At 46.1% G+C, this 72,089-nt stretch overlaps 2 protein-coding genes, 1 long non-coding RNA gene and 1 pseudogene across 3 annotated transcripts; 2 read left to right on the top strand and 2 right to left on the bottom strand.

Annotated features, from left to right (window-relative positions):
* Nucleotides 1-40,837: 40,837 nt before the first annotated feature.
* On the top strand, nucleotides 40,838-44,811 carry LOC123094482 (uncharacterized). The gene is made up of 4 exons (XR_006445849.1): nucleotides 40,838-41,110; nucleotides 43,179-43,318; nucleotides 43,413-43,472; nucleotides 43,581-44,811. It is a non-coding gene; the product is annotated as an uncharacterized lncRNA (long non-coding RNA).
* Nucleotides 44,812-53,684: 8,873 nt separating this feature from the next.
* LOC123094481 (tRNA(His) guanylyltransferase 2-like) lies at nucleotides 53,685-58,357 on the bottom strand (annotated as a pseudogene).
* Nucleotides 58,358-63,951: 5,594 nt separating this feature from the next.
* On the top strand, nucleotides 63,952-66,158 carry LOC123094480 (zinc finger protein ZAT9). Its single transcript, XM_044516475.1, has 2 exons — nucleotides 63,952-64,206; nucleotides 64,738-66,158. The coding sequence occupies exon 2, from the start codon at nucleotides 64,740-64,742 to the stop codon at nucleotides 65,739-65,741; it is 1,002 nt and encodes a 333-aa protein (XP_044372410.1). The 5' UTR covers nucleotides 63,952-64,206; nucleotides 64,738-64,739; the 3' UTR covers nucleotides 65,742-66,158.
* Nucleotides 66,159-66,733: 575 nt separating this feature from the next.
* Nucleotides 66,734-68,415, bottom strand: LOC123091117 (presenilin-like protein At2g29900). Its single transcript, XM_044512520.1, has one exon. It carries the CDS (start codon nucleotides 68,352-68,354, stop codon nucleotides 66,954-66,956), a length of 1,401 nt encoding a protein of 466 aa, XP_044368455.1. The 5' UTR covers nucleotides 68,355-68,415; the 3' UTR covers nucleotides 66,734-66,953.
* Between the last annotated feature and the right edge of the window lie 3,674 nt (nucleotides 68,416-72,089).

The raw sequence follows: 72,089 nt of genomic DNA, 5'->3' as shown, positions 1-72,089 counted from the left end.
TTATGGTTGGATGCACGAAATCTTAATGCAAAAGAACGTCACTTTATATTGCCACTTGTGATAGAGACCTTTATTATGCAGTCCGTCGCTTTTATTACTTTCATATCACAAGATCGTATAAAGCTTATTTTCTCCACACTAAGAAGTCATACATATTTAGAAAGCAATTTTTATTGCATACAACAATGACAACTTACTTGAAGGATCTTACTCAATCCATAGGTAGGTATGGTGGACTCTCATGGCAAAACTGGGTTTAAGGATATCCGGAAACACAAGTAGTATCTCTACTTGTGGCAAAGAATTTGGCTAGAATGAGAGGGAGAGGCAAGTTCAACATGTTGGATGATCCATGACAATATACTTTATTTCGGATATAAGAAAACATAACCCATTACGTTGTCTTCCTTGTCCAACATTAACTCTTTAGCAATGTCATATTTTAATGAGTGCTCACAATCATAAAAGATGTCCAAGATAGTATATTTATATGTGAAAACCTCTCTTTCTTTATTACTTCCTATTAATTGCAACGATGACCAAAACTATGTTTGCCAACTCTCAACAACTTTTATTCATCATACTTTCTATATGTGATGTTATTCCTCTCCATACGGTTCATATGATCTCTTTATTTCTTTTAATTATTTATTTTTCTTTTATTCCCTCAAGATCATAGCAAAATAGCAAAGCCCTTGACTCAACACTAATATTTATTATATAAAGCTCATGGACTCAATTACATAGAGGGATCATAAAGCAAAACTCAAAACTAAATCATACCAAAACTTTTTTCTACTAGATCAAGATATTTCTAAAAGATCAAACTAAGTAAAGCGGTAAAGATAGGAGTGTGATGGTGATACGATACCGGGGCACCTCCCCCAAGCTTGGCAGTTGCCAAGGGGAGTGCCCATACCCATGTGATTATGCTTCTTTCTTCGGAGGTGGTGATGATGAGGTTGTTGATGATGTAGGATTGCCATCCATCTTCCAAGGCATAGGCTCCCCATCATAGAAGGATGATCGAGTCTCTGGGATCCTCAAATCTGCAACCAAACTCATCCTCTTGAATCTATATTCATACTCACAGTTTTGGTTTTGAAGGTCATAGATTTGGGCCTGGAGGTGATCGATTTTCTCATGAAGCTTGAAGATGGTCTCCCCAATATTCTTGGCGTCTAGCTTGTGGTTTTTGGTGAACTCCGTGATCATCATGTGGTTGGAGTTGAGTCCGCGTTCCACCATCCCTTGGCACTTCAAAACTTGTTGTTCCATTGCTTCGAGTTTTGTCTCCACGCTTCCGATCCTCCTTGTTCCCTCAACATCGCGGATGTGCAGCACCCCCTCACGCATCTCAATGGTTTGAGGGTGTTGCAGTGATACGTCTCCGTCGTATCTACTTTTCCAAACACTTTTGCCCTTGTTTTGGACTCTAACTTGTATGATTTGAATGGAACTAACCCAGACTGACGCTGTTTTCAGCAGAATTGCCATGATGTTGTTTTTTGTGCGGAAAATAAAAGTTCTCGGAATGACCTAAAACTCCACGGAATATCTTAGAATAAATAATAAAAAATCTTCGCCAAAGATGAAGACCAGGGGGGCCACACCCTGTCCACGAGGGTGGGGGGCGTGCCCCCCCTCCTGGGCGCGCCCCCCTACCTCGTGGGCCCCCTGGAGACCCTCCGACGCCAACTCCAACTCCATATATTGGCTTTCAGGGAGAAAAAAATCAGAGAGAAGAAATCATCGCGTTTTACGATACGGAGCCGCCGCCAAGCCCTAATCTCTCTCGGGGGGCTGATCTGGAGTCCGTTCGGGGCTCCGGAGAGGGGGATTCGTCGTCGTCGTCATCATCAACCATCCTCCATCACCAATTTCATGATGCTCACCGTCGTGCGTGAGTAATTCCATCGTAGGCTTGCTGGACGGTGATGGGTTGGATGAGATTTATCATGTAATCGAGTTAGCTTTGTTAGGGTTTGATCCCTAGTATCCACTATGTTCTGAGATTGATGTTGCTATGACTTTGCTATGCTTAATGCTTGTCACTAGGGCCCGAGTGCCATGATTTCAGATCTGAACCTATTATGTTTTCATGAATATATGTGAGTTCTTGATCCTATCTTGCAAGTCTATAGTCACCTACTATGTGTTATGATCCGGCAACCCCGAAGTGACAATAATCGGGACCACTCCCGGTGATGACCATAGGTTGAGGAGTTCATGTATTCACTATGTGCTAATGCTTTGTTCCGGTTCTCTATTAAAAGGAGGCCTTAATATCCCTTAGTTTCCAATAGGACCCGCTGCCACGGAGGGTAGGACAAAAGATGTCATGCAAGTTCTTTTCCATAAGCACGTATGACTATATTCGGAATACATGCCTACATTACATTGATGAATTGGAGCTAGTTCTGTGTCACCCTATGTTATGACTGTTACATGACGAACCACATCCGACATAATTATCCATCACTAATCCGGTGCCTACGAGTTTTCCATATACTGGTTCTCACTTATTTACTTTTCCGTTGCTACTGTTACAATCACTACAAAATACCAAAAACATTACTTTTGCTGTCTTTACTTTTGTTACCGTTACCACCACTATCATATTACTTTGCTACTAAACACTTTGCTGCAGATACTAAGTTTCCAGGTGTGGTTGAATTGACAACTCAGCTGCTAATACTTGAGAATATTCTTTGGCTCCCCTTGTGTCGAATCAATAAATTTGGGTTGAATACTCTACCCTCGAAAACTGTTGCGATCCCCTATACTTGTGGGTTATCAAGACCTTTTTCTGGCGCCGTTGCCGGGGAGCATAGCTCTATTCTTTGAGTCACTTGGGATTTATATCTGCTGGACACTATGAAGAACTTGAAAGACGCTAAGACAACAATTTATCCCTCAACTACGAGGGGAGGTAAGGAACTGCCATCTAGCTCTGCACTTGATTCACCTTCTGTTATGAGTAAGCTAGCGACACCTAAACCTGCTTCTGCTATTCGTTCCGATATGTCGCATGTTATTGATGATGCCACTTCTGCTATGCATGATACTTATGATGAAACTACTTCTATGCTTGATACTACTGTGCCCCTTGGTGAATTTCTAGATGAGCAAATTTCTAGGTCTAGAGAAAGAGAAATTATTGAATCTGAATACAATGATGAAAGTGATGATGAAGATATGCCTGCTATTCCTGAGGGTTATCTTTTTGATGCGGAATCTTCTGCAGCTATTTTTGCCTGCCAAGATAGATATGAACTTAAGAGGCTGCTAATTAAATGGAGTAAAGAATCTCTTAGAGATAGAATGAAACCCGACCCTGCTTTTGCTACTTCACCTATCTGTGTTCCCGATAAGGATTATTATGAATTTTCTGTTGATCCAGATATAATTACTTTGGTTGAATCTGATCCTTTTTATGGCTATGAATCTGAAACTGTTGTGGCACATCTTACTAAGTTAAATGATATAGCCGCCCTGTTTACTAATGATGAGAGATCGCGCTACTTTATATACTCAAAATATTTCCGTTCTCATTAAAGGGTGATGCTAAGATATGGTTTAATTCTCTTGATCCTGGTTGTGTGCGTAGTCCCCAGGATATGATTTATTACTTCTCTGCTAAATATTTCCCTGCTCATAAGAAACAAGCTGCCTTGAGGGAAATATACAACTTCGTGCAAATTAAAGAAGAGAGTCTCCCACAAGCTTGGGGGAGGCTTCTCAAGTTACTTAATGCTTTGCCTGATCATCCTCTTAAGAAACCTGAAATACTTGATATCTTTTATAATGGACTAACCGATGCTTCCAGAGATTACCTGGATAGTTGTGCTGGTTCTCTTTTCAGGGAAAGAACACCGGATGAAGCTGAAATTCTATTGAATAATATGTTGACAAATGAAAATAATTGGGCACCTCCTGAGCCAGCTCCAGAGCCAATTACTGAGCCTATTCCTAAACCAACTCCGAAGAAGAGAGGTGTTCTATTTCTCAGTCCCGAAGATATGCAAGAGGCAAAGAAATCTATGAAAGAAAAAGGTATTAAAGCTGAAGATGTTAAGAATTTACCTCCTATTGAAGAAATACACGGTCTTAATTTACCGCCTGTTGAAGAAGTATATGATCTCGATTCTTTATTCACTGAAGAACCTCCTGATCCCGATATCCCGACACAGGTAGTAAAGGTAAATTCTCTCTATAGATATGATAAAGCTGAAGTCGCTCCTACTAAAATTTCTAGTCAGTGCTTGGATTAGTTTGATAACTTTATGTTTAAGCAAGATGACTTTAATGCTTATTTTGGTAGACAATTAAAACAAGATGCTTATATGATTGAATGCTTGGGTGATTATATGGCTAATATTAGAGGTGAACTTAAACTTTTTAGCAAACATGCTTCTATGGTTACCACTCAAGTAGAACAAGTACTTAAAGCTCAAAAGGAAGTGCTTGATGAAATGAATAGTAAGAAAAATGATTATGCTGTTAGAGTAGCTACTAGAACTGGTATAATGACTCAGGAACCTTTGTATCCTGAAGGCCACCCTAAGAGAATCGAGCAAGATTCTCAGAGAAATAATATCGATGTACCTAGTTCTTCAAAAAGAAGAAAAAGAAAAATGATAGGACTTTGCAAACTTCTAGTGAACCTATTGCTGAACCACCTGAGAATCCAAATGATATCTCTATGTCGGATGCTGAAACACAATCTGGTAATGAACATGAACCTAGTGAAAATGTTAATGATGATGTTCATGATGATGCTCAACCTAGTAATGATAATGATGCAGAAGTTGAACCTGCTATTGATCTTGATAACCCACAATCAAAGAATCAACGTTATGATAAAAGAGACTTCGTTGCTAGGAAACATGGTAAAGAAAGGGAACCATGGGTTCAGAAACCCATGCCTTTTCCTCCAAAACCATCCAAGAAAAAGGATGATGAGGATTTTAAGCGCTTTGCTGAAATGATTAGACCTATCTTTTTGCGTATGCGATTAACTGATGTGCTCAAAACAAATCCTTATGCTAAGTATATGAAGGATATCATTACTAATAAAAGAAAGATACCGGAAGCTGAAATTTCCACCATGCTTGCTAATTATACTTTTAAGGGTGGAATACCAAAGAAACTTGGAGATCCCGGAGTACCTACTATACCATGCTCCATTAAGAGAAATTATGTTAAAACTGCTTATGTGATCTTGGAGCTGGTGTTAGTGTTATGCCTCTCTCTTTATATCGTAGACTTGACTTGAATAAGTTGACACCTACTGAAATATCTTTGCAAATGGCTGATAAATCAACTGCTATACATGTCGGTATTTGTGAGGATGTGCCTGTTGTGGTTGCAAACGTTACTATTTTAACGGACTTTGTTATTCTTGATATTCCCGAGGATGATAGTATGTCTATTATTCTTGGAAGACCTTTCCTTAATACTGCAGGGGCTGTTATTGATTGCAACAAAGGCAATGTCACTTTCCATGTTAATGGTAACGAGCATACGGTACACTTTCCGAGGAAACAACCTCAAGTTTATAGTATCAACTCTATTGAAAAAATTCCATCAATTATATTTGGAGGTTTTGAATTTCCTCTCCCTACTGTCAAGAAGAAATATGATATACTTATTATTGGGGATGTCCATATCCCCGTTGAGGTAACATAGTGTTATTCGAAATTTCTCCGGTTCCATGTTAATCGGAATGAGTTTGTTAACAAGACTTGATCAACCTTGTTAGTGGATTCTTTTTGATGAACATGAGATGGATGAAACTAGAAGCACAACCTTCTGTACCCTCTTTATATTTTCTGTTATTTAGTAGAAATAAAGTAAAATAGTATTTTTTCTGTCTGTTTCCTGATTTATCTGTACAATATAAAAATATCCCGAAAATAAAAGTCCTCAGAATGCCATGCCAATTTAATATGATTTTTTCGGGAATATTTGAGGATTTACTGTGCAAAAATTACCACGGGGGGAGCTGCCACCTGGCCACGAGGGTGGAGGGCGCGCCCTACCCCCCTGGGCGCGCCCCCTGCCTCGTGGGCCCATGGTGGCCCTCCTCCACTTATCCCTGCACCCATCTTCTTCCTCTGCCTCACACAAACACGAAAAACCAACTCAAGCACGAGTTCCAGCCCCTGTTGCTGTGATTTTCGATCTCCTTGCTCAAAGCACCTCTCGCAAAACTGCTTGGGGAGATTGTTCCTTGGTATGTGACTCCTCCATTGGTCCAATTAGTTTTTGTTCTAGTGCTCTATTCATTGCAAATTTATGCTGCATAGGTGACCATGTTCTTGAGCTTGCATGTCAAATTCATATGGTCCCAAGTAGTTCTAATGCTTGATTTAGGCTCTAGGCACTTGTGGGAGTAGTTGATATCAATTTTATTGAAGTTGGTTCACTTTTATTTGAAGTTACTAAAAATTTCAGATTGTTTCAGAAATAATGAAGAGACTTTTGAGGGGCTCGTCGAGTCGAAGCTCGAAGGAAAAACAAAAGGAAGAAGAACAGAAGCCCAAATTTAATTTGCCTCACACTGTGGAGGTCCGGCCGTGTGAATGGCCTTCCGATGACTTCTTGAGGAAAGCCGGGATTTATGAGGATTTCTATTTATTGATTGAGAATGCTGGCCTCACCGACTTCCTCCGCGACCAACGTCATCAGTATCTCTTACTCACAAATACTTTTGTGCAAAACTTCTACTTTTTCCCTAAGAAATCGCCTCCATCAGTAGAGTTTCATTTATATGACGTTGTCAAGGAGATGCCATTAGCTGAATTTTGCGAGGTTTGCAAAATACCCTTTGAGGGCACCTTGGATGAACCACACCGTAACGAAGTAGAAGCTTTTATTAACACTATCACGGTGGGAGAAACCAGGAAGGTTTCTGATGCAAGGATTACTAGCATACATTTTCCTGTTTTACGCTACTTTGCCTTATTTGCTAGTCGTTGCTTGATTGGTCGCGGTAACTGTGGAAACCTTAGTGTTCCTGATATTATCATTTTGTTCCATGGTTTATACCGCAATAACTCTGTTAGTATTAGTGGAATTGTTGCTAGACGGTTAAGTCTGAACCGTACTAAGGGCCCCGTCTTTGGAGGCATTTATGCTTCACGCCTAGCTGAATATTTTGAAATACCTATTAGGCATGAGAAGAAAGAGGAAACATCGTTGCCCCGTGCTTATTTAGATTATATGAGTATGCTAGCGCATGACTTTCTTGTTAAGAGTCGTGAAGGGGAGCTCAAATATAAATTGTACTTTGATAAACATCACCCTGAGACTATTATTTTGCCTGCTCCCTCTTTGTTTAACTTGTCTGCAGGTCCTCACATCGTTCCGTGGGCGGCCGTTCAAGCCTATCGAAATCCTGCACCAGCCCCGGAACCGGAGCCACGAGATGAGCCTCCACGACAGTCTGTTTATTCTTGGGATCCAGAGGTGGTTGCCAGCCATTGGCAGTCAGAGTCTTCTTCATCGCAGTATGACCCCAGCTTCACCTACGGGTATCCGCCAGGTTATCCCTGGCAATAGACCAACTTAGGCCAAAAGCCTAAGCTTGGGGGAGTACGTATTTCCCACCGACATTACATTCATGTTCACACACACTCATTGCTAGATGTCGGTGCTCTTACTCTTTCACTGTAATATCCATGCTAGATTATTTTCTTTTTCCTGCCTTCTTCTTGTGTGTTTAATAAACCTTAAGAAAAACAAAAAAATAGTAGTAGTTTATTTCTTTGCTGTAGTAATTAAAAAGGAAAACCCAAAAATATTTCTCGTTCTTCTTTTGCTTGTTGGGAGCTTTCCCGTGTAAATAGTTTTTATTTCTTTTCTTTTCTTTGGGGGTCAGTAGGAGAAGACCATGATTAAATTGTTGAAGTGGCTCTTATATGCATCATTGTTAATTTAACCGAGAGCCCATATTGCCTTGTCTTCTCCTGTTTATTGAATGCTCGCAGATTCCAGCTTAGTCCAATGCACGTTCACTCTTATTATTATTCACACCGTTCGGTCGTGCAAGTGAAAGGCAATTATGATGATATATGATGGATTGACTGAGATGGAAAAGCTGGTATGAACTCGACCTCTCTTGTTTTTGTAAATATGATGAGTTCATCGTTCTTGATTCAGCTTATTATGAATAAACATGTTGCAATGACAATTAGAGATCATAGTTGCTCGTACCATGCTTGATTAGCTATGAGTTATAATGGTTTACCTTGCATGCCAACATGCTATTAAAATGGTTGTGATGTGGTATGATGGGGTGGTATCCTCCTTTGAATGATTTGAGTGACTTGACTTGGCACATGTTCACGCATGTAGTTGAAACAAATCAACATAGCCTTCACGATATTTATGTTCATGGTGGATTATATCCTACTCATGCTTGTATTCAATGTTTATTAATTTTAATGCATGTTCATGACTGTTGTCGCTCTCTAGTTAGTCGCTTCCCAGTCTTTTGCTAGCCTTCACTTGTACTAAGCGGGAATACTGCTTGTGCATCCAATCCCTTAAACCCCAAAGTTATTCCATATGAGTCCACTATACCTTCCTATATGCGGTATTTACCTGCCGTTCCAAGTAAATTTGTATGTGCCAAACTCTAAACCTTCAAATAATCATTCTGTTTTGCATGCTCGAATAGCTCATATATCAACTAGGGCTGCCCTTATCTTCCGTGTTAGGCGGGTTATTCTCAAGAGGAGTGGACTCCGCTCCTCATTCACGAGAAAATGGCTGGTCGCCAGGATGCCCAGTCCCATGCTTTATGCAAACTAAATCAAAATAATTGCAAACAAAACTCCCCCTGGGACCCGTTGAATGTTGGAGGCACTCGTTGTTTCGAGCAAGCCATGGATTGATGCTTGTGGAGGAGGGGGAGTATAAACTTTACCATTCTGTTTGGGAACCGCCTATAATTTGTTTAGCATGGAAGATATCGTCATCTCTTAGTTGTTATGTTGACAATGAAAGTATGCCGCTCAAAATATAATTTACCTCTATTTCAAAACCGAGCTCTGGCACCTCTACAAATCCCTGCTTCCCTCTGCGAAGGGCCTATCTATTTACTTTTATGTTGAGTCATCACCCTCTTATTAAAAGCACTAGCTGGAGAGCACAACTGTCATTTGCATTCATTACTGTTAATTTATATCGGGTATGACTATGATTGGATCTCTTTTACCATGAATTACAATGTCTAGTCAGTCCTTGATCTTTGAAGGTGCTCTGCATTTATGTTTTGCGGTCTCAGAAAGGGCTAGCGAGATACCATCTTGTTATATCACATTACGATTGTTTTGACAAAGTGTTGTCATCCAAGATTTATTATTATGGCTTGCTAGCTGATTATGTTATTGATATGAGTAGACATGAGACCTAGGAGTCATTGCAAATGTGGTTAATTATGATCTTTGCTAAAAACTTGAATGCTGGCTTGACATAGTTACAACAACAAGAGCAAACAGAGTTTGTAAAAGTTTTTCTTTTTCTCTTTCAGTTTGTCAACTGAATTGCTTGAGGACAAGCAAGGGTTTAAGCTTGGGGGAGTTGATACGTCTCCGTTGTATCTACTTTTCCAAACACTTTTTCCCTTGTTTTGGACTCTAACTTGTATGATTTTAATGAAACTAACCCGGACTGACGCTGTTTTCAGCAGAATTGCCATGATGTTGTTTTTTGTGCAGAAAATAAAAGTTCTCGGAATGACCTGAAACTCCACGGAATATCTTAGAATAAATAATAAAAAATCCTTGCCAAAGATGAAGACCAGGGGGCCCACACCCTGTCCACGAGGGTGGGGGCACCCCCCCCCCCCCCCTCCTGGGCACGCCCCCTACCTCGTGGGCCCCCTGGAGACCCTCCGACGCCAACTCCAACTCCATATATTGGCTTTCGGGGAGAAAAAAATCAGAGAGAAGAAATCATCGCATTTTACGATACGGAGCCGCCGCCAAGCCCTAATCTCTCTCGGGAGGGCTGATCTGGAGTCCGTTCGGGGCTCCGGAGAGGGGGATTCGTCGCCGTCGTCATCATCAACCATCCTCCATCACCAATTTCATGATGCTCACCGCCGTGCGTGAGTAATTCCATCGTAGGCTTGCTGGACGGTGATGGGTTGGATGAGATTTATCATGTAATCGAGTTAGCTTTGTTAGGGTTTGATCCCTAGTATCCACTATGTTCTGAGATTGATGTTGCTATGACTTTGCTATGCTTAATGCTTGTCACTAGGGCCCGAGTGCCATGATTTCAGATCTGAACCTATTATGTTTTCATGAATATATGTGAGTTGTTGATCCTATCTTGCAAGTCTATAGTCACCTACTATGTGTTATGATCCGGCAACCCCGAAGTGACAATAATCGGGACCACTCCCGGTGATGACCATAGTTTGAGGAGTTCATGTATTCACTATGTGCTAATGCTTTGTTCCGGTTCTCTATTAAAAGGAGGCCTTAATATCCCTTAGTTTCCAATAGGACCCCGCTGCCACGGGAGGGTAGGACAAAAGATGTCATGCAAGTTCTTTTCCATAAGCACGTATGACTATATTCGGAATACATGCCTACATTACATTGATGAATTGGAGCTAGTTCTGTGTCACCCTATGTTATGACTTTTACATGACGAACCACATCCGACATAATTATCCATCACTAATCCGGTGCCTATGAGTTTTCCATATACTGGTTCTTGCTTATTTACTTTTATGTTGCTACTGTTACAATCACTACAAAAATACCAAAAACATTACTTTTGTTGTCTTTACTTTTGTTACCGTTACCACCACTATCATATTACTTTGCTACTAAACACTTTGCTGCACATACTAAGTTTCCAGGTGTGTTTGAATTGACAACTCAGCTGCTAATACTTGAGAATATTCTTTGGCTCCCCTTGTGTCGAATCAATAAATTTGGGTTGAATACTCTACCCTCAAAAACGGTTGCGATCCCCTATACTTGTGGGTTATCATGCAGCACCTCTGCGAGGTAGGGGTTGATGACCTTCTCGAAAAACTTGTCCTTGGGGGCGCTTGAAGACGTCATGGTGATCTAGATCTGACAGAAAAACAGCTCAAAACAAAGACAGAGGATATTTGCGTGATACGGTGGTCAAAGCCTTCGTGAGACTATATAATGAATTTTTACCGACTAAAAGAAGTATCGTGTAAGAAAATGGAGTCCGGAGAGCACACGAGGTGCCCACGAGGCAGGGGGCACGCCCAGGGGGGTAGGGCGCGCCCTCCACCCTCGTGGACGCCTCGTGTCCTTCTCGGACTACTTCTTATTTTCCTATTTTATTAAATATTCCAAAACAGAGAAAAATTGATGTTAGAACTGTTTTCGAGTCGGTTTACTTACCATACCACGTACCTATTCCTTTTCGGAGTCTGAAACATTCTGGAAAGTGTCCCTTATGTATTCCTCCGGGGTTACGGTTTCAATAACATGAGTTTCAACATTTATTGGATTACCTGAGATATAATGTTTGATTCTTTGACCGTTCACCACCTTCGAATTTGTGCCTTCGAAGTTGTTGATTTTTATGGCACCGGAACGATAGACCTCCTCGATAATGTAAGGGCCTTCCCATTTAGAGAGAAGTTTTCCTGTGAAAAATCTTAAATGAGAGTTGAAAAGCAACACATAATCACCTACATTAAACTCACGCTTTTGTATCCTTTTGTCATGCCATCTTTTAACTTTTTCCTTAAACAGTTTGGCATTTTCATAGGCTTGAGTTCTCCATTCATCAAGTGAGCTAATGTCAAATAACCTCTTCTCACTGGCAAGTTTGAAATCATAATTGAGCTCTTTAATAGCCCAATGTGCCTTATGTTCTAGTTCAAGAGGTAAGTGACATGCTTTTCTGTAAACCATTTTATATGGAGACATACCCATGGGATTTTTATATTCAGTTCTATAAGCCCATAATGCATCATCAAGTTTCTTGGACGAATTCTTTCTAGATCTATTAACAGTCTTTTGCAAAATTAATTTAAGCTCTCTGTTACTCAACTCTACTTGGCCACTAGACTTTGGGTGATAAGGAGATGCAATTCTATGATTAACATCATACTTAGCAAGCATTTTACGAAAAGCACACCATGAATAAAATGTGAACCACCATTAGTCATTAAGTATCTAGGGACTCCAAACCTCAGAAAAATAACTTCTTTAAGCATCTTAATAGAGGTGTTATGATCATCACTACTAGTTGGAGTAGCTTCTACCCACTTAGCAACGTAATCAACAACAACTAAAATATGTGTATACCCAATAGAAGAAGAAAATGGTCCCATATAATGAAAGCCCCAAACATCAAATGTTTCAATAACAAGAGAATAGTTCATAGGCATTTCTTGACGTCTACTAATATTACCAATTCTTTGACATTCATCACAAGACAAGACAAACTTACGGGCATCCTTGAAGAGAGTAGGCCAATAAAAACCAGATTGCAATACCTTATGTGCAGTTCTATCTCCAGCGTGGCGTCCTCCATATGCCTCGGAGTGACACTTGCATAGGATCTGTTCCTGTTCATGCTCAGGTACACAACGTCTAATAACACCATCTACTCCTTCTTTATAAAGGTGTGGGTCATCCCAGAAGTAATGTCTTAAATCATAGAAAAACTTTTTATTTTGCTAATATGTAAAACTAGGTGGTATGAATTTAGCAACAATGTAATTAGCATAATCAGCATACCATGGAGCAGTATGAGAGGCATTTATGAAAGCTAATTGTTCATCAGGAAAGCTATCATCAATAGGTAGTGGGTCATCAAGAACATTCTCTAACCTAGACAAGTTGTCTGCAACGGGGTTCTTAGCTCCCTTTCTATCAATAATATGTAAATCAAATTCTTGTAGTAAGAGAACTCATCTAATAAGTCTAGGTTTATCATCTTTCTTTTCCATAAGATATTTAATAGCAGCATGATCAGTGTGAATAGTTACTTTAGAATCAACAATATAAGGTCTCAACAATATAAGGCCTAAGTGCACAGTGCTTAGAGCCCAACCCATCACGGCCTCCTCCGCCTCCCTCTGTTCTCTGTTCAAGCGATCGAGGCACACCCGCCGTCGCCGCCGAACCCACCTCGCCGACCACGCCGCTACAGGCGTCGCGGGTGGATAAAGATCCACCTCTCCTCCCCCCTGGCCTCCTTATCCATTCGCCCCCCCCCCCCCCCCTCCCTCGCTCCCCCTCGTTCACCCCTCTTCTTCTCTGTCTCGTTCGCCCATGCGCGGTCGTCGAAGCGCCGCCGCCGATCCCACGGCCATCGCCTCGCCGACGCCCCCTACCGCTCCGCCTCGCTTGGCTGCCTCGACTACACCTCGTCATCGAGCTCGGGAATGACCGCACGCTCGGGATCGACCTCACCTCTCCTTCTCGGTTGCCGGCGCCCGCCGTCGTCTCCGTCCAATGCTGCTGCTCCTAAGCTCGCACGGGCCTTTCTTGGCCGCCCGGTGAGCTCCTCCCTTCCTCCTTTCCTCTCCTCGCGCCGTGCCTTTCGCCGTATCTAGCTCGCCCGCAAGCCGAGCTCCGCCGTCCGCCATTGCCGTCGTAGGGCTTGCCACCGAGCTCCTCCGCTCAAGCTAGTAGCTCCGACGAGCTCCTGGAGCGCCGTAGACCCCGCCTAGTTGGTTAGTTTGGCCGCTCGTGCGCTCTGACGCTGAACCCGCTCGTGCCCGTACTCCGGCGCCATTTCTACTCGTCGTCGGCGCCGTTCCGGTCGTTCCTGGCCCCGGCCATCGCCTCCATCTTCCGTGCGACATCGAACCACGTCGAACGCACCTAGCTACGACCCCGGAAACCCCATGTGCGCGAAACCCGACCCATGTCCAACGTGCGCCGCCGCGGGAGGCTCGCCGGAGCACTTCCGGCGCCGACGCCGGCGAGGCTGACCTGGTGCTGACGTATGGGGCCCGCTGAGCCACTGACGGGTGGGCCCAGCTGACTCGTTGACTGAGTCAACCCACTGACATGTGTGGCCGAGTCAATAAAACGTTTTAGATAAATAGAAAATATGTTAATTAAATTGATTAATTAATCTATTCACCAATTAGACACTGAGACAGTGGGCCCTGCTTGAAAATTAGTATTAGATTAGTCCAGTTAACACTGTTTAATTAATCCAGTCACTGACCAGTGGGTCCCACTGGACCCACAGGTCAGGTTTGACCCCAGTCAACTGTCTTGTTGACTGCTGACATCACCTCTACATCATGCTGACATCATATTCCATTTCTGTTAATATAAATAAATCCAGAAAATTGTTTAAACTTTGAAAATTAATAGAAAATAAACCGTAGCTCGGATGAAAATGTTTTCTACATGAAAGTTGCTCAGAAAAATCCAACGAATCGTGAATACGCGGTCCGTTCATCTGTCACATGCCCCTAGCATGCCGAACATGGAACATTCCCCCTCCGGTCGTCTGTCTGACACAGGTCCGGAACTGGGAAAACCTTCCCGGTTGAATTCCCCCTTCACCTTATAAGGTCGTAGGACCGCGTTAGAATACGTCTAGCTATGCTTGTTGTCCTGTTATACACTTGCTTGCTATGTATTTACTATTTCTCCCCCCTCTTCTCTCGGTAGACCCCGAGACCGATGCTGCCCTGTGATCGACTACGTCACTGACGACCTCCTCTTGCCAGAGCAACCAGGCAAGCCCCCCCCCCTTTGATCATCCTGATATCGCCCATTCCATTCTCTCATGCTTGCATTAGATTTTGCTACTGTTATTGTTTGCACCTATTCTGATGCATAGCCTGCTTTTGTAACCTGCTTATTGTTACCTTACCTGCTTATCCTAAACTGCTTAGTATAGGTTGGTTAGTGATTCATCAGTGACCCCCACCTTGTCCTTGTTGCCCCTGCTTCATCATTGAAGACCCGATCAACGGGATCGAAGACCAGGCCCCGGCACCGCACATCACTTTCCCCTTAGTTGCTCGACACTGCTGGGTTACTATCGAGTGCCGAGGGTGAGACCTCTACAGCACTTCTGATGTTAACCCTGTAGTGTAGCTATTCGGTCGTGGTCATCGAGGGTGATTCCACCTTAACCACTTCCGATACGACTCTGTCGTGCAACCCCTCAAGTGTGAACCTCGGGGGTGATTCCTCTTACGTTCACCTTGATGATTACATCGAGTGGAATTCACCGGGGGTGATTCCTCGGGTTTTCCCCTTGATGTTTAACACACAGTTACTATGGTTACTATGACTTTACACTGAACCATGTTACTAAAGACGGGTCGACCCTGAGGGGTGCCCGCGCGAGCATAATTGCGAGTGATGAGGAGTCGGGTTGACCTGGAAGGTGCCCGTGAGATAATTACGAGGCGTGGCCGGGCATTCTTAGCCCTTGCCGCAAGTCCTCGAGACGGGGCAACGGGGTCACATCTTTCGTGAGTCTCTGCTTGTTACCGCGCATTCCTAATCCACTACGATTTGGATATTTGATCCGAGGGGCCTCTGGCCTGATAGCACTAACCATCATCTGCGCATAGTATGGGCGTTCTGCGTCGTATGCATCAGCCGAAGCTTAATAGACGTCAGCGACTGAGCGGCGCGCGCCGGGTTGGACTGGTTACGCCTTCCTTGTATAAGGGAGGCTAGGTCTGCTCACCGGCGCGTACGCAACGTGCAGGAGTTTCCGGGGAGATGGCCCATGACCCCTGGGGGCATAGGTTTAGTCCGGCGTGCTGACCTCTCTGTTAAGTCTAGGTCGGGTTGCGGCGTATTGTTTGGCCGAGGCCGGGCATGACCCAGGAAAGTGTGTCTAGCCGGAGTTAATCAAGCGTGGTGGGTAAGTTGGTGCACCCCTACAGGGAAGAAAACATCTATCGATAGCCTGTCCTACGGTAAAGGACGCTCAGAGTTGTATCCCGATCGATACAACTAGAACTGGATACTTGTGATGAGAATTGGATGGTGATGAGAATTGGATGGTGATGAGAATTGGATAGTATGGCTCTGGGACTTCTTTCTCGCAGGGAGTCGAGAAAGGATCTCTGGCCGAGGTACTCTACTCCCTCCTGTTTGCTGCAAGATGGTGGTTTCCAGAAGATGCTAGTCTTCGATAGGACTAGGCCTTCTCTCTATTCTGGCATTTCTGCAGCCCAGTCCACATATACAGCCCCTCTTTGATAATGTTGCATATGTAGTGTAGATCCTTGCTTGCGAGTACTTTGGATGAGTACTCACGGTTGCTTTGCTCCCTTTTTTCCCCTTTCTTCTTCTTTCCGGTTGATGCAACCAGATGTCGGAGCCCAGGATCCAGACGCCGCCTTTGACGACGACTACCACAACCCCGAGGGTGCCTACTACTACGTGGAGGACGCCAACGATCAGGAGTAGTTAGGAGGCTCCCAGGCAGGAGGCCTTGCCTTTTCGATCGTAGATGCTTTTGTGCTAGCCTTCTTAAGGCACTTGTCTAACTTATGTCTGTACTCAGACATTGTTGCTTCCGCTGACTCTTGTGTATTCGAGCTTATGTATTCGAGCCCTCGAGGCCCCTGGCTTGTAATATAAAGCTTGTATTATTTTAATTTGTGTCTAGAGTTGTGTTGTGATATCTTCCCGTGAGTCCTTGATCTTGATCGTACACATTTGCGTGTATGATTAGTGTACGATTGAATCGAGGGCGTCACAAGTTGGTATCAGAGCCGACTGCCTGTAGGTAGCCCCCTTTCCAACTCCTTGGCCGAAGTTGAGTCTAGTCATCCAAAAACGTTTTACTAACTTGGCTGTGTGGCTTACGGGCCCATGTCGCCATTGGGTGGTATTAGGATCTTTTATTCCTCGTCTATACTCTGGGACTCTGATCTCTCGTCTATTCGGGTTAAACATTTTACTAACTCTGACATTAGGTTCTCGTAACCACTTCCTCGCGGAGAGCCCTTACATTACCGATGATCGCTTGCTTCACCAGAAGATTCTGCAGATACTCCTCGATGTTTCTCGAGACCCTGTGCCCACTGCCTTGCAGTTCCTGACCACCGATAATCCCCGTAAGTAACATCCTTGCCGCTTGTACCTTCATCCCCAGTTGATCCTGTTATTACAAGATGCCCCTAGTACTATCTGTTGTTTTGAGAATCCTTTGTGCCTTCTGCTTTGCAGCTTCTTTTGCACTGCGGATAATTCACTTAACCGGGGTTCGTTCATCCCCAGTTGTTCATATGCTTTCCTAAATACTTGGAAATACTATCTAATCTTCCAAAAATCCTCAGCAGCCTATTGTTGTTGAAATTCTAGTTTGCTTGCATTATGGTTAATTCCATACTTCTAGTAATCTTCATTGACACCCTCTGTCACTATCGTTTCGAGTCCCTTGATCCAATATGTCGCGAATGCTCGTAATCCTCAGTTAGATCCTAGCATTCATACTTTCGGCTCACACGTCACTCCAAACATGAGCTTGTTCTTGTCAAATCGAACCTTGATTGATTGTGGATCTGTATTGATCCAACTCAATTATCTTTTGATCAGAGCCTCTACTTTAGATCTTCTGATCTGAAAATCGTAATTCCTTTGTATTCAAGCTTTGAAGTTATCCAGTTATATCTATAACCCGATGCCTTTGCATTCTTTCTTCTTCTGGTGAGTATCGATACTCACATCAGATCTTTTATGGACCGCCATATCCTTGGTTGGATTATTATGCGACAATGTCCTTCATATTCATTAAAATTGTGAGTTTTGCCCTGGCACATAATACCTTTGGTAAATTCTATCATATGCTTCGGTCAACCATGCTCTGCTTTCGAGCTGGTATATTTTAATCCTGAAGCTAGTGGTATATGTTCCTAAGATACCCCTACGGGTTGAACCTATGCCTTCCCTAATCCGTGTGAACTCAAAAGAGATGTGAGTCTTAATCTTCTGGTACTTCGCCAGATAAATCTTCTGCACTACAATTTCTTCGAAAACGAGGAGTGAATGAAAGGTTATGCATTGAAGAAGAGGGAGTCCACCTTGAACCTTTGTGTTCATGCCCATGGACCCGATGTAGAACTTATTATGGAAACTGCTCATAAAAATGATTACCCCTTGTTATAAGTTCATCTTGTATCAGTGGTTTGATCATTCATAACCATGGTCCCGACCATAGTTTCTCCTTAATTCCATTTCCCGGACAAGTTAAAATACTTGTCTTCTGAAGATCATTTCATCTGTCCAACCTCTATTTTTGATCTACCTCGAGTATTGCCCCTTGTTATCTCGAGGATATTGTGTCATTGCACTACCTCTTGTGAATTCTCATTGGAATGATACTCCATCACATCATTCCTAGCCTGATCGGCTATATCATTATCGAGCTAATTTTAACTGTGCTACCTAGTCTTTCTTCCCAGAGCACTACTTCCGACGATGGGCTAAGCTTACGTCGATCTTCCTCATCTTATCATTTCACCTCAAATAACAAGCTTTATTTCGAGCTTGTGTCGCACCCGTGGATCCAATAACCTTTTGCTTCATCATTCCTTTGACTTGATGTCATCGTCGATCGTTTACCTCTTCATGAAATCTCTCAACAAAGGTGTCATGATCATCATCAATATTCTGAGCTCTTTCAGGATATCAATCGAATTCCTGATGAGAAGTACCATCCTTGCCCCTCGATGGTTGGTGTTATCATCGACAACATTCTTGCCTTCCTCCCAACACAAACTTGTTCATATAATTTTGGAAATACGTCCCTTTTGACATGTCGATGGATTGATGCTGAACCCATCGGCCACCTCCTCTTCTTTTCCCTGATAAAATTGCATGAGCTGTTCTAGAAATTCCTGATGGATCCTTTGTGTTCCCAAGATCCGATCTTTACCTGATGATCATGTCAATGCTATCCCGAAGCATGGCTGTGGTACTCCGAACATCATTAAGAACATTGGAGGTGCAATGCTAAATGTTTCTTGATCACCTATCCAAACACTCTTGTATGGGTAACGTCATGAATTTCCTCGCCCCCTTTACCAAAGTGGTTATCTACTTGCTGCCCTTTCTTGTATATCCTGCTCTCCTTTGTTCTTGTGAAGGATATACTCCAAATACTTGTGTTCAATTTGATAATCACATTTTTCCTTTCCATTGTTTTGTTAATCTTTCTTGTGATCTATATGATATAAGCAGTATTATTTCCCTGCTTATGTAAACACCTCGGTGTACAACACAATCAGTAAGACTCTGTTATTGTTATTGATGACATTTCGGTAACCACCGATGGACGAGAACTTTGCCTATTGGTCCGCCTCGCCTTGCGAGCAGGAAAATGGTTCTCTTCATCCCTCGCCCTTGGTACCAAAGTTGATGCCAACATAACTGACAGTCTATCATCTGACATGCCTCGCTATCGGCCCCCTTTCTACTTTTAACCCACATGGTGGGCTCATAACCCACAGTTCCATAGGATCGAAGCCTGACTCTCCTGTACAACCTTGGTGCTGAAGTATCTTATGCTCTTGGCTTTGTGTGTTATCGCGAGCCACCCTCCGAGAGATGATCTATTCCCGATGCTCTGAACCCTTCTCGTATCGATCGTTTGTCCATTCGCTTGAAACTTCTTATTGTACCTTCATATTTTGCTCTCGGTGTTTTCTTAAACTTCAACTCGAGAGGTACTTCTGTCACATACCCTGCATTGTTCACCGGACAATTCACCCTATAAGGGTTGGTTCACCTGAAGTTACTCTTTACTTCCGCACTTAAATCTTGGGACGAGATTTCTTGTAGTGGAGGAGATCCGTAACATCCCTAGCATCACACTACAGTAATCTCCCCCTAATGAAGGTCATGTCATCATGATCATCATGCCAAAATGCCACTTGTCCAAAATCTGCTTCTAATTCAAATTCAAATTGCATGTCAAATGTTTGCTTCTTCTTTCATGCAAATAAAATAGTTCATCCTATGGCAAATAATCCCTAGATATTTGTCATGTTGAAGCCAACATTTTTGGAATTCCCAAATTGCCCCTGGGAATTTATTATCTGGTCCAGCAGTATTTAAGATGTCCTTTTCATTTTCTAAAAATGCTTGGACAACTCCTGAAATGCCCAAACTTTTTGTGGCAGTGCTGGATATTGCAAAGTAGTTATGTGACCAAGTTTCACATTTTTGCAAAATCTTATGGAAGCTCAAAATATTGCTAAACCCCCTTTCTGTAAAAAGAAATAAAAAAGGCCACTATGCACTGGCCTAAGTGCACAGTGCTTAGAGCCCGGCCCACCACGGCCTCCTCCGCCTCCCTCTGTTCTCTATTCAAGCGACCGAGGCACGCCCGACGTCGCCGCCGAACCCACCTCGCTGACCACGTCGCTACAGGCGCCGCGAGTGGATAAAGATCCACCTCTCCTCCCCCTGGCCTCCTTATCCATTCGCCCCCCCCCCCTCGCTCCCCCTCGTTCACCCCTCTTCTTCTCTGTCTCGTTCGCCCATGCGCGGTCGTCGACGCGCCACCGTCGATCCCGCGGCCACCGCCTCCCGATCGCCTCGCCGACGCCCCCTACCGCTCTGCCTTGCTCGGCTGCCTCGACTACACCTCGTCATCGAGCTCGGGAATGACCGCACGCTCGGGATCGACCTCACCTCTCCTTCTCGGTTGCCGGCACCCGCCGTCGTCTCCGTCCAATGCTGCTGCTCCTAAGCTCGCACGGGCCTTTCTTGGCCGCCCGGTGAGCTCCTCCCTTCCTCCTTTCCTCTCCTCGCGCCGTGCCTTTCGCTGTATCTAGCTCGCCCGCAATCCGAGCTCCGCCGTCCGCCATTGCCGTCGTAGGGCTCGCCACCGAGCTCCTCCGCTCGAGCTAGTAGCTCCGACGAGCTCCTGGAGCGCCCTAGACCCCGCCTAGTTGGTTAGTTTGGCCGCTCGCGCGCTCTAACGCTGAACCCGCTCGTGCCCGTACTCCGGCGCCGTTTCTACTCGTCGTCGGCACCGTTCCGGTCGTTCCTGGCCCCGGCCGTCGTCTCCATCTTGCGTGCGACGTCGAACCGCGTCGAACGCACCTAGCTACGACCCTAGAAATCCCCTGTGCACGAAACCCGGCCCCTGTCCCGACGTGTGCCGCCGCGGGAGGCTCGCCGGAGCACTTCCGGCACCGACGCCGGCGAGGCTGACCTGGCGCTGACGTATGGGGCCCGCTGAGCCACTGACGGGTGGGCCCAGCTGACTCGTTGACTGAGTCAACCCACTGACATGTGGGGCCGAGTCAATAAAATGTTTTAGATAAATAGAAAATCTGTTAATTAAATTGATTAATTAATCTATTCACCAATTAGACACTGACAGTGGGCCCTACTTGATAATTAGTATTAGATTAGTCCAGTTAACACTGTTTAATTAATCCAGTCACTGACCAGTGGGTCCCACTGGACCCACAGGTCAGGTTTGACCCCAGTCAACTGTCCTGTTGACTGCTGACATCACCTCTACATCATGCTGACATCATATTCCATTTCTGTTAATATAAATAAATCCAGAAAATTGTTTAAACTTTGAAAAATAATAGAAAATAAACCGTAGCTCAGATGAAAATGTTTTCTACATGAAAGTTGCTCAGAAAAATCCAACGAATCTGAATACACGATCCGTTCATCTGTCACATGCCACTAGCATGCTGAACATGGAACTTTCCCCCTCTGGTCATTTGTCTGACACAGGTCCGGAACCGGGAAACATTCCCGGTTGACTTCCCCCCTCGCTGGTATCGTGTAGCACCGCATTAGAACATGTCTAGCTATGCCTGTTGTCCTGTTATGCACTTGCTTGCTATGTATTTACTGTTTCTCCCCCCTCTTCTCTTCGGTAGACCTCGTGGCGGCTGCCGATGCCGCTGTGATCGACTACGTCACCAACGACCCCTCCTTCTTGTCTGAGCAACCAGGCAAGCCCCCCCCCCCTTTGATCATCCCAATATCGCCCATTCCATTCTCTCATGCTTGCATTAGGTTTTGCTACTGTTATTGTTTGCTCTTATTCTGATGCATAGCCTGCTTTTGTAACCTGCTTATTGTTACTTACCTGCTTATCGTAAACTGCTTAGTATAGGTTGGTTAGTGATCCATCAATGACCCCCACATTGTCCTTATTTCCCCTGCTTCATCATCGAAGACCCGATCAACGGGATCGAAGACCAGGCCCCGGCACCGGACATCACTTTCCCCTTAGTTTCTCGACACTGCTGGGTTACTATCGAGTGCCGAGGGTGAGACCTCTACAGCACTTCTGATGTTAACCCTGTAGTGTAGCTATTCGGTCATGGTCATCGAGGGTGATTCCACCTTAACCACTTCCGATACGACTCTATCGTGCAACCCCTCAAGTGTGAACCTCGGGGGTGATTCCTCTTACGTTCACCTTGATGATTACATCGAGTGAAATTCACCGGGGGTGATTCCTCGGGTTTTCCCCTTGATGTTTGGACACACGGTTACTATGGTTACTATGAGTTTACACTGAACCATGTTACTAAAGACGGGTCGACCCTGAGGGGTGCTCGCGCGAGCATAATTGTGAGTGATGAGGAGTCGGGTTGACCTGGAAGGTGCCCATGAGATAATTACAAGGCGTGGCCGGGCGTTCTTAGCCCTTGCCGCAAGTCCTCGAGACGGGGCAACGGGGTCACATCTTTCGTGAGTCTCTGCTTGTTACCGCGCGTTCCTAATCCACTACGATTTGGATATTTGATCTGAGGGGCCTCTGGCCTGATAGCACTAACCATCACGTGGGCATAGTATGGGCGTTCTGCGTTGTATGCATCAGCCGAGGCTTAATAGACGTCAGCGACTGAGCGGCGCGCGCCGGGTTGGACTGGTTACGCCTTCACTTGTATAAGGGAGGCTAGGTCCGCTCACCGGCCGCGTACGCAACTTGCAGGAGTTTCCGGGGAGATGGCCCATGACCCCTGGGGGCATAGGTTTAGTCCGGCGTGCTGACCTATCTGTTAAGTCTAGGTCGGGTTGCGGCGTATTGTTTGGCCGAGGCCGGGCATGACCCAGGAAAGTGTGTCCGGCCAGAGTTAATCAAGCGTGGTGGGTAAGTTGGTGCACCCCTATAGGGAAGAAAACATCTATCGATAGCCTGTCCTACGGTAAAGGACGCTCCGAGTTGTATCCCAATCGATACAACTAGAACTGGATACTTGTGATGAGAATTGGATGGTGATGAGAATTGGATAGTATGGCTCTGGGACTTCTTTCTCGCAGGGAGTCGAGAAAGGATCTCTGGCCGAGGTTGATAACACAACTACTACTTTACTTTATGCTACTCCACTCCCTCTTGTTTGCTGCAAGATGGTGGTTTCCAGAAGATGCTAGTCTTCGATAGGACTAGGCCTTCTCTCTGTTCTGGCATTTCTGCAGCCCAGTCCACATATACAGCCCCTCTTTGATAATGTTGCATATGTAGTGTAGATCCTTGCTTGCGAGTACTTTGGATGAGTACTCACGGTTGCTTTGCTCCCCCTTTTCCCCCTTTCTTCTTCTTTCGGGTTGATGCAACCAGATGTCGGAGCCCAGGATCCAGACGCCACCTTTGACGACGACTACCGCAACCCCGAGGGTGCCTACTACTACATGGAGGACGCCAACGACCAGGAGTAGTTAGGAGGCTCCTAGGCAGGAGGCCTTGCCTTTTCGATCGTAGATGCTTTTGTGCTAGCCTTCTTAAGGCACTTGTCTAACTTATGTCTGTACTCAGATATTGTTGCTTCCGCTGACTCTTTTGTATTTGAGCTTATGTATTCGAGCCCTCGAGGCCCCTGGCTTGTAATATAAAGCTTGTATTATTTTAATTTGTGTCTAGAGTTGTGTTGTGATATCTTCCCGTGATTCCTTGATCTTGATCGTACACATTTGCGTGTATGATTAGTGTATGATTGAATCGAGGGCGTCACATGAACCTCTATAAAAACTGGCATGACCAAGGAAACTTCTTATACCTTTTATGTCCTTGGGACACGGCATCTTTTCAATAGCATCAACTTTAGCTTTATCAACTTCAATACCTCTTTCAGAAATTTTGTGCCCCGAGACAATGCCTTCATTAACCATAAAGTGGCACTTCTCCCAATTCAAGACAAGACTAGTGTCTTCGCATCTCTGCAAAACTCGATCAAGGTTGCTCAAGCAATCATCAAAAGAATATCCATAAATGGAGAAATCATCCATGAAAACTTCACAAATCTTTTCACAAAAGTCAGAGAATATAGCCATCATGCATCTTTGAAAGGTAGCAGGTGCATTACATAAACCAAAAGGCATACGTCTATAAGCAAAAGTACCGAAAGGGCAAGTAAAAGTGGTCTTTTCTTGATCCTCTGCTGACATAGGTATTTGAGAGAACCCAGAGTAACCGTCTAGAAAGCAAAAATGTGTATGTTTGGATAATCTTTCTAGCATTTGATCAATAAAAGGTAAAGGGTAATGATCCTTTTTAGTAGCTTTATTTAATTTGCGGAAATCAATTACCATCCTATAACCTTTAACAATTATTTGTGGAATCAATTCATCTTTATCATTAGGGACGACAGTAATACCTCCCTTCTTAGGGACACAATGGATAGGACTTACCCACTGACTATCAGCAACGGGATAAATTATACCTGCCTCTAGGAGCTTTAGTATTTCCTTTCTTACCACTTCTTTCATCTTAGGATTTAACTGTGCTTAGTGATCAATAACTGGTTTGGCGTCTTCCTCCAATTTTATTTTGTGTTGACATAGAGTGGGACTAATGCCCTTAAGATCATCAGGAGTATATCCAATGGCAGCACGGTGCTTCTTCAGAGTTTTCAATAATCTCTCCTCTTCCTGCTCTGAAAGGTTAGCGCTAATAATAACAGGATATATTTTCTTTTCATCAAGATAAGCATATTTAAGAGTATCAGGTAATGGTTTAAGCTCGAACACGGGATCACCCTTGGGTGGTGGAGGATCCCCTAGAATTTCAACTGGCAGGTTGTGTTTTAAAATAGGTCCCTGTTTAAAGAATACTTCATCTATTTCCCTTATTTCATTCATGAACATATCATTTTCATGGTCTAGCAAATATATTTCTAAAGGATCATTAGGAGGCACGAAAATAGAAGCAAGACCGATAATTTCATCCTTACTAGGAAATTCTTTATCATGGGGTTGTCTACGAAATTTAGCAAAATTAAACTCATGAGACATATCATCCAAACCAATCGTAACAATATCTTTTTCGCAATCTGTCTTAGCATTAACAGTATTCAAGAAGGGTCTACCAAATACAATAGGACAAAAGCTATCTTGTGGGGAACCAAGAACAAGAAAATCAGTACGATATTTAACTTTCCCACACAAGACTTCAACATCTCTAACAATCCCAACTGGTGAAATAGTATCTCTATTGGCAAGCTTAATTGTGACATCTATTTCTTCTATCTCAGCAGGTGCAATATCATGCATAATTTCTTTATATAAGGAATGAGGTATTGCACTAGCACTAGCAACCATATCACATAAGCCATGATAACAATGATGTCCTATTTTAACAGAAATAACAGGCATACCTACAACAGGTCTCTGTTTATTTTTAGCATCAGGTCTAGCAATTCTAGCAGCTTCATCACAGAAGTAAATAACAAGCCCATCAATATTATCAGCCAAGAGATCCTTAACCATAGCAATACTAGGTTCAACTTTAATTTTCTCAGGTAGTGTAGGTGTTTTAGTATTACTCTTACGAACCATAGTTGAAGCTTTAGCATGATCTTTTATCCTAACAGGGAAAAGTGGTTTCTCAATATAAGTAGTAGGAACAATAGGATCATTATAAGTGATAATCTTTTCTTCAACTTTAATAGGTGCAACTGCTTTTACTTCAGTGGGAGGATTATATTTAAACCACTTCTCCTTAGGGAGGTCAACATGAGTAGCAAATGATTCGCAGAAAGAAGCTACTATCTCAGAGTCAAGTCCATATTTAATGCTAAATTCATGGAAGACATTGGTATCCATAAAAGATTTAACACATTCAACCTCAGGTGTCATACCTGACTCCTTACCTTCATCAAGATCCCAATCTTCAGAGTTGCGTTTAATTTTTTCCAATAAATCCCATTTGAATTCAATAGTCTTCATCATAAAAGACCCACCACAAGAAGTATCGAGCAAGGAGCGATTGTTGAGAGAAAGCCGAGCATTAAATTTTTGAATAATCATTTCTCTTGAGATCTCATGATTGGGGCATGAATATAACATTGACTTAAGCCTCCCCCAAGCTTGAGCGATGCTTTCTCCTTCATGAGGCCAAAAATTATATATGTAATTATGATCACGATGAACAAGATGCACAGGATAAAACTTCTGATGAAATTCCAATTCCAATCGGTTGTAGTTCCATGATCCCATATCATCACATAGCCTAAACCATGTCAATGTCTCTCCCTTCAAATATAAAGGGAAAACCTTCGTCTTGATAACATCCTCGGGCATACCTGCAAGCTTAAATAATCCACAAACTTCATGCACATAGATTAGGTGCAAGTCGGGATGCAATGTTCCATCTCCTGTAAAAGGATTAGCTGGCAGTTTCTCTACCATACCCGAAGGAATTTCAAAGTAAACATTTTCAGTAGGTTCAGTAGGTTGAGGAGCAACTCTTTGCTCTACTGGTCGGGGTGAAGATACCCCGAACAAGCCCCTCAAAGGATTATGTTCCATAGTAACAAGTGACAGTAAATTTCAGCACACTATATAAATTTTTCCTTACCAAGTTCCACTTACCAAAATCGCTGCGCTCCTCGGCAACAGCGCCAGAAAAGAGTCTTTGACCCACAAGTATAGGGGATCTATCGTAGTCCTTTCAATAATTAAGAGTGTCAAACCCAACGAGGAGCGGAAGGAAATGACAAGCGGTTTTCAGTAAGGTTTTCTCTGCAAGCACTGAAATTATCAGTAACAGATAGTTTTGTGATAAGGTAATTTGTAACGGGTAACAAGTAACAAAAGTAAATAAGGTGCAACAAGGTGGCCCATTCCTTTTTGTATCAAAGGACAAGCCTGGACAAATTCTTATATGAGAAAAGCGCTCCCAAGGACACGTGGGAATTATCGTCAAGCTAGTTTTCATCACGCTCATATGATTCACGTTCGTTACTTTGATAATTTGATATGTGGGTGGACTGGTGCTTGGGTACTGTCCTTTCTTGGACAAGCATCCCACTTATGATTAACCCCTATTGCAAGCATCCGCAACTACGAAAGAAGTATTAAGGTAAACCTAACCATAGCATGAAACATATGGATCCAAATCAGCCCCTTACGAAGCAACCCATAAACTAGGGTTTAAGCTTCTGTCACTCTAGCAACCCATCATCTACTTATTACTTCCCAATGCCTTCCTCTAGGCCCAAATAATGGTGAAGTGTCATGCAGTCGACGTTCACATAACACCACTAGAGGAAAGACAACATACATCTCGTCAAAATATCGAACGAATACCAAATTCACATGACTACTTATAGCAAGACTTCTCCCATGTCCTCAGGAACAAACGTAACTACTCACAAATCATATTCATGTTCATAATCAGAGGGGTATTAATATGCATATAGGATCTGAACATATGATCTTCCACCAAATAAACCAACTAGCATCAACTACAAAGAGTAATCAACACTACTAGCAACCCACAGGTACCAATCCGAGGTTTCGAGACAAAGATTGAATACAAGAGATGAACTGGGGTTTAGAGGAGATGGTGCTGGTGAAGATGTTGATGGAGATTGACCCCCTCCTGATGAGAGGATCGTTGGTGATGATTTCCCCCTCCCGGAGGGATGTTTCCCCGGCAGAACAGCTTCGTCAGAGCCCTAGATTGGTTCCGCCTCGTGGAAGCGGAGTTTCGTCCCATAAGCTTGCTTATGATTTTTTTCAGGGTAAAAGACTTCATATAGCAGAAGATGGCCACCGGAGGGCTGACAGGCGGCCCACGAGGCAGGGGGGCAGGGGGTAGGGCGCACCCCCACCCTCGTGGACAGGGTGTGGGCCCCCTTTGGTACTTTCTTCGCCTAGTATATTTTATTAATTCCAAAAATAACTTTCGTGGAGTTTCGGGACTTTTGGAGTTGTGCAGAATAGGTCTCTAATATTTGCTCCTTTTTCAGCCCAGAATCCCAGCTATCGGCATTCTCCCTCTTCATGTAAACCTTGTAAAATAAGAGAGAATAGGCATAAGTATTTTGACATAACGTGTAACAACAACCCATAATGCAATAAATATTGATATAAAAGCATGATGCAAAATGGATGTATCATTTGGCAAGAAACCAAAGTTGTCGTTTCTTAAAGTTTGGGGCTGCGATGCTTATGTGAAAAAGCTTCAACCTGATAAGCTCGAACCCAAATCGAAGAAGTGTGTCTTCATAGGATACCCAAAGGAAATTGTTGGCTACACCTTCTATCACAAATCCGAAGGCAAAATCTTTGTTGCTAAGAATGGATCCTTTCTAGAGAAGGAGTTTCTCTCGAAAGAAGTGAGTGGGAGTGTCGGTGTCAAAACCGGCGGATCTCGGGTAGGGGGTCCCGAACTGTGCGTCTAGGCGGATGGTAATAGGAGACAAGGGACACGATGTTTTTACCCAGGTTCGGGCCCTCTCGATGGAGGTAAAACCCTACTCCTGCTTGATTAATATTGATGATATGGGTAGTACAAGAGTAGATCTACCACGAGATCGGAGTGGCTAAACCCTAGAAGCTAGCCTATGGTATGATTGTTGTTCGTCCTACGGACTAAAACTCTCCGGTTTATATAGACACCGGAGAGGGCTAGGGTTACACAGAGTCGGTTACAATGGGAGGAGATCTTCATATCGTATCGCCAAGCTTGCCTTCCATGCCAAGGAAAATCCCATTCGGACACGGGACAGAGTCTTCAATCTTGTATCTTCATAGTCCGGGAGTCCGGCCAAAGGTCTTAGTCCGGCCATCCGGACACCCCCTAATCCAGGACTCCCTCAGTAGCCCCTAAACCAGGCTTCAATGACGACGAGTCCGGCGCGCAAGTTGTCTTCGGCATTGCAAGGCGGGTTCCTCCTCCGAATATTCCGTAGAAGATGTTGAACACCAGGGTAGTGTCCGGCTCTGCAAAATAAGTTCCACATTCCACCGTAGAGAGAATAATATTTGCGTTAATCGGATCTGCTGACGTATTCCGCGGCGTGGCATCATGCCACAACCAGGCTTTTATTCATTTTACTGTTCCACCTCAGCGCGTTTAGCGAGGCGGTTTCCTTGGCACGTCTTGTCAAAGCAGAGATCGTGTCCCCTTATTCCGGGATTCTCATCAATACGGGCATGGGTAACCCAACCGCGCCATTAACCGCGGCGCTTGGGAGATAAGCGAGTTTTATTAGGCCGGTGGGGGGCTCGTAGTTTTGGCCGCCCATATAAGGGGATAAGAATCTGCCCTTTCCATTCACGCCTTCTTCCTCCTCTGCTTATCCGTCCCTGCGTGCTCGAGCTCCAGTGCCCAAGCCCGCACTTCCCACCTCAACCTTCTCCAACCATGTCCGGAGCGGGAGGTAGATGGATGGCCTCCTCCGTTACGGAGGGGCAAATCAAGAAACTGAGAAAGGCCGGATACTTGTCTAACGACATTGCGCACCGACTTCCAGATGTGGGGCAACTCATCCCCACCCCCAGGCCCCATGAGAGGGTTGTTTTTCTTCCCCATTTCCTCCACGGACTGGGTTTTCCTCTTCACCCGTTCGTCCGGGGGCTCATGTTCTACTACGGCCTGGACTTCCACGATCTGGCCCCGAACTTCATCCTCAATATCTCGGCATTCATCGTCGTGTGTGAGGCCTTCTTCCGCATCCAGCCCCACTTTGGCCTATGGCTGAAAATCTTCAGCGTCAAGCCGAAGGTTGTGAAAGGCCAACAAGCGGAATGCGGAGGTGCCATGGTGGGCAAGATAGCCAACGTCACCCTGGCTTGAGGGTGCCTTCGTGGAAACCATCAAAGGGTGGCAATCGAGGTGGTTTTATATCACCGAGTCGCGTGACCCTAAGTGGGTGGCGGCCCCCGAATTTTGATCCGGCTTCCCCACCCAGCTCACATCTTGGAAAGAGACGGGCCTGTCATGGGGCAATCCGGAAGAGGTGACCGGACTTCAAACCTGCGTCCGAGACCTGGTGACCAAGAAGGTCAAGCTTGTCAACGTGGTCCAGGTCATGCTCTTCCGTCGGATCCTCCCGTGTCAACGACGGGACTTCAATTTGTGGGAGTTCGACCCGGCCCGGCACCAGACTCTATCCCGGCTCTTCGAAACGAAGCATGAGGATGCCTGGAAGGTGCTTTTCAAGAGTTCCGAGGTCTCCCCTCCCGTCACCGAGGATCGCGGATTCTGCGCCAAACGTCAAGCCTCCGAAGTAAGCTTACATTTAGTCCCTTATGGGATACCCGAATCTCATAGTGTGACTTCATGTGGGATCTAAACTCCTGTTCCTTTGACAGGACTGGAAGAGGACATCCGGACAGTTTGACTGTCCGGCTCCTTTGCCTGAAGGCCCAGCAGACGCGCAATTAGCAAAGCTACTGGTTCCGGCACCTCACGTGGTGCCGGAGAAGAAGGCCAAGGAGAAGGCCACGGGGACCCGAAAGAGTTCCCGGTGTCCGGGGGCGTCAGATTTGCCCGACAACCCCAACGCTCCCTCCGCCTCCGAAGATGAGGAGGAGGAAGAAGAAGGAGAAGCCTCTCCCCCTCCAACGGGGGAGGCACGAAAAGAAAGTCCGCCCCAACTGGGGAAGCCGGAGGGTCCAAGAAGGGGAAGTCCCTTCTGCCGGACTACGCCCCCGACGCCGAAGACAGCGAGGGGGAATGGCCATCCAGGGTCAAGCCCCTGGCAACATCGTAAGTGTCCGGCTACCCGAACTACTTATGGCGCTCCTCTAGTATTTGATAGCTCCTCATGCCGAATTTTAACAATGCAGCCCGCCCAGAGCTCAGCTCGATGATTCGACGAGCGGCTCCTTGGGCTCGTCGGACGTGAATAGCGCTTCACTTCCGACGGCCTCCTCCCCTCTCCCTACGGACGACGCCGAGGTGGAGTCCCAGAGGGGACTAAACCAGGAGGAGGTGGTTTTGGAGGCGCCGCAAGGCGACCTCCCGGACTCTAGGCCCAAAGGAGACGAAGCCCCAGAGGGATCCAAGTCCGGCCCGGGGCCGGACACTACTCCGGAACCATCAACGGTTCCGGAGTCCAACAGGCGGCGCCTTCATAAGAAGGGCAAGCCTACGACGCTGGTGACCTCCGTCCATCCGGAGGCGCCTCCATCAACGAGGAACACCGCACTGTTATGAGTGCGGTGATTCAAAAGGTTCAGTCCGCCAAGAGCGGGCTGACGGAAGCCTGTTCAAGCCTGTTAACGGGCTTTGAGGTATGTGTTCGGAAACATATATATATATAAAAATATTACCGCATAGACAATAGCCCCTGATGCTCAGTTCGGTGTTCGGAAAGAAAAGCCGAGCTGAGGATCTAAAAAGATGTACGCAGGAGTCTAATAGAAATATGTCAATATGGGAATGCAGGCTGCGCTGCTGACCTCTGCCGCACTGACTGCGGAGGTCAATGCATTGAAGGAAAGCCTCGAGGGTCCGAGAGCGAGCTCGGCCGTGCCAAGAAGCAGCTCGAGGATAAAGAGGGTACATAGTACCTCCTGTAAATGTATATAGAAATACTTAGTTGCAAAATAATAACAGGACCAACGTTAATGTTGCAGGAGCCACGAATGAGGTGGCGACCCTGAAAGAGTCGGTCTCCAAGGCCGAGAAGAGTGCGGCCTTGGAGCGCACCGAGCGAGAGAAGCAGGAGGCGCGGGTGGCGGAGGTGCGGCAAGAGCTCCAGGCTCTCGTGGAGAAACACGAGAGTTTGGAGCATGACTCGAAGACTCGAGAGTCCGAGCTTGCCTTGGCTCTTGAGAGTGCCAAGACCGCTAAGGCTGAAGCCCAAAAGGCCGTTCAGGAGATCGAGGCGATGAGGAAGATAGCGGCGGGTAAGGCATTCTTTATGCAAAGCAAAAATATAAAAGTTAATTATCTGCTACTTACCCAAATCCGGAGCTCTCCAGGAGCGTTTGCCGATCTGCCTAGTAGTGTGTCTGATGCCGCCGCATACTACCGAGCCGAAGAGGGGAGCTCAACGGAAAAGGTGTTCTGGCCTCAGTACGCTGAGGCCGAACATCCGATGCCCCTGAGTGACCAGCTGAAGCAGCTGGTCGAGCTCCACAAGGTGGCCGAACAGGCCATGAGGGGCCTCATAGCTCGGCTTTGGCCTGGAGAAGTCATGCCTGGGAGCTACTTTGGTCTGGTGCGGCGGCTGGTGGACGCGTGTCCGTGGATTGAAGTCATCAAGCGCTCCGTTTGTATTGAAGGTGCCCGTCGGGCCCTTGCCCGTGCTAAGGTGCACTGGGGCAAGCTAGATGCGGAGAAGCTGTTGACAGACGCGCCACCGCCGGGCAAGGAGTATCGTACGCCCGAGATGTATTATAATGACGTTCTGAAGGGCGCCCGCCGTATAGCGGATGAGTGCTCCAAAGATGTAATATTTGAGTAGACTCGCATGTGTTATCTTGTATGCTGAAGCTTTGTTCATATGCGTTAAGCAACGCTTGTTGATTTAAAATATTACCTTCTGTGCAGCCGTTTATCAAATCTGAGAGATGCAAGTCGTCGGCTTCGACCCCCATGCCACGAGTGCTAGGGTGTACCTCGCGAACAGCGACCGGTCTCTCGCACTATCATGACAGTCAGTTTTAGCTTTCTCTACTGAGGTGTTAACCCAGCTCAACTGGGGCACAATCGCAGTAGTTCTCCCAGCGCTACCTTAGCCAACAATGCAGAACGTAAGGTACCAAAACATGGGAGTCGGGCAAACCCAACTATTGACCAAAGACATGATTCGGAGCCGATGCATATAGTGCTATAAGTTTGGGGTGCCGCACTCGTGAGAGTGTTCGGTCTTCTCACACCATGTTATGAGGTGTTGTAAGCCCCTGGTGTATTGTCCGCACCAAAGTGTACAGTTGCACAATGTCATGACTGAACATATTTGTATAAAAAATAGATAAGTACAATAATAGGTGAGATCTATATATTGTTTTATAAAAAAAGGGCTGTTGCGAAAGCAGAACGATACAAGAAGTGCAGTAAGCAAGAGATGGGAGTATTTGACATGTTCCCCTCCAGGGGCAAGCTACGGGATTGTAAGTAAAACAGGTATTAAACTCGTTATGGAGACCACCCGGACTTTTGACGTGGCTTGTTCTCTCCCTGGCTGTTGCATCGTGTGTTCGGCGAGTGTATTGCCGGATAGGCCTTCCCAAGAGTTGGATCCTGAAAGTGTATAAAGAGTAAACGGCGGAATAGTGAGCCCCTTAGTGCGGTTGAGCCGTCTTCTGGGCGTGCCATTGTTGAGCCCCTCCCCTTATGCCCATGGTATCTCTAAGGCGTAGTTATGTACGCGTGGTACCAGTGTCGCCGTTTGGCGGGGGCTAGGGTTGGGTCCGCACTGCTATGCTTGATCGGGACGTGCCAGGCGGATTTGTTGTAGGTTACTTCGGGCTCGCTTGACGTTGTCCGGACGTTTGATACCTGGGTTGGAGGATTGCCTGGAGAGGCTAATCTGTACTTCCGCCGCCAGGGCCGCCATGTGCTCCTCCGTTTGGAGAGAGCGTTCGGTGTTTCCATTTACTGTGATGACTCCGCGAGGTCCTGGCATCTTGAGCTTGAGATATGCATAGTGCGGTACCGCATTGAACTTCACAAATGCGGTTCATCCCAGCAGGGCGTGATAGCCGCTGCGGAATGGGACTATGTCGAAGATTAACTCCTCGCTCCGGAAGTTATTCGGGGATCCGAAGACCACTTCAAGTGTAACCGAGCCTGTACAGCTGGCCTCTACACCTGGTATGACACCTTTGAAGGTTGTCTTTGTGGGTTTAATCCTTAAAGGATCGATGCCCATTTTTCGCACTGTGTCCTGGTAAAGCAGGTTCAGGCTACTGCCGCCGTCCATTAGGACCCTGGTAAGGTGAAATCCGTCAATAATTGGGTCTAGGACCAATGCGGCGAATCCGCCGTGGCGGATGCTAGTGGGGTGGTCCCTTCGATCAAAAGTGATCGGGCAGGAGGACCACGGGTTGAACTTTGGGGCGACTGGCTCCAACGCATAGACGTCCTTGAGAGCACGCTTCCGCTCCCTTTTGGGGATGTGGGTTGCGTATATCATGTTCACCGTCCGCACTTGCGGGGGGAATCCCTTCTGTCCTCTGTTGTTCGGCGGTCGGGGCTCCTCCTCGTCATCGCTACGCAGCCCCTTGTGTCTGGTTTCGGCACTTAACTTGCCTGCCTGCTTGAACACCCAACAACCCCTGTTGGTGTGGTTGGCTGGTTGTTCGAGGGTGCCATGTATCTGGCACGAGCGATCTCAATGAAAGCACCAATGTCGGTGTCAAAACCAGCGGATCTCGGGTAGGGGGTCCCGAACTGTGCGTCTAGGCGGATGGTAACAGGAGACAAGGGACACGATGTTTTTACCCAGGTTCGGGCCCTCTCGATGGAGGTAAAACCCTACTCCTGCTTGATTAATATTGATGATATGGGTAGTACAAGAGTAGATCTACCATGAGATCGGAGTGGCTAAACCCTAGAAGCTAGCCTATGGTATGATTGTTGTTCGTCCTACGGACTAAAACTCTCCGGTTTATATAGACACCGGAGAGGGCTAGGGTTACACAGAGTCGGTTACAATGGGAGGAGATCTTCATATTGTATCTCCAAGCTTGCCTTCCACGCCAAGGAAAATCCCATCTGGACACGGGACAGAGTCTTCAATCTTGTATCTTCATAGTCCGGGAGTCCGGCCAAAGGTCTTAGTTTGGCCATCCGGACACCCCCTAATCCAGGACTCCCTCAGGGAGGAAAGTAGAACTTGATGAGGTAATTGTACCTTCTCCCTTATTGGAAAGTAGTTCATCACAGAAATCAGTTCCCGTGATTCCTACACCAATTAGTGAGGAAGCTAATGATGATGATCATGAAGCTTCATATCAAGTTACTCCCTAACCTCGTAGGTATTCTAGAGTGAGATCCGCATTAGAGTGGTACGGTAATCCTATTCTGGAAGTCATGTTACTAGACCATGATGAACCTACGAACTATGAGGAAGCGATGATGAGCCCAGATTCCACGAAATGGCTTGAGGCCATGAAATCTGAGATGGGATCCATGTATGAGAACAAAGTGTGGACTTTGGTGGACTTCCCCGATGATCGGCAAGCCATGGAAAATAAATGAATCTTTAAGAAGAAGACCGACGCAGACGGTAATGTTACTGTTTACAAAGCTCGACTTGTTGCGAAAGGTTTTTGACAAATTCAAGGAGTTGACTACGATGAGACTTTCTCACCCGTAGAGATGCTTAAGTCTGTCCGAATCATGTAAGAAATTGATGCATTTTATGATTATGAAATTTGGCAAATGGATGCCAAAACTGCATTCCTGAATGGATTTCTGGAAGAAGAGTTGTATATGATGCAACCAGAAGGTTTTGTCGATCCAAAGGATGCTAACAAAGTGTGCAAGCTCCAGTGATCCATTCATGGACTGCTGCAAGCCTCTCGGAGTTGGAATAAATGCTTTGATAGTTGATCAAAGCATATAGTTTTATACAGACTTTTGGAGAAGCCTATATTTACAAGAAAGTGAGTGGGATCTCTGTAGCATTTCTAATCTTATATGTAGATGACATATTGTTGATTGGAAATGATATAGAATTTCTGGATAGCATAAAGGGATACCTAAATAAGAGTTTTCTATGAAAGACCTCGGAGAAGTTTCTTACATATTGGGCATCAAGATCTATAGAGATAGATCAAGACGCTTAATTGGACTTTCACAAAGCACATACCTTGATAAAGTTTTGAAGAAGTTCAAAATGGATAAGTCAAAGAAAAGTTTCTTGCCTGTATTACAAGGTGTGAAGTTGAGTCAGACTCAAAGCCCAACCACTTCAGAAGATAGAGAGAAAATGAAAGTCATTCCCTATGCTTCAGCCATAGGTTCTATCATGTATGCAATGATGTGTACCAGACCTGATGTATGTCTTGCTATAAGCATAGCAGGGAGGTACCAAAGTAATCCTGGAGTGGAGCACTGGACAACGGTCAATTACATCCTGAAATACCTGAAAAGGACTAAGGATATGTTTCTTGTTTATGGAGGTGAAAAGAGCTCGTCGTAAACGGTTACGTCGATGCAAGCTTTGACACTGATCTGGATGAATCTAAGCTGCAAACCGGATACGTATTTTTATTGAATGGAGGAGATGTCAGTTGATGCAGTTCCAAGCAGAGCGTCGTGGCGGGATCTATGTGTGAAGCGGAGTACATTGCTGCTTCGGAAGCAGCGAATGAAGGAGTTTGGATGAAGGAGTTCATATCCGATCTAGGTGTCATACCTAGTGCATTGGGTCCAATGAAAATCTTTTGTGACAATACTGGTGCAATTGCCTTGGCAAAGGAATCCAGATTTCACAAGAAAACCAAGCACATCAAGAGACACTTCAATTCCATCCGTCATCAAGTGTCAGAGGGGTACATAGAGATTTGAAAGATACACACCGATCTGACTGTTGCAGACCCATTGACTAAGCCTCTTCCATGAGCAAAACATGATCAGCACCAAAGCTCCATGGGTGTTAGAATCATTACTATGTAATCTAGATTATTGACTCCAGTGCAAGTGGGAGACTGAAGGAAATATGCCCTAGAGGAAATAATAAAGTTATTATTTATTTCATTAATTCATGATAAATGATTATTATTCATGCTATAATTGTATTAACCGGAAACTTAGTACATGTGTGAATACATAGACAAAACATATAGGCCCTAGTATGCCTCTACTTGACTAGCTTGTTAATCAAAGATGGTTATGTTTCCTAACCATAGACATGTGTTGTCATTTGGTGAACGGGATCACATCATTAGGAGAATGATGTGATGGACATGACCCATCCGTTAGCTTAGCATTATGATCGTGTCAGTTTCATTGCTACTGCTTTCTTCATGACTTATACAAGTTCCTCGGACTATGAGATTATGCAACTCCCGAATGTCGGAGGAACACTTTGTGTGCTACCAAACGTCACAACGTAAATGGGTGATTATAAAGGTGCTCTACAGGTGTTTCGAAGGTGTTTGTTGGGTTGGCTTAGATAGATATTGGGATTTGTCACTCCGTGTTTCAGAGAGGTATCTCTAGGCCCTCTTGGTATTACTCATCACTATAAGCCTTGCAAGCATTGTGACTAATGAGTTAGTTGCATGATGAAGTATTACGGAACGAGTAAAGAGACTTGCCGGCAACGAGATTGAACTAGGTATTGATATACCAACGATCGAATCTCGGGCAAGTAACATACCGATGACAAAGGGAACAATGTATGTTGTTGTGCGGTTTGACCGATAAAGATATTCATAGAATATGTAGGAACCAATATGAGCATCCAGGTTCCACTATTGGTTATTGACCGGAAACGTGTTTTGGTCATGTCTACATAGTTCCCAAACCCGTTGGGTCCGCACGCTTAACGTTCGAGGACGATTGGTATTATGAGTTTATGTGATATGATGTACCGAAGGTTTTTCGGAGTCCCGGATGTGATCACGGACATGACGAGGAGTCTCGAAATTGTCGAGACATACATATTGATATATTGGAGGACTATATTCGGACACTGGAAGTGTTTTGGAGAAGTTTCAGATAAAACCGGAGTGCCGGAGGGTTACCGGAACCCCCTGGGGGAACTAGTGGGCCTAGATGGGCCTTAGTGGGAGAAGAGGAAGGGCCAGGAGGGGCTGGTCGTGCCCTCCCTCCCCCTTGAGTCCGAATAGGACAAGGGAAGGGGGGGCGGCACCCCCCCCCTTTCTTCCCTCCCCCTCTTCCTTCCTCCTTCCCCCCTCTTCCCTTGTTGGAAACCTACTAGGAATAGGATTCCTAGTAGGAATCCTACTTGGGGCGCGCCCCATGAGGGCCGGCCGGCCTCCCCCTTGCTCCTTTATATACGGGGGCAGGGGGCACCCTAGAACACACAAGTTGACAATTGTTTTAGCTGTGTGCGGTGCCCTCCTCCAGAGTTACACACCTCGGTCATATCATCATAGTGCTTAGGCGAAGCCCTGCACCAGTAATTTCATCATCACCGTCACCACACCGTTGTGCTGACGAAACTCTCCCTCGACCTCAGCTGGATCTAGAGTTCGTGGGACATCACCGAGCTGAACGTGTGCAGATCGCGGAGGTGTCGTACCTTCGGTGCTAGGATCGGTCGGATCGTGAAGACGTACGACTAGATCAACCGTGTTGTCATAACGCTTCTGCTTTCGGTCTACGAGGGTATGTAGATAACACTCTCCCCTCTCGTTGTTATGCATCACCTAGTGATTGATCTTGCGTGATCCTAGGATTTTTTTTTTGAAATTACCTTGTTCCCTAACAGCTGCAACATTTTGAACTGGAGTACAGAATGCTTGAAGGTTGTCCCGAGATCCACCCGGAAACAGTTGGCGTCGACTAGCTATCGATGGTTGCTGACAAGTGCGGTTGTCGAGTGCCCGTTGCACCTCCTCAAGCCGAAGTCGAGTGGCCTCCAAAGCTTGGGCCTCAGCAGAAGTGTCGATGATGGGCGTGTGGAGGATCTCGTCATCCCTGTGGAGCTGGTTGGCGGATGGACCACCAATATCTGCACCGTCCCGGTCAAAACCAGGCGGGTTGCTGGGTGAATTCACCATGAATACCTCGGCCACTAGGTCGCAGCTTTCGCACTCGGATGGAGTATCAGAATGGTTAGATGAAGAGTCGAGGACGCCGTCGAGTGACTCGGCAGGCTCGAGCGCTACCACCTGCTGAGTCGATGGTTGGCAAGCCGCCGCATGCAGCACCAGACGCTGGAGCCGCGAGCAACCGGATCGCTTGCGACGGCAAACAGCTAAAAGCGCACACAATGATGGAGTCGACGAATATGGAGTCGACGGCTGCCCGAGAAGAACACCGCAGGAACTAGCACGAAAGTGCATCGCCCCACGGATCGGGAGCGCCTCCACGTCCAGAGGCGCCTCCTGGAGCCATGCCGAGTCATCGACGATGAAGGAGAGCGCGCCGAGACGGATCTTGTGGCCCACAAACGATCTACCGCCGGAAGACATGATGAAGATGAAAAAACTGCAAACTCACCAAAAGTTGCTTAGATGCTTGCCCCACGGTGGGCGCCAACTGTCGTGGGAATAAGCCTGACCTCTCATGGAGGTAACAACCCTACGTCTCAGTGCTGCGGGAGCGTTTCTGTCGTGTGGGAGATTGTGTGTTACAGGGGGTAAAAACCCTTGTGCCAGAGGGGAGGGGCGGCTTATATAGAGTGTGCTGCCCCTCATAGATGCTAGGCAACAAAGGGTTCGATCGTGGGAGTAAAGAGAGGCATTACTGGTAACGCATACAATAAAGAGTAATTAAGATGACTATTCGACTGTCTATCTGTTGGTATTCTTGGAGTGACTTCTGGTCTTCATCGTCGAGTGACTACAGGGTCTTCCGAGTGGAATGTTATCGTCGAGTGAGGTAGGATCTTCCGAGTGAGTTGACTGTCGAGTGACTTGCACTTCATGCTTACTTCAGTCGGAATTTTCCTGTAACTTTGTGACCTTGTACTCAGTGTCTTTAGGTGGGGTATGTGGGCCCTGCTTAGGACCATGTCCCTAACCACATCACTCGCTGACTGACACAAATAACCGGAGTTGACAACTCCATAAGGTCGCCATTCCACTAGAGAGTGCGGATGAAAGACAACAACAAAAAAAGCATCCTATCTGGCTCACCGACTGACACAAATAACCAAAGTTGACAACTCTCTAAGGCCGCCCACCAAAGAATGCAGATCAAAGACACCAACACAAAAACCATCCCATCTAGCTCGCCGACCGACACGAATAAACGGAGTTGACAACTCCATAAGGTCGCCATTCCACCAAAGAATGCGGTTGTTGCGCATCGAAGGCCGACTACCAGCTGCCAAAACGAGATCCTCCCTGAAGTAAGGGTCACTCAGGCGGGCGCCAAGGCTTCAGCAGGCGCGGATGTTATTGATGAGCTCCGAGAGGGAAACATATCTGCAACTTGCCAAAGTCTCCATCTTCTGCCTTCCACCTCTCCTCTGCTTCCACTACATCTAGAGAACCAAACGAGCTGAGGAGACACACTCTAGATCTGAGATGGTAGCGAGTAGTGTCTCAGATCCCGCAAGAAAGCCAACTCCGGCTACTAATACTCCGACCACCATGACTGTAGTAAGAACAACAAAAAGTGAGAGATCTAAACTGGAAATTGCGTTATTTGAGAAGCTACTTAATCTAATATCCATACTATCAAGACCAAACCCCTCTCCCCCACCTCTCCAATCTCCGGAGCTGCCGGAAAAAGGAGGAAGAGAGGCCAGAAGAAAAGAGAGCGGGAAGGCTCAGAAGAAGAAACCGTAAAGCAATCGTCCGGGGCAGTCTCTGGTCTCTAATGATTCTACAATAGCACTATAGCACCCCGTTAAAATGTCACTTGTTTTCTGATAGCCAAAATGTGAATAGCTTGTCAGTTTTTTGGGTATTCCAAAATTACCCCTGTCAAAACTATCCATGCTCCACTGAAAAAAGAAAAGAAAAAACTTTCCCTAGCTCTGTCCCAGTCCAACCAGACCAATGTGCTCCCCCCTGCCAACCACAGCGGCGCGCGGAACCTTGACGGCCTCTACTCGGCCGCCTTCCCTGGCTTGACCCCGACGGCCACTGCTCGCCCGCCTCCCCTGGCTCGGCTCCGGCGACCTCGCCTGCCCCGGCCGGCGGCCGCCTGGCTCGGTCCTGCCGCCCTCGACGTCACCACACCTGTCCGCCCTTCTCCGCCGACCACACCACCTGGCCCTGCTCCGACGACCGAGCCAAGCCCTACTCCGTTGTCGAATTCAACCACGCCGGTGCGCCTTTCCCTGCTGTGCTGGTTGTGTCTGCTGGTTTGGTAGTGAAATGTGTTACGTTTTTTTCGTGATTCAGTCGATTCGGCGATTAGTTCACCTGAGCGCTTAGTGTTGGTTTGGTTTCATCAGATTTCATCACTAACTTGACTGGAAACTAGGTAAATCGGCATGATTCGATCACGTCGAGGGAGTGTATCCCGTATGCAGCTCTTCTGTTTTGCCCCCCAATACATTTTTAATCGAATTGTTGGAGCGAAATATGCTACTCCCTCCGTTCCAAAATAGATGAACCAACTTTATACTAGAGTTAGTACAAAATTGGTTCATCTATTTTGGAATGGAGGGAGTAGTTTAGAATCTATGGTTTCACCAGTTACGGGGTGTGGGGGAGCAAGCATAGCAGCTCCCTTTTTATCCTACATCTCTTCAGTGATGGGAATTGAGAGCTAGCTTTGGGCAGCAGATTACTAAGTTCTAATTTTAGATTTAGTTTTTTGGGGGAGTTGTAGTGTTTGACTGTTTTCTGTAGCATTTGTTAGTTATTTGTTTTGTAGTTTCCAAGTTGCGTCAAACAGCACTGATTGTGAAGTCTAGGATCTTTTTTTTTAATGTTCAGTTGAGCGACATCCTTTACATCTGTCACACTATACATAGATGCAACTTTGCTATCTTTTGACCTATAGCCTGCATTCACAAGCGTATGGCATAAAATGCTGGTCCATTCTATTTGCCCATTTTTTCCGTGCCTGCGTGAAGTGGGAGTGCAGCGTTTTGGTGCTCGGGCTACATGGAGCCCTTTTTTAAAAAACATTCAAAAATGACATTTCAATGTTTCAAAAAATTCTGGAAACAATTCCACATTGACATGTGGATGTATACCACACGTGTGTAAAATTTCATGAGAAAATACATTGATTCGTGAGCTACACAAAAAAGTGAAAATCGTTGGTTCGTATAGTGAACAGTGCACACACTGTTCACTGTTTCCATTGTCAGCAATTTGCCTTTTTTGTGTAGCTCTCATTTCAATGTATTTCGTCATGAAAATTTGCGAGTATGCAGTATACATCCATATGATACTGTGGATTTTTTCTCAGAATTTTTGAAGCATTGAAATTTTCATTTTGTTTTTTTTTAAATGAGCTCCATGTAGCTCGAGCTCCAAAACGAATTTCTGTTGTATGCCTGCATTCTGTCTGTAGTAAGTTGTTTAGTTAATGAGTTTTGAATCAGTCTATATGAGCATGTGGGTTTTCAACAATAGGTGTATTTTTAGATGATTGTAATACCCCATGTATTTTTTCATCCCATTTTCGCATACAAGTGCTCTGCTGTATGTATGTGTGGTGGTGTAATTGGTTTATTCCTTCCATGTTGGTGTTGTAACTTATAGGCGTGTTGCCAATATTTTATCAGGGAACTACAAAGTGTTGTCAGTTATCTAATTTGCCTTCTATGTAGCTCTTGGATTATTGTGTAATATTAATGTTCAGTTATGCAATATATTTTTCAGCAATGTCCACCCCTTGATCTTTGTGTAAAATTTCTTTGTCCACTGCAAATTACCTGTGGGTTGCTCTTATATTCTTTTAGTGGATGTAAATTATTGGATTGTCGTTCTATTTGTTACTGTCACCTGGACGTTCTGCTTTGTTGTTCTCCTCTATGTAACTCGTGAATTATGCTACTCCAATTAATATGGACCGGAGGGAGTATAGTATTCCCATCTGTGAGGGGTTCTTGCTGTTTTGTCAACAACAAGGTTGATTAGTATATGTTGAGTGTACTAATGCTCTTCTGAAATTATCCTGTTCATTCTTATGATCACTTCTGCTGATGGAGTAGCTAGTGGTTGCAATTTTTAGGCACTTACAGTTAAGGTTCTTGTTTAAGTACCGTGCTTTGATTACTGTAATTGACATGTATCCCTTACGTAATTTTTATAATCGCCATGGAACATGTATGTACTTTGCACTGTATCATTCCTATAGTTTAATATTCTTCTTTTTACCATTGATCTTAGTTAGAGATCAAAGATCAACTGAACTCTATTTTTTGTGGCTTGTAGTATATAGATTACTGTAATGGGTAGACTAAGCAAGGCTTCCGAGCCGAATATTCGCGTACAATCTTCTTTTGACACTGATGATTCCGGAGGCAATTTTTTTCCCAAACTTTGCTGAAGATGATTCATACCATATTTCCCAGGTTCATTTATGTCTTTTTAGATATTTTTTTTCTGAGCTTACTAGGTTTTCATGCTCTGTGCTTACTAAGTTTCTTTTTATTGCAACTTTTTCAGGATCTATCGATGGATGATGATAATTTTGTTAAAGCTTTGTACGATTTCAATGCGACCCATGTGAGTTTTTTAGCCGATACTCTTTGTTTTTCATTTTGATTGTGGCTCGGTGATTCTAGTCAGTATGGTGTGTACCTGATGCTCCATTTTTATTTTCTGTTTGTGCAGAAAGTGAAATGTCTGAAATGGAAACATCTGTTGGTGCTAGAAATCTGGTAGTCTTTGTGTGTGCAGAAAGTTCATCGGTTCTGTTTGCTTTTGATGTATCATGTACCTGCACATTGAGATAGGGAATGTTCATTAGCCAGATATGTTGAATGCGAATTGAAATGACAGTTTTGTTGATTTATATTTTTGGTATTTCTTTTGTTTTTTGGTTAGTTTTCGGTAATATATAGGCTTACGGTAGCATACACAGTGTGCATGTATATGTTTCACAGTCTTCAGTTTGTTTCTTTTTTTTATTGTAGGTAGGTGTATTTTCTCTTTGTGCTCTGATGTTTTCTGTCTGTGTATGTAGGTAATACAATTCCCTATTCTCTCTTGGTTTTAGTTTGTCATCTAGTTTTCGCTCAACTATTTGTGTCTATGTATGTAGGGGTTTTGTATTTTATTTCCAGCTATTGTTCATCACCTTAGTAAGTTTATTTTCCAATAGTATTTGACCTTTTTTTCATTTACTTGTTGTTTGAAGTCCATTTTCTCTGTCCATGTATGTATGTTAATATAATTACCCCTTTCTCTCTTTGTCTTCTACTCCCTCCGTACCTAAATATAAGTCTTTTTAGAGATTTCAAATGTACTACAACATACGGATGTATATAGACATATTTTAGAGTGTAGATCCACTCATTTTCTACTGTATATAGTCACTTGTTGGAATCTCTAAAAAGACATATATTTAGGAACGGAGGGAGTAGTTTACATGCTACTGTTGATCGCTGTTTTAAGTTTATATCCCTTAGTATTAAAGATATTTTTTCACAATTTACTGTTATGTGAATCTTTTTTTTTACAATCCATTTACTCTGTCCATGTATGCCAGTATTTACTGTATCCGGTAGTCGGTTTGTTTTGTTGCCAATATAGTGCAGTGTAAATTTGGGTTTTGAGGACTGTAAGTCAGTAATTGGTAATGATTAGAGTACTGAGCTATCAGCCTCTGCTGTTTCCGAGCATATGCTCTCCGAGCTTCTAGATCAGAGCACCATTTTCATGTAATTACAGTTCTTCTGCTCATGTCTTGCAGTTTTCTGAAAATTTGAAGTTAGTGTAAGTCTGATATGTACTAAGTAGCTTGTAATCTGCACTAGTTGTACTCTATATCCACATCAGCAAGATCAAAGCACCCATTTTATGTAATTACAGTTCTGTTTGATCATGACTTACTATACCTTTTTTTTTTGAATTTTCTGACTTACTGTACCTATCTTCTGGTTTTACAGTGTCAAGGGCCTCGGTGCCCAAGACAGCAGGACCTCGACTACGTAGTTCGTAGTCGCGGTGGATAGGAGCGCTAGGGTTTTTGCCTGGCTGCTCTATGATGCGGGAGGGGAAGATAGAAGGAAATAACTTTATTGCTTATCCCTAAAGGGTGCTAACTATCTAATATATAAAGGCCGCATGGGCTAATAACAAACTAGAAACCTATACGAAATAAACTAGTCTAGGAACTAATGTGCCCGGATCAGGCCTCCTGTCCAGCCTGCGCCTTGCCTGATGCGGCCGTCGGCTGCTCCTGGCCGCGCGGCCCACGTCTGTAAGACGTGCCCCACATGACATCTCTCCCCCCCTCGACGAGCAGCTCGTCCTCGAGCTGAAAAGCGGGGTAGCGCTCGACGAAACTGTCAAGATCCTCCCATGTAGCTGACGAAGCTGCTTCACCCTTCCAGTGGACGAGTAGCTGGCGAACGCCGCGTGCTAGGCACGCACGAGTCACGCGCTCTGGTTCTGGAACAGCCGCCCCGTTGTGGATCGAAGGCAATCCCGGCGGTGTAGTTGGAGGAATGCCGAAGAACTTCTTGAGGAGGCCCACGTGGAACACGTCATGGAGGCGCGAGCGTGCCGGAAGCTCAAGACGGTATGCCACGTCGTTGATCACTTCTGAAATGCGGTACGGCCCATAGAATCGTGGCTTGAGCTTGCCCCTGGTTGGCAAGTTGAGAGAGGACGCGGCGCGCTGTCGAAGGCGAAGCCAAACCCAATCGCCCACCTCATGCCGAATGTCCCGATGACGTCTGTCGTAGTAGGACTTATAGACCGCCTGTGCCTGTTGTAGACGATAGCGGACGTCCTCGATAAGTTCGTCGCGCTCAGCCATGCTCCTGGCCACTGCAGCCACCCGTGTGTCGCCGGGCTCGTAAGAGCGAATAGTGGGAGGGTCACGGCCATACACAAGCTTGAACGGAGTCTCTTGGGTTGCTGTCTGGTAGGCGGTGTTGTATATGTACTCAGCCCAGGGAAGCCACCGGAGCCACTGCTTGGGACGATCCCCGGTAAGACACCGTAAATACATCACAATGATCTTGTTAGCAGCCTCCGTTTGACCGTCCGACTGCGGGTGAAATGCTGACGTCATGTGCAGCTTTGTCCCCATGAGGCGCATGAGCTCTCGCCAAAAAGCGGAGGTGAAGACGGGGTCGCGGTCAGAGACCATGGACTGCGGCACGCCATGGAGACGAACAACCTCAGCGAAGAACACCTGTGCCACTGACTCTGCCGTGTATGGGTGGGCTAACGCCACAAAATGGCAATACTTGCTGAAGCGATCCACCACGGTGAGGATGACAGACTTCCCGCCTACTCGAGGAAGCGCTTCCACGAAGTCGATGCCGATGTCAGTCCACACGCCCGTGGGTACCGGCAGCGGCAGTAGCAGCCCAGCGGGGTGCAAGTGCTCGGACTTGTACCGCTGGCAAGTACCGCAAGTGCGGACGTACTCCTGCACCGTCTTGCGAAGGTTAGGTGCGTGGAAATCGCGGCGGAGACGATGCAATGTGCGCAGGACGCCTTCATGCCCATCATCGTGCACGGCACTGAGAATCTCCTGGAGTAGCGGGGATGACGGCGGAATGTAGAGGCGGCCGTTGAAAGTAACGAGGCCGTCGGAGAGCGCCCAAGGCTGTTGCCGCGCACCTGCCGTGATATCCTCCCGCAGTGTGACGAGCGCCGGATCAGTGGACGTCGCTTGCCGGAGGCGATTGATGAAGTCGAAACGAGGCCCTGAGACCGCCATGATCGTCGTCTCCTCCGTGTCACGGCGGGAAAGTGCATCCGCCACCGTGTTGGTACTACCTGCCTTGTACTCCACCGTAAAGTCGAATCCCAGGAGTTTGCCAACCCAATGATGCTGCGGGATGGTGGCCAAACGCTGGTCAAGCAGAAATTTGAGGCTGTAATGATCCGTTTTTACCACAAACTGACGCCCCCATAGGTACGGCCTCCAATGGCGAATCGCGAGCACCAGGCCGATGAGTTCCCGTTCATACGCTGCCAGGGAACGGTGACGTGGCGCGGCTGGCCGGCTAAAGAAAGCCACCGGGTGGTGGTCCTGAAGAAGGACGGCCCCGAAACCGTACGTCGATGCGTCACACTCGACGATGAACGGCCGTGTAAAATCCGGTAACGCGAGGACGGGAGCCGTGGTGATTGCCGTCTTGAGGGTGTTAAAAGCTGCTGCCGCCTCCGGCGACCAAGAGAAACCATCCTTGCGAAGGAGGGCCGTCAGGGGCGCGGCAACCACGCCAAAGTCCTTGACAAACTTGCGGTAGTACACCGCAAGGCCGAGAAAGCCCCAAACCGCGCGCGCCGAGCGTGGTTGCGGCCAGTCCGCCACTGCCTGCACCTTTTCCGGATCCATGGCCACGCCTGCAGCGGAGATGGTGTGACCCAGGTATGCGATTGATTCAACGGCGAACACGCATTTGGAGCGCTTGACGAAGAGCCGGTGCTGGTGCAGGACCGTGAAGACGGTGCGCACATGTCGGAGATGGTCAGCCCATGTCTCGCTGAAAATGAGGATGTCGTCAAAGAAGACGAGAACAAAACGGCGCAGGTATGGCCGCAGCAGATCATTCATGAGGGCCTGGAACGTGGCCGGCGCGTTGCAGAGTCCGAACGGCATCACCAGAAACTCGTAGAGGCCGTCATGAGTACGGAAAGCTGTCTTCGGGATGTCCTCCGCACGCATCCGCACCTGGTGGTAGCCGGAACGTAAATCGAGCTTGGTGAAGAAACGAGCGTGCCGTAGCTCGTCGAGGAGTTCGTCCACCACCGGAATCGGGAACGCATTCTTGACAGTAATGGCGTTCAGGGCGCGATAATCGATGCAGAAGCGCCAGGACCCGTCGGCCTTGCGGACCAGCAGTACCGGGGACGAGAATGCGGAACAACTCGCACAGATGATACCTTGGGCGAGCATGGCGGCGCACTGACGCTCCAGCTCGTCCTTGTGCGCGGCCGGGTATCGATACGGACGGACGGCCACCGGGGCGGAACCAGGTAGCAGGGTGATGCCGTGATCGCGGCTGCGGGGCGGTGGCACGCCGGAGGGGTCGGCGAAGATGCCGTCGAACTCGGTGATGATGGCGTCCAGGAAGTCGCGGCCGCTGCATGATTTTAGGGCTGGCCCGTCCGGTCCTGCAATGCCGTGCCAGCACACCCGATGGCCCCGCCGCCAGAATGTCATGGAGAGGGCTCGGAAATCCCACAGGATCGGTCCGAGCGACGCCAACCACTGCGTGCCCAGGACGATGTCGTAGCCCGCGAGCGGCAAGGCGAGGAAATCCTCCGCGAACTCCTCGTGGCCGATGCGGAAGGGCACGACGCGGTACGCGCCCTGGCACGGAACGCGCTCGCCGTTGGCCACCGTGACGCGCATCTTCTCTGTGGTGGGGGGCGGTAACGTAGCACGAGCGGCCGCCTCTTCGGCGATGAAGTTGTGGGTGGAGCCTGAATCGATCAGGGCGAGGAGGGAGACACCTCCGAGAGTAATCTGCATCTGCATGGTTTCACTCGTGCGCACGCCGGCGATCGCGTGGAGCGAGATTTGAGGGTCAGCCCGCGATGCATCATCAGTGGCGGAGGCCGCGTCGTCGTCGTCGTCGTCCGGCGCTAAGTCGAGGAGAAAGATGCGCTGGCACACGCGGTTGTGGCCCCTGCCAAACTTCTCGTTACAGTTGAAGCAAAGGCCCAGGCGACGGCGTTCCTCCATCTCTGTCTGGGAGAGACGCTTGATTGGGCGTCCGGCCGACAGATTGTGGCCCTGCTGAGGTGCGGCTGGTGGGGCCGAGCGGGGGGCGCGAGGCGTGGTCCTGGTGTCGGCAGGATGCCCTTCTGTGGAAAACGCACCGGTGGCGCGGCGGAAAGCGCGCACTGGTCGCGCAGCTCCAATTTGCGGGCGAGGCTCATGGCGACGGCGAGGGACTGTGGGTTATGGATCTCCACGTCGAGGCTGAGGGGTGGCTGGAGTCCCGCGGTGAAGATCTGCACTTTCTGTGTCTCGGATAAGGTGCCTGCCCGGGGAAGGAGTGCCTCAAACCGCTCCTGGAAGTCGACGACGGACGTCGTGCGTTTGCACGCCATTAGTTCGCCCAGCGGGTTAGCGCGCAGCGGTGGCCCGAAGCGGAGATTGAGCAGCTCGGAGAAGCGGCGCCACGGAGGTGTGCCCTCGTCGCGCTGGACCTGCATATACCATAGTTGGGCAGGACCCTCGAGATTGTAGGACGCCATCCACACCTTCTCCTCCTCGGCGATCCGTTGTTGATGGAAGAAGGACTCGCATCTGTTGATGAAGGCGAGCGGATCAGACTTGCCGTCGAACTTGGGGAAGTCCATCTTCTGGAACCTGGGCGGCCGATCATTGTGGTGCTGCCCATCATGGGCGGCGGCAGCGCTGGACGAAGAGGAGGACTTGTCCTTCTGGAGTGCGGTGACGGACGACTGCAGGGACGTCACCGTGGCCGTCAAGGCCTCGATCATCTTAGCCAGATCCGCGGTGGTCGGTTCTGCCATGCCGGAAGTGACCGAGGCGGCAGCGGATTGTGGCGATGTCGGGGAGCTGGGCGCGGACACAGGGGGGAAAGCGGCCGGCGGATGGAGCGTGGACGAGGAGGAGGCCGGATGGAGCGTGGACGAGGAGGAGGATCGCCTGGAACCTGATACCAAGTTGTCAAGGGCCTCGGTGCCCAAGACAGCAGGACCTCGACTACGTAGTTCGTAGTCGCGGTGGATAGGAGCGCTAGGGTTTTTGCCTGGCTGCTCTATGATGCGGGAGGGGAAGATAGAAGGAAATAACTTTATTGCTTATCCCTAAAGGGTGCTAACTATCTAATATATAAAGGCCCCATGGGCTAATAACAAACTAGAAACCTATACGAAATAAACTAGTCTAGGAACTAATGTGCCCGGATCAGGACTCCTGTCCAGCCTGCGCCTTGCCTGATGCGGCCGTCGGCTGCTCCTGGCCGCGCGGCCCACGTCTGTAAGACGTGCCCCACATGACATACAGTTTTCTAAAAATTCTCATTCCTTGCTAGCTCTAGTGTACTTATGATACATAGTTGTTTGTAATCTGTACTAGCTGAAGTCCTATATGACCTCATTTTGCTGCCCCTTTTGATGTTTTTGGCGAAATCTTGTGGATTTGTAGAGGGAAAGGCAAGGCCCCTGAAGTCCCAATCCCTATGAACAATGCCGGAGAAGCGTAGACAAAGCAAAATTGGGGGTGAGGGGTGTTTGCTGTGTTGCATCCGCCATTGTTCCTTCCAGGTTTGTCCCAGCGTTCTTGCTGTAAGTTTTCCCCAATTTTTGGTCTTTTCTTTGTCTTGCTCTTCTCTTGCGTGTCCATGCTGCAAGTTCTGCCTCAAAGTTTGGTTGTTTCTCTCAACTTGCCCGCAAGTTCTGGTGTCAGGGTCGTTTTTCTTCTGTTGCTTTTCGTGTAGCTGGGTTGTACTTAGTCGTTAGGTGAGAAGGTTTTGGCCTGGTGAGGGTGGCGACATGTCATTCCACCACCACCACTACATGACCAACCCGTTCTGGTTCTGAGACGCATCGACCATCGACCGGGACTGATAGTCTGGTGCCGCTCATGGGAGACGAGACGACGGCGGTTCGGTGGCTCAGCCTAGTCATCAATGCAGTCAGTGTCGCTCTACCAGTGCGATCGTCCAGGCGGCATGGCAGATGCTGCATCCCCATTGATAAGCCCGAACCCCAGTCGGCAATGGCGGTGAGCACGAACTCGCCGGGCAACTTTTACGACGCTATCAACAAGGGGGGACGGGAAGGACGACAACATCAAAGTCGACGGTCTCAACGGCGAGGAGCATGAAGGCGCCGCCGAGCTGCCGACGGAGAGGCGGAACCTCCAGAGCAAGGTGACGGCGTTAATGGCTACGCTGGACCAGGTCGACCGTAGGTACTGGCACTACCACCAGGAGATGCAGATGGTTGTGTCATCGTTTGGCGAGGCCGTACACGGCGCTGGCCGTGCAGACCATCTCCCGGCACTTCCGGTCACTGTCGGACGCCATCGGCGCGCGCAGGTGCAGTCGGTGTGGCGGAGCCTCTGCGAGTCACGATATCTCCGGCGATGAGGGAGCTATCCGGCATTGATCAAGAGATGTGTTTGTAGTTAATTTATGCAAAATGATTTTAAATTATATGCCAGTTTGATGAATTTGGAATTGAGCCTGTGAAGAGCATGTGAAAATCATTTTGGTTTTACCTATGTAGAATTTCCCAATGCAAATGGCTTGAGACTGCAGTGTCAAACCAAACACGGTTATGTAACCTGATACCTTTACTGCCACGAACCAAAATTAATTTTGCAAATGGTCTGTTGCTCCATTGATCCCACCGTAATCTCATTACATTTCTGTTATCAGTCCATGAACCAAACACGTCCTGCATGTTTTAATTCTTCAGGGACTATATTTAGCAGGTCGACCGAAAAGACCTGGAATATTTATTTAGACAAGTTAGGATTTTGTGTGTAGTGGTTTTGGTTTTTGTGTTTAGTCGTTTCATTCGACTACTTTTACTTTTTATCACTCAATATATCTTATTTTATTGATGCTTTGCCATCTGATCTACTAATTTCATTGTAAGACTACAAGACACAAATACATATTTTGTGAAATATCGATGTAGTTTTGCGACTACACTTCCATGAGGCAGAAATAAGAGTAAGCAGCTACGCAAGTGCACAATGATAAAAAGAAACCTGAATTTAATCACTGTTACAACTTATCCAGTACGAGTTCAGATTCTGAAGGCATCTGTCAAGTTAGAAGTACAGTTCAGGCGGGATAGGCCGAGCTATAAGTCTAGTAAGTAGTACAGAATTATACGAGGCCATAAATCCAGGACGCAACTCCACAAGCACTTCTTCGACGATAAACAAACTTGGATCTTCTCATCCTCTGCTATTGCTTTCATCTGCACATGAAAGGAACTATTACATTACATAGTTGCCAAGCTGCCAATTTGAATGGTTAGGCCTTCTCATTATCAAGGGAAAAATAAATTAACAAAGGAAAAGAAATGGGCACTGATCAATGCATGCAGAGGAAAACAACAAGTAATGGTGGTGAACAGTCAACATTCCAGCAATCCTCTTGAACCAATTGAGTTTACATTAAAAACATCTAACAAACATGGTAAAACCGATACTAAAGATAAGATCCTAACAAGCCAACAAGTCACCTAGTAGATGAATCAATTTCCTACTGAGACAGAGTATAGAGCAACCAAGAAAGGCACATCACCTCTCAGGTCATCTAATCATCCCAGATGTAATGCATGCCTCATTAAACATAACCAAGGCTTTAACAATCAATCTGCTCAACCAATAATGCTGAAATACACAAAATAAAAATGGTGGGTGGCAATCGATCTGCTCAACCAATCACGCTTTAGCATCAAGAAACCAGTATGAACTCCATGTGTTCTTCCGCCTAACCAGGCTTTAGGGTCATCTGTACCTCCAAATATCAATGGATCTTAACACGGAGTTGAAGCCAGACCAAGAACTGATGTTAAGCCAGCATGTACATTTTACGGATACGTCTTGCAGAAATTAGCATGTGTTGAGTCATATCAGCTTTTTTTCAAACAACAACTAACGAATCTAATGTCAGTTTGAGTATTGCTGTCACGCAATGTGAAGCCTAAGTAGTTGAAAATATAAACCAAACCGTAAAAAACTCAACCATCAGTGGCACGACCTATAAAAGTCGAACCGAGCAAGATCATTAGAATGATCAGCGGGCTGAAATCAGCTGAGTGGTGGCAGCTGCTCGGAGAAACAACAGACCAAATATTCAGACTTGTTTTTAGCACAAATACTACATATTGAGAAGCTACATGAAACCACAGTGAAAAATAATATGTAAATGGATGGTTCCACACCTTCCATGCTGGCATGCTTAATCGATTCTACACGAGATCAACAAGAAACCAGCCAAACCACAGTACATATGAACAAATGGTTGCGCACCATACATTCAAACAGAAGCACTGGCAAGCTTACTTGATCACAACTATTGTGCATGAAAAATTATTGGCTATTTTGTATATATACAAGAATCAACAAGAAACCAAGCTAAATCATAGTGCTCATGAACAGATGGTTGCACACTAGCACTGCTTGATCATATCTACGGTTCATGGCAAATAATCAAATTTACCCCTTGAGATGGGCAACTTATATGGGCAATGTGGTGGTGAATTAGAAACGCATGGTCCACTTGAATTGTTTTCAATAGTTTGAATTCACATTTAATCAAAGTATCTCAGCAGTGATATGCCATTACTCTGTCCATTTTCAGCACCAACTGCAGCTACAATAACATACATGCAAAAACAAATTCACTTCCCTGAGCAACGCCACCAAATTTGAACCTAAGAATCTGGCAACATAACCAAATTACTACTAGTGGCACACTAGAAGTAATTTAATGGCTGCTGACATGGGCTGATAGTTTGGCAGAAACAAGGAGAGTTTTGACTTAACCCACGCACTCGGACATCTACGAGTACAAGTTAACAAGTTTTATCAGCATGTTACCTATATGGAATTATTGTAAACATCAAGTTTTTTGTCTAGCAATAATTATATTGACTACTATTTCTCATGGGAAGAGATCAACTTGTTATTAGTTACTCCCTCCGTCCCGAAATGTAAGACGTTTTTTGATACTATTGTAGTGTCAAAATACGTCTTACATTTCGGGACGGAGGGAGTAAAATCTAGCAACTAAATAGCAATCATCACCTGTTGAAAACATAAGGGTGCTTTCTCCAAAAGTCTGGCCCCATGTCTACGTGGGCCACCGCCACATCCCACCGCTCTCTTGTAACAACATCACCATTGGCTTCCACCTCTGCAAATTCTCCCACCTGCACCCATTTGCACTGTAAGTTGTTAACAGAGAAACTGGACATACCGTGAGAATCATCCTCTACTCAAATGCAAACACAAATAAATAAATAAATAAAGACTTCTGCTCAACAGCAGTATCCAGGCATCTCTCAGATGCAGTTCTTTGTAGACGACATGGAATTGTTACAAACTACGGATAATGAGCGAATGCGAGAGTATATTTTTCAGTTATAGTTACTGTAAAGTTACTTTGATCGTTTCGTGAATTTTAAATCTTTCTTCTTAAGTATCTAAACTGTCACTTTCTTAAGATAATGGCAGCACAAACAACATTATTGTTGAAAATAATTCTTGGATGATGGACAAAAAACCTTTTGACGGTAAGCACATGAACCCTTTCGAAACATAGCCGGTTCATTGTTGTAGTTCATTTGAAATCGTTGAAAAAGTAACTCGTTCTTGTCCTTTGGTAATGTGTCCTTCAGAGAATACTAAAGAGTTAGAGATTGCACATAACTAAAGAATTAATAAGAATAATGAAAAATTATTTTAAATCCTAAATGATGAAAGAAGACCTTCAGTATCTCCTTAGCTTTGTTTTCACCTTCTCCAGATTTCACTAACATCCAAAAGCATGTATTGTATTGATTTCTGTTGTGACCTGCAAATTAGCATGTACAACGAGTCAGCTCATTTTCTTATGATTTGTTCTAACTATGAGAAGAGACAAACCCTTGGAGCAGGACATCTTCAAAAAAAAATAAAGATACATTGAATGGTAAGTATTCAACACAGCATATAGGTTATATTGACACCAAAATTAATGCATTCATACTGCTGCAGATGAACACATGAATTCAGATATAAGATACTGTACTACCATCAACAAATTCATAAATATTTCCGATTAGTTAAAGATATGGCCTTTTAGGAGGATTACTCACATTCTGATTGCCTCCGGAACAAATAATCACAAACGGTTGTTGGTTTTGGGCAACAGAGAACTTCTGCTTTGTAGTGTGGTGGCTGCACTAAGGGTATACTGGGGAAATATTCTTCCCACTTCATAATGTAGAAGGAAGTGAAACATGATGAACATGAAGAAATGATTCAACTGCAAAAGAAGTTGCATATTTTATCAAAGGCTTGACCGGATGAAATGCATGTACTATACGAATTCATAAATCTAGTAACTACCTCTCCTCTCTATTGTACAATTCAGTGTTCTCCTGGAACACAAAGCTGCAACAATAACAAATAATTAAAAATGATCATTTGCAACAAATGTTCAGGTTTGCCATCCAACAACATAAGAAATCCTGTCTAAACTGAAGTGTGCCACATTTAAGCTTCGCTGACCAGTTCACTTACAACTTCAACATGATCCCTTATATTGCCAATATATTCAATTTAAATTACTATTATTGATGAGAAGAGGCAAAATTGTGCTATGCGGAAACACATATTTTTGCTTTATCTGTCTTTTTTGCAGTCTTCTCCATGCAAACACAGCTATTCGGAAAGGGTATATCATACCTGTACTCGTTGTTAAAACCATAGCCAAAGATAATATCAGGAAATTGCTCCATCATCAGTGAAGCAGAAGCGTTCATCAATCTTAAAGCGGTCTCATCATTTGGCTTGTCAAATGAATGGATCAGTGAGAATCTGGGGGGAAAAAAATCTCCATGTTGATAAGACGATATAATTATCTAAATGGTATTCCCGCATGTGTTTAAATAAATAGGAAATTAGGAGTCCTCACTGATCAAATTGGCAGGCGCTAATACGAACAATGGTCCAATTGGAACATGGAGACCTAGGGATGTTAACAAACTTCTTCACATACTCGTATCCATATTTTTCTTTCCCCCAAAGATACTGGCAGTCTGATGCTGTATATATACAAAGTTGATAAGAGTTGGACCGAAAGCATACCTAAAACTAGAATGATTCAACTGACCTTTTCCAAGAATGTATTGATGTTTTTCCCAAAACTCGGGACCTATGATATCAAAATTTGACACTATAATTGCCTGACGGGTTCTTTTTATGGGATTCCCATAGTCGTCTGTTTTCACCTTCGTGACCTGTAATATGTATAACTTTTTTAGTATTCAAAGTGCACCTAACTGGGTTAGTAGAATTGAAACTAAATGTTGAAAAGAATATGTCCAAAAAATAACATTAGTCAACAATCAGGCCCACATAACCTTTGATCAATATAACCTAAGAAAATGGCAGCTAAGAAGTTTCAAATATACATATAAAGTATAGCAAGAACTTTTACATATACCATCTGGTATCAAGAAAATAAGTCAGAAATGATACAAATATCTCTAAACACAAAATATGATTAAAAATAAACATGGTCACTGGTATACATCATGCAAACAATAATTTTGCAAGAAAAACAATTAAAAATACCTCACTGAGAGTAAGCAAGAACATTAATAATGATGAACATATGAATGCTTGATAGCATTACCTTATCTCGATAAACAGTGGATCCTTTCCGAAACATAGCCGATTCATCATTATAGTTGATTTGGAACTGTTGCAAAAGCAACTTGTTCTTATCCTTAGAAGATGTTCCCTAAAAGAAAAATAGACGGTTCACAAAAAAAAAGGAAAAATGATTCATAAAAATGCTACAAATGACATGTATAGCCCTAGATAATTAAGATGACCTTCAATGCTTGATATGCCTCATTTTTGGTTTTTCCGGACTGTATCAACATCCAGAAGCATGTATTGTACTGATTATTTATATGACCTGAAAAATATACAAATAAAATAAAATATGTTAATCTTCAACCATTAAATCAAATAGAAAACTAAGTATCTCATTGAAGCAACACATAGATACACTATATTTATTATATTTAGTTAATGTTGTTGAAGCTGTATATTTTAAATAAAGGGTAATAACATACACAACACAATTCTACTGTCAAGAACACCAACACACATAAGTGCACAATATAATTATCTTATTATTTATACAACAAAAAAATCGATTTTAGTTCAAGAAGCTTACAATCCACTTGTCTCCATGCCAAATAATCACGAACAGTCTTCATATTTGGATAGCATACAACTCGCGCATCAAAGTATGGAAGTTCCTTCAAATCATTATTAGGAAAGAAATCTTTCCACTTCCTCATGTATACAGATGTGAAGTAAGAAACACATTTAGAGAGAATTTTGCTGCATATATTGGTAGAGAAGTCAATAACATGATGAGATCTTATAACTGAATTGTTAAAATATATTTAGGTATGGCAGTATTTTAGAATACCAAGTGAATAAGTGAACAAATCAAATGACGTGCCTTTCTCGCCTATTATATAATTCTGTTTCTTCTCTAAAGACAAAACTGCAAAACAAACAAAAATACAAGAAGCGGAGATTATTATGGAAATAATGAACAAAATGTTCAAAAAAAAAGGAAAAACTGGAGCTCGTGCAATTCAAAACTGAGTCTCCACAACAGCATTTGCATATACCTTTTTATGACAAATCTACAAACAATTTTATAATTTAACTTTGATAAGAAGATATTATACCTGTACTCATCGCTAGCACCGTAAGCAAACACTATGTCATTGTATTTCTTGAGCATAGAAGTGGCACAGGCGTTCATCAATCGTAAAGCGCTCTCGTCATTTGGTTTCTCAAAGGCATGCAACTCCGAGAATCTACAAAAATAAAACTGAAATTAGTGGATACCGAAAAGAACAACAAATATAAACTATAGCTAAATACACGGGACAACACATGTAACTTTGTAGATATGGGCTAAATCACATAACCACAAAAGAATAAGGATTTTCAATGTCCGTCTCCACTGCCGTTCCCTACAAGGAGTAACTATTGGTCGATGCCGGCTAGGAAGCTCATGTGCCCCTGTGGTGAGGCACTAACCAACGAAAAATATGGAGGATGTAGAGCGGTAGAGTGCTCCTCCACGATGCGAGAGGCCATGTTTGCATGTTTCCCATATTTGAAGCAACAGTTATCCCCATATTTGAATAATAAAATTTTCTTTCCATGTGTTTCGACATGTTAATCCTTACAAAAAGACAATGGTACAGACGAGCTGAGATGGCCAGATGGTTGATGCAATTGCTTAACCACTAGTAACCATGTCAGTGTATAGATAGGAAGTGAGCAGAATAAAACTAGATCAATCAGTTAACGTCCCATATTAGAGAAAGCAACAATCAATCACTCAATATGCGTGTGGAAAACCGAAAAAACACGGATATACATTATCTATGTATTATTATCCGTTTAAGAGAAATAGATGAAATATACCGGTGGAAGTGGCAACCATCGATGCGGAGGACGATCCAGTTGGAGGCCGGGAGCTGGCGATTGAACTCGAACTCCCTCTTCACATACTCATACTTGCTATTGGCCATCCGCAGACACCACAAGCACCACAAGACGACGCCTGTTCTTGGAGCTACAGATACAGGAATTGCACTCATAACTCACAAGTATAACGAGACATGCTGGTACTCCCTCCGTCCTAAAATAAAATACTTGACTTCCATTTGTCTAAATATAGATGTATTTAGACGGAAGGAGTATTTGAGTTGAGAGACTAAGATCAGTAACAAACTGCGTCCAAATTATTAATACATAGTAAGCACGGAAAAAACAGCGTGTTGACACTAGTTATCAGCAATAAGACGACGTTGCAATTTGACATGTAGACGTACTGTACTACGTAGCACCATAGGTTTGTCGAGTGTGTTAACTGAAGCTGCAGTAGCTTAGTAAAAATCCAGACCTGTTACTGATCGATCTGTGGTCTAGAGCACTTGGAATCCGGAGCCAATGTCCGTGGGCCGTGGCGGTTACGAACCGAGGGTCTTGGATCGATCGGTCGATTCAGAGATAGAGGGAACAGGCAAGCTTTCTGGGAACAGGTCGAGGCGCGGCGGGGCTGGTCGGAGCGGAGCGAGTGGCGGCGTGCCTGGACCTGGATAGGGCGAAGAAACCCTAGAAAGCTTGCTCGGGTGCGGGACTTGAAAAGGACCTCTTTCCTTTTTCTATTATATGCTGAACGGGTGCGAGTCGGAAGACAAGTCGGAGTTGGCAACGGTACTGTCGGTGTTTCGTTACCGGCTAAATTCTAGTACTATGTAGGTAGAGCTTGTAACCACGATCGGATGGGTTAACAGCCTCAAGCACACAAGAATGTATACATGTTCGTGCCCGGGATCGTCTCCGCTAAAGACCCTACTCTCTACTCTTGTTGGTGCCAATTGTATTCCGGCGTGTGAGGCGCTCAAGGTACGAGATGATGCGGGCTGGCGGTTTAGCCGGCTGGGTATATGGTGGATTCTCCGGTGGAGAAGGTGTGTGGTGTGTGTTTTTGTGTGTGTGTGTGTGAATGTATCGATATCTCCTCTTCGTAGAGAGAGGGTACCCTTATATAGGGCGCATCGTCGCCTTTATAGATGCGGCCAAGTAATGCTACAAGCCCGGGTACAAGCTATTATGGGACAGAAGTTATGCCAGGTTTGTTGTAGCTGACCTTAGAGAGTTAGATCCGTACGGGGAGCATTTCTAACCGATCTCTTAAAAGTTAGTGGAGTATATACCTTAGTGGAGTATACATATTCCACTAAAATTTTACCGCATGTAGCCGATCCCCTAAAGTTAGCATAGTAAAATTAAATTTGCACAAATTCAATCAAATTTGAATCGAAATATGATGCACTTAAACATAAAGTTCTCGCAGTTGAACATTAAACATAAATTCAAACTAAAACTAGCTTCAGACGAAGGGGAGGTCGAGCCAATCCTTCCGGGTGAAGCTGGGTTCGGGCCAGTGTTGTCGTCGTGGTCATCGAGGAAGACGCTCCGCCACTCCTCGGCGTCGATCTCGTCGTCGCTGCCCACCTTGCCGCCCGCGTTGCCGCCCTCGTTGTCGGAGATGACGATAACTTCACTGTCATTAATGGCAAAGATCGCCCGCTCCACCTCCACTAGCTCCGGGTACTGCCGGCGGAGCTCATCCATGTCCCACACGGGGACGAGGAGGTGTTGATCGTCCAACTAGCTCTCCGCCGGGCCCGGGGGGCAATCCCAACTCCGCCATTGGAGTCGCTCCGCGCAAAGGAAGCTTGGATCTGGCGGCTCGAGGCAAAGCCGGATACAACGACCATCGGCTCTGCGTGTGCGGCATCGGTCTCAAAGTCCGAGGTAATTAAACGCCGGCGGTGCCCACCATGCGAGGGCGAGGGCGCGGCAAGCCGCGGAAGCGGTGTCGTACGCCATCATCCATGTATCAGTGCTTAAGAAAAACCTCTCCCTTAGAGCAAGTCTAATAAGTCCTAATCAGCCGGCTTTCGTCTTCGACGGCCGCAACATCGTCAACCCGGCGAAGCTCCGGGACATCGGTTTCAACGTCTACGCCATTGGCAAGCCGCTTGATCAGTGGCTCAAGGACATGCCAGCCGTTGCCTGAAAGGCAATGCACACTGATAACCGTGCATCGGTGAGCGTTCTTCTTGATTAATATAGAGTTTTGTAGCCCTCGTAAGCCTTGTCAAAAGGAGTAGAATACTAGTTTTGCTATTGATCTACTGATTTTGCTATTGAGTTGTGTAAGATTCCTTAGGCATCTCCAACACGGTAATCCGTAAATTTCCTTCATATCCGTCCATGGATAGCGGGATCAGTCCACGGACACGAATGCAGAAGAACGACATCCAACGTTAGCTAGCTGTATATATTTTGAGTACAACTTGAACCAACATGACGAAATACGTCCTTTATACAAACATGACAGGTTTCATAAATTTTCATTGCATTTCTAACATCTAGAACAACAACAAAAAACAGCCCATAAACCTATCCTACGGCGGCGGCGCCCAGCGTCCAAGCCCATGCCATCCTTCATCCGTTGTCTCCATGAGCACCGGCGATAGGACCGATGAAGTGAAAGTGCAGTCCCCGGCGATGAAGAGTAGAAGACGGGAGACGGACCGGCCCACATGGGACACAAGGCACCGCCGCTAGCACCAATCAACACATCCGCATGCAGACGCAGTGTACCACCTGAGCAGAATTAGGGGCCCGTTACAGATCAGAATCAGTTCCCAATTGTGTTGCTGCCTGTCAGGATCTCTGAACTTCAGTTCCTGCAAGTGTCGATTTCTTCAGTCAATGGGATATCGTTTCGCCTTGTCATAATCAAGCTCAGCCGTCGATCTTGCATCCAACCGTCAGCGCTGCTTGGTACAGTTGACGTATTCGACGTCGATTTCAGATCGAGCGCTCCTCGCTAGCTCATGGGTCACTGTTTGAATCCCGACAAAGTGCACTTCTTAATTTATGCCTTTTTTCGCTCTCTTTTTTTAATCTGTAATGGATGTAAGGCCATGGATCCGGGGCAGGTAGTTTTTTTATTCAAAATAGGCTTTCGCCCCGCTATATTGATATAGCAACCACCTGATACAACATTTCGATCGACGCTGGGGCTAACAGCACAAGCACGCCTAAAAAATACAAGAGAAAAAATGTCGACAACGCCAGATCAACGAAAGCTACGGCACCCCGCGACCGCTGCGACCACCGAAGATAACCACCACGCTCCAAAGCCACCGAGTTGCCGTGTATCAAGCACCACCTTCAAGAAGGAATGCGACGATGACGATGCTGCTGCCCGGACGAGTCCTAGGATTTCTCTCGGTACACAAAGGGTAGACGGGGGAGAGGGTCACCCGACGCCCTTCAAGAAGGATGGCGGCGCCCGCAGGCGTCACCGCGTTGGTGCCGGCAAGACCCGACATGGATTTCTCCCGACCCCTCGCGCCCGCCACCCAGGACCAACCTTCGGCTCCACCATATCCGCCGCCCACCAACATGCGCCAACACAGTCACGAGGACACCGCCGTCGTCTCACCAGGGCCAACGAAGCGAGGCCGACCAGATCCAAACGAGACACCCGTAGACAAGGACTGGCAGCACCGCAGCTGCGAGGGAGGGAACAACCTCCACCGGCTTAGGCGGTAACAGACCAGGCATAGCAGCAGAGGCACACCAGACCAAATGTCCAGCCGGGCCCAGACCGGGCCCGTGAAGCTCCGCCGCCATGCTGCAGCAGTCGCGGCACAGCAGCCGCCGTCCCTGTTGCGAGGAGCTCGCCAGAACCACTGGAGAACAAACCACCGCGGCCCCCCGGTAGGCCCGCCCCGACCTAGATCGGGCCCGTAGGGCCTAGATCTGGGCCAGCCGGCCGCCGCCAGCCATGGGCCGTCACCGCCGCCGTCCAGATCCGCACCGGAACGACGCCGGCCGAGGGGCTCCGCCACCAGGACCGCTCGCCCAAGCCGGGGTCCAGCGACGGGGGAAGAAGGGGGGCCGCCACCACCGGACTGCAGGTAGCTCCATCTCTTCCTTATGTGCTCCTGTAAGTGGCTTAGGACCCTAGAAATTATGTGTTAAAGAAGCTGTACTTTCTAGTTGAAAACACCATTTTCAGTTTGTACCCTTTTTCAAATTACTACCTCTGTCTCGTAATATAAGACGCTTTTGCAGAGTAGTTCGTACTAGTTCAGAGGAACTCTGAACCTCACCATGGCCGATCAAGGCATCGAGGCGTTCAGCGTATGCACCGGTGTTTTTTAAGCTTTGTGCTATAGTCTCGCGACTTGTTATCTTTTACTGGAATACGGAATACATATATACTCCATCCATTCCAAAATAGACGACTCAACTTTGTACTAATAATTAATACAAAGTTGAGTCATCTATTTTGAAACGAAGGGAGTACATCCTTTGTGCATTTCATATTCCAGATGTGATGCTCCAAATATATGAATGCTGAATGTTTTCCAAATTTGAAATCCTCGATATGAATTGCTGCCAAAACACTAGATTTGCTCAAATGTTTGGTAGCCTGAAACACCACTGACATCTATCTACCACTAATAGGCAGCTACCAGTCATCCATGGAACAACCCTTTCGGACGGACGGAAGGCCTGAACAAAGGAACCAGTGACGGCCTGATGGGCGGCCGTTTACAACCCATCACTGGCGTGGTTTAGGCACTACCACTACCAGGTTACATACAACTTTAGGCACAAAAATTCGCAGCTTTCCCAGATTGCACATTTTCTACAACCGTGTTAAGCAAACGTTTGCACAACAGTAGATTTAGCATATTAAATAGCCGATATATTTTGTTTCGTTTGTTTGTTTTGTCAAGCGTTTTGTTTCATTTGTTTGTTTTGTCAAGCGTTTGAAAAATAGGAGAATATACTAGTCAGGCTCCCGAAAAAAAGTTTTGTAGCGGTCACTTTTCATCAGAACCATCACATCTTCATCCAAAAAAGTTTCGTAGTCCATTTAAAATCTTTACAAAGACAAATATTTAGGACGGAGGAAGTATCTGCCATTGGTAGGCAGCTACCAGTCATCCAGTGGTACAGCCCACCCGGACGGACGGAAGGCCTGACCAAAGAAACCAGTGACGGGCGGCCGTTTACAGCCCATCACTGGTGTGATTTAGGCACTACCACTACCGGGTTACACACAACTTTGGGCACAGTTTTGCATCGGCCATTTTTCATCACGACCATCAAATCTTCATCCAACGGTCCAAAACAGATCAACACAGTTCATCTTCTTCTCCCCTTTCTTCCATGCATGCCCCCATCCTACCCCACGCACCGCCTGGCCGCCCCACCCTCCTCCTACTGCCGTTGCGGGTACTACCTCGGTCATCCCTCTAAACCCTCCAAATCCACAGGAACCCCGGCAAACCCCCATACCCCCTCCCCCCGGTGAAGTTTCTTCCTCGCCTCCACCCGGGATGCCGCAGCTCGCTGCTGCTCCGAATGTCGTCCCCGGCTCCGGCAAGGTCATGGGTCGGCCTCAGCATGGTCGACACTAGTCGCTGCCGCTCCTCACGAAGTCCCCACCTTCGATATGTGCGAAGCAGAAATTAACTGATGCGGAAATAAATCCAGGCACCTGAGATTTAGCAAAACCATTGATCAACGGAGGCAAGTTGCGCACTAGTCCTGCCCCAGGCCAGGAGGACTTGCTCTGCCTCCAGCAAAAAACCAGCTAGTACTCCCCCAACCCCCACCCCACCCCCAGCTCGAAAAGAAAAGCAAAAAAGAAAAGCACCATCGCATCGCCCCCTCCCTCCTCCCACCCATCCCAAACAAAACGAGGAAAGAAAAGGTAGGCCCCGGCGGCAGGCTCCTCGGCCCACGCCTCTCCTCCCTCCCGAAACCGGCAATCGTCAGGAAGAACACCGCCGCGGCGCATTACACGCACAGACAGCAGGCTGCCCTTTCCCCCCGACAACGTGCCAAGCAAGAACCTCCCTCTGCTTCCCCCCACAGCCCAAGAACCTGGAATCGAGGATACCGGAGGTGGGTTTCTTTCTTTCTTTCTTTTTCCTTCCTTTTTTTTGAATCAGCTGGTAGATTTTTGAGTTCTTGATTTGTTCGCCCCCTGTAAAAGTTGCCTGCTTCCGTCAACAATCTGGCGGAACCCTAGCCGCCTTCTTGGATCAAGTTTGAATTCCCAGGCCCTCACGAATGATTCCACTCTCTACCACCCCTCCCAAACCGCTCCATTTGGCGTTCTTGATTTCTCCCACGCGGCAAGTTAATTATCGTCTTCCCCTCAAGAATCCAAACATCTTTTTTCAGTTCTCAGCGGAACAGAGGAACCAGGGTTTCTGGCAATCTTTTCTGCCCATTCCGCAAGATAAGATCGAATTGAGTTTCAAGACGGAAAGGAAAGGGTTTTTCCCAACTCCAAAGTTCAGTTTCCGCCGCCATAAAAGAACCCCCTTTTACAAGCCATGTTTATGAATTGCTGGGCACCATCCGATTTGTTGTTGCTATCAACTTTTTCTGTCAATCCTTGGTACTAAACCACTGCTGCCATATGTCCAGACATGCCGCCGAGGGGGAGGAAGCACTGGTGCAAGCAGTGCAAGAGGAGCTTCCCTTCCGGGGCCTCACTCGGAGGCCACATGGCGGTCCACAGGAGCCGGCGCAAGAAACAGCTGAGCGGCAACCCAAGAGTCGCCGGCGAGAGGTACGGCCTCCGGGAGAGGTGCCAGAAGACGTCGTGGCTGCTGGATTCCGCTTCTAGCGACGACGATCGATGGGCGTTGTTCCCCAAGACTGAATGCCAGTTGTGCTTCAAGTCCTTTGCCTCCCCTGACGCCCTGTCGATGCACATGAGGATGCACAAGCGCCGCAGGAAGATGGCTGTGGAGCACCAGGCATCGGTAGGCGATGGTGATCACAATGCTCCTCTGTCTGCTGCTCCAGTGATGAAGAGGAAGAGGTCGAGGAGGATGGTCATGGACACTGTTCCTTCCCCGGTGATGAAGTCATATGGGATGGAGGAGGTTGATGCCGCATGGATTCTTGTGTCGCTTTCAGGAGATCATGGCATGTGCTCGGCTTCTGTTGATTGTGGCGAAGGTGGTGAGATGGACGTCAACGCGGCATCGGCGTTCGATACGCTCATGACAGAGATGGGGCTGAGTTCTCCTGATCATCATGGCCCAGTTGGAGATAATGAGTTGATGGAGCCAGAGCCTTCTAGCTCTTATGAGGAAGGGAAGTTTGTCAGCCTTTCAAAGGTGTTGAAGGCAACAGCTAGCTATGAGTGCAAGCTTTGTGGACAGGTCTTCACGTCTGGTCAGGGATTGGGAGGCCACAGAAAGCGTCACAGTTTTGCCGATCATGGTAGAGTTCCAACCGTTCCCAAATCTGCAGCGACTCAACCGTGCGAAGAGCTGCTTCCACCGGATCGCCGGTCGCTCTCTCTCAGCCTGCCAGCTCCCAGCATATGGAACTGCAGCAGCACAAGGCCAAAGCCTGAACCGAATCCGCTGTTGGTCGCAAGCAGCCTTTGGGATGAACGAATGCTGGGCGTTATCTGAAAGTGGTTACAGTTTCTTCATAGATCTTGTAGCTAATCCACATTTTTTGCTAGCAATCGATAGCCAAAGAGTATGATACCAGGAATGATCTCTGTAGTCTGTACAATCGTTATGGACAACTCTGCCTTTTGGATTTGGCAGTGGTCTTGCATGTTGCACTGCCTTTTTTGGTTCCCAAACATTGAAATGTACCCATTAACAATCAGGGCATTAGTTCTAGATTGGTTATTCCCTAGCAAGTAGAGAGCAGCGTCGTCCAGGTTGCAGCAATTCAATTTTATTTTTATTTTTGTCTCCGAGAGTCTGTGGCAACTGTTATGATCTCCAAATTTGTTCAGCTCATTGTAATTTCCTAGTTTAGTTTTGGCTCAGCTTTGCTTTGGCTTCCAAATTGGTTCGCCTGATCGTGTTTCAAAACAGCTTATCGCTCAGCTCTAGCTTTGATCAGTATGTAGTATCATATGTGGCTGTGAAGATTCAATGCTTCAGTTTCCTGGCATTCAGAATGTGTTTTGATCTTTCTTGTGTGCTTTCTTCATTCCAGACTGATACTTTCCACATGACAGAAACCAAATTACAGAAATCTCATGCATGGATTGTTGCGGATAAAACCAGTTCATGCAATCAACGATTTGTAGTCTGTGCTCTTCATACCAGGCAGCACCTTTCTGTTGAAATGATTTGTAGTATGTTCCTTGTATCCAGCAGCACCTTTGTGATGAAGAAATATGCTCACTGAATCATGCAGATAACGCTTTCTGATATCGTCTCAGCGTGATAGCGGTCTCATGTTTCAAAGTGGCTTCCCTGTTGGCGGACTCAGCGTGGTGCCTTGGAAAGGGCAAATGAACCTCAAAATCCAAGGAATTTTTAGATTAACTCTTCTCTATTGTGGTCTGATGTGTTTTTCCAGGCTCAAAATTTATAGCATACCATATGATATGAGAAAAATCATAGCAAGCAAACAAGACTGCAGATTGTGCAATAGCAGGTTCAAAACAAAAGTACCTTCTTCCAGAAATCAAGTATCCATACCGTAAATTTTTTGACAGTAATGGCAAAGAGCCGGTACATATATCAACATGTCGTGTACGCCATCAGATTAACAGTTTCACAAACATGGCGTGACCAGGGTGAACAGTTCCCAAAATACAACCTAACCAACTGGAGAAGGCCTTGAATGTGAACTATAATGACATACAAACATGGATGCTAAAACATCAGAAAGCTTGTGGAGCACTGCATAACAAATGTCTCGAGCAGTGTTCTTGTGAGCACGTAAAACAGAACGCCGAGGGTGATGGACACCGGTAGGGCGGGCAATGCCTTGCGGTAGAATGCCAGCAGTAGCAGAGTGATGCCGAGCCCCGCAATGATGGCAAGGTAGCACGCGTAGACTGTCATGTAGTCATACATAGCCGCCCTCCCGACGAGCACGCTGTAGAATATGAAGTCCCCCAGCCCAAGCTTGATTGCCCCTGATGAGCCCAACCCGATGCCATCTTCATCATCGTCGTCGTCATCGTCACTGGTTCTATCTGGCTGTGGCTGGATCAACGGTACCCTCAGTTCAGCAATATCCAGTCTAGTCTCCGGCAATGCAAGCGCCTCTCTGACTTGTGCATTGGCAGAACCAGAGCTCAAATCTGGCACCGGTGACTCCCTGAGCCTTGAATTACTAACAGCACCAGTGAAGTTCGTCTGCTCACCGGCTTGGGTCGTCGAATTGGGTGAATTGCCACCTGAATTGAGAAGAGGATTTCTCCCCAGCACCTCACCAATCACCTCAACTGTGGAGCTGGGGTCCAAATCCCCGCCGAGCTGCCGCGCCCTCTCCCTCCAAAGCCGCCAATTCTGGCCGTGCCTGGGATCCACTGGCCTTGCCCCGTACACCAGCGCCGGTATCTCCTCGTTCCTCTCAATGGCCAGCTCAAGAAGAACCCTCAGGGGGCCACCGGGGATGAGGACGGCGCCGAGGTCGTAGACGGCCATGGCGACGAGCAGCGCCCAGGTGGTCCACTCGGGGAGCAGCGTGAACCAGAAGGCGGTGAGCACGGCGATGGCGAGGAGTGCGGCCTGGTGGAGCGCGATGGGGACGGACGCCGGCGAGATCGCGGCGATGGCGAGCGCCGCGGCCGCGTTGGGGAGGAGCAGCGCGCAGGAGACGACGTCGAGCGGGAGGCGGAGGCGGGAGAGGAGGAGGAGGCACATCTGGCCGCCGAGGAGGAGGAGGATCCAGATCGCGGAGAGGCCGAGGTAGGCGCGGAGGCAGGGCGTGCAGCGGAAGTAGAAGAGCAGCGCCATGAGGAAGGTGGCGGCCGTGACGAAGACGACGAAAACGACGGCGGTGACGAGGGCGCTGGCGAGGTCATCGCCCCCGCCCCCGCCGGGGCCGGCGCCTCCGGCGGCGGCGAAGGAGGCGGCGAGCGGGGACGGGGAGGAGGGGGAGGAGAGCAGGGAGACGAGGAGGACGACGATGAGCATGCAGGCGGAGACCGGGCCGACGATGCGGGTGATGTCCTCGCCGAGCGAGTCGAGTATGGTGGCGGATGCCCCGCCGACGGGGACGGCGGCGGCCGCCGCGGGGGCTGGGGCTGGGCCCTCGTCCGCCATATCTTCTCGGTCGCGGCGGGGGAGATGGGGATCGTTTGGGCCGTCGGGTTCGGCTGTTGTTGTAATAGAGGAGGCCTTTCGGGAGTTTTGTCTCACTGCGCTGTGGGGTCCTACCAGGGTCTCCTGTCCTGGCCTCCCTCCGAAAGACGACAAGTCCAGACTCGATGGTAAAGATAATAAATTTTGGATTTTATTTCAGTTGTCCCTGCAGGTCTTCTTTAGGTCTTGTTCGGTTGCGTGTAGAACTGAGGGGATTGAAGAGGTTTAAGGGGATTTAAAATCTCTTATAAGTCAAAATATATCTCAATCTTTGCCACATCTCAATCTTTGCCAATCCACTCCAATCCTTTGGGAGGAGGATTAACCGAACAAGCCTTTAGGAAAGGATCAGGTCTATACTAGTACTCCCTCCATTTTTTAGTCTGCATATAAGATTTGATCAAAATGAAATTTTATTAACTTTGACCAAGTTTATAAAAAAAATCAAGGTTCATAATATGAAACCAATAATATTAGATGCATCATGAAATTAATTTTCATACTATATAACTTTAGTATTATAGATGTTGATATTCTTTTCTACAAAGTCCGTCAAACTTTACTAAGTTTGACTTTGACCAAATCTTATATGCAAACTAAAAAAATGGAGGGAGTATAAAAGTTCATCATAAGTAACCCCTATGTTTTTATTTACTCCACATATTAGCCTTGGTCGAAGCCAAGCTTTGTAAACTTTGACAAAGATTAGAGATAAAAATGTTAACATATACAATAACAAATGAGTACCATTAGATTCATTATTGAATGTACTTTCACATCATATAAGTTTGTTATCTGGTAAATATTTATTTTTTTTAAAAAAAAATTGATCAAACTTTGTAAAGTCTGATTTCAGTCAAATCTAATATGCAGATTAAATAAAAACGAAGGGAGTACTACAAAGCATTTCAAAAATAACAAAACGGGAAAGCTAAGTTCCTGCCGACTGGACATAGCAACGGGCACGGACGATGTCTATCTTAGTACATTGGTTTCTGTTTATCGAAAAAAAAGGCAGCAATAGCCCTCGAACTCGGAACCTGGACGTCTACTAGACAAACGTGCCACCCCTACTGACCAACCGCACTGCCCTTTGTGTCATGACTGACGCTAAGTGTTCTATATTCATTACCACAAGCAGTCCACTACTCTGGTGGTGCAGATATCACTCGCAAATTTTGTCAAATTTATTTTTGGTAAAGCTCAAGTTTTTTTCTGAAAAAATACTATAACACTCGAATTCGAGTACTTGAGGAGAAAAATATTATTCCCATATTGAGATTCAAACTGTAGTTACTGTAAACGAAATGAAGACTAGTAAGCTATTTGACTTTTTTTTACCATTCAAACCATTTGTATTAGTGTAAAAATATATTTTACGAGGATTTCCTCCTAGTGTTTTTCTCATCAGCGTTGCCCAATTCATTCTCTTCTGAATTTTGTATTCATTTTTCTGTATCACAATTTTTTTCGTTGTTGTTATCTTTCTAGATCACATCGCTCGTATTTTGATATGACAAAGATAAAATCTGACTGATCAGAAACTCGTAACAGATCCGAACGATGTGGATCTCGTCCATTTCTCAATTGGACAGGGCTGGCGATCTCGCGATAATTTTGCGTTGCAAATTCCCGTAATCTTGCACACATTGATTGACTTTCGTACTAATTTGATCATGATCGACCTGCTCTCCCAATAAAATCGCACGCCAGGCCCAGCCGCCCCCTTCTTTTCTCTCTCTCTCTCTCTCAAAAAAAATCTAGGTGCAAAAAATATAAGTGTTGGGTGTGGGAATCGAACCTAGCACGTGTTGTGCTTATACCCATCACCCTTGCCATCTCACCAACTGCTACTTATCTAAAAAATGGTAACAAGGTATTTGAACCTTTTTCCTACAATATGAGCAAAAAATGCAAAAAAATCTAGTTCTTTTCTTGGATTTTTTACCAACTCGTATCGAGTTGATCACATCGTGGTAATTTCATGCCCCGATAACTTTTGTGTGAATATCATGGTAACTCACACATCGCATACCTGATAACTTGTATACCCCGGTCCTGGTAACTTTGGTGCGCGAGGGGGGGGTGATAAAATATCCCCTGGTAACTTTTATGTGAAAATCATGTTAAGTTGGTGACTCACACATCACAAACCTAATAACTTATGTATCGCGGTCCTGATAACTTTGGCATGGGGAGTGGGGGTTGATTAAATATCCCCCCGATAACTTTTGTGTGATAGCATAATAACTCACACATTGCAGACATGATAACTTATGTGCACTCACACGTCGCAAACATGATAACTTATGACCCCAGTCCTGGTAACTTTGGCGACCGGGGGTGGGGGTGGGGGGAGGGGAGTGGGTTGATGAAATATACCCCCCAGTAACTTTTTGTGTGAATAGCATGATAACTCACACGTTGCAGACCCGATAACTTATGTGCCTCGGTCCTGGTAGCTTTGGGGGCGGGGGAGGAAGGGGGTGATGAAATATACCCATGGTAGCTCACACGTTGCAGACATGATAACTTATGTACCTCGGTCCTGGTAACTTTGGCGACCGGGGGGGGGGGGGGGTGATGATACCCCCCCCCCCGGTAACTCACACACCACAAACCTAACAACTTTTGTACCCTAGTCTTAGTAACTTTGGTGGCGGGTGTGGGATGTGGGAAGGTGTTTAAAAACACCCCCGGAAACTTTTGTGTAAATAGCTTGGTATTGTACGCACCTTATATGTGATAACTTATGCATAAATACCACATCAACTTTGATCCGGGGTGGTGGGAGGGGAGAAAGTAGTTTGAAAACATACCCCTCCCGATAACTTCCGTACAAATGGCACCATAACTTCCAACGCTTTGACCTACAACACATTTTAAAGTTTTGAAATATGTAGAATCAAGGACGCATCCATTTTTTTCCCTTCTAATGCATGCATCCATGTGCATGTGAAGATAAAATTACAAGAACTATCTTTTATGTCCCAGTAATTTCTGTATAAATAACACGATAACTTATATACAACCACAGGATAACTCGTGTAGCACACGCGTGGTAACTTTTGACCCGAAAAGAAATATCGTCGAAACATACCAACATGGGATCTAGTTTCGAAGGTCTCGTCGCGACGAATCTTTTATGTGAAAACAATTTCTCAATCGGACCAATGATTTGAGCTACAAAATATTTTAAATTTTCGCATTGGGAAGAATCTTTGATGACATCATCAATTTTGTTTTTTCTGCATGTATATGATTAGTAGTTGCTAATTAACTGCTAATAGACAGTGGACACGCACGGAAAAAAAAAAGAAAATAAGATGAAGCTAATGCATGCATGAAAGCTAGGGAGGAATCGTGCGGATCTGTTGCTTAACTTCCGTACGTGTGGAAGTTAGCACAGTCCATAACAAAAAATACGTTGTTATTCCAAGACCACTGAACGATCGCTACTGTCACCAGAATGAGCCATCGGCGGGCCGCTGTCGTTTTTCCCCTACTGGAGCCGGCTTGACCTTTTCGGTGACAGTCGGGAAGTCTTCGTGCACGTGCCCCTAAGAACCAGTGCCTTGGAGCTGCAGTCATCGTCGTTGAAACCTTGCATAGATCTAAAGCATGTGACACTAAATCTCGCCACATGACCAGAAATCCTAACCTCATCGCCCCCACGGAAACCACAAAAATCTACGC

This window comes from Triticum aestivum, chromosome 4B, assembly GCF_018294505.1.
Source record: "Triticum aestivum cultivar Chinese Spring chromosome 4B, IWGSC CS RefSeq v2.1, whole genome shotgun sequence".
NCBI lineage: Eukaryota > Viridiplantae > Streptophyta > Magnoliopsida > Poales > Poaceae > Triticum > Triticum aestivum.
Note: the sequence above shows the minus strand (reverse complement) of the source record. Positions and strands in the feature narration are given on the sequence as shown.

What these genes read in the sequence shown, in the direction of transcription:
- LOC123094480 (XM_044516475.1), top strand. Translation starts at nt 64,740, where the DNA reads ATGCCGCCGAGGGGGAGGAAGCACTGGTGCAAGCAGTGCAAGAGGAGC.
- LOC123091117 (XM_044512520.1), bottom strand. Translation starts at nt 68,354, where the DNA reads ATGGCGGACGAGGGCCCAGCCCCAGCCCCCGCGGCGGCCGCCGCCGTC.